The sequence below is a fragment of the Archocentrus centrarchus genome, chromosome 14, assembly GCF_007364275.1.
Source record: "Archocentrus centrarchus isolate MPI-CPG fArcCen1 chromosome 14, fArcCen1, whole genome shotgun sequence".
Classification (NCBI taxonomy): domain Eukaryota; kingdom Metazoa; phylum Chordata; class Actinopteri; order Cichliformes; family Cichlidae; genus Archocentrus; species Archocentrus centrarchus.
The window spans coordinates 24,848,942-24,910,035 of NC_044359.1; the positions used below are offsets into that span (position 1 = coordinate 24,848,942).

The window sequence follows — 61,094 nt, forward strand, 5'->3', positions numbered from 1 at the left end:
ACACACACACACACACACACACACACACACACACACACACACACACACACACTAACAACTAAACACGAGTGCAGTTAATCTTCACTTACATGTTTTGTATCTGTACTTTGACAGAAGGCTGCAGTAAGTATGAGGTCACACTAACTTTACAGGCTGTTCCCCTAAGAAGACTCAAGTAATGCATGATAGTACATATTAACCATTAATCATGTCTCTGAGAACACATTAAACTCAAGCTTACTTAATGCCTGATTTTTATCTTATTTTTTTTAAGCATTAGAGTTTGTGTTGACAGATATTTACAGCTGATGTTTCCTTAACAGATTGGACACACATCATGATGCATTCCTAGGGTTGGGGTTCACTTCAGAAAGTTCCCAGCATAGCAAACAGGAAACAAATATGGAAATATTTTTAAAAAGCAACTCAACACAATCTGTCTGCAAAGTACTACCGCATTGATTTATTCCTATCTGGAGAAGGCATCCAGCTTCAGTTACCTCACAACTCAGGAAAAAAAAGAAAAGTGCAATATATTTTTCTTCTCAGCAAATTAACTAGACAGATTCATGCCACTGGTCACATGTACCTGGAAATTTATGTATCTATGTAACATGAAATGTACCTGTCAGTGCAGGTAAAATCACTGCTGGATATAATCATGCATCAAAAATTATTCAAAGTGGGTGTTTATCAGAAAAATACATTTAAATGTAAATGAAATGTGTATAAAAATGATATGTGAGCTTCAAATTCATAGTTAACAGGTGCAAGAAGAAACTGACAAGTCTGTGTTTAGTAGACAAAAGAGGCTCATTGTAGTCTCCACGTTCCAGATGTCAACAGCACAGTTGTCATAGTCCTGAGTTTTGAACCCTGACTTTTGTATTTTTGGACTTTAAATTCTTATTAATTGTTAAGCATCCTCAGTTTTGTTTATTATTTGTGGATTTGGTTGTTTAAAGCTCTTAGTTTATTACTTTCAGGCTTTTTTTATTTTAGTAATGCCTCTATATTTCGTTTTGAATTTTTAATATCTCTTAATAGCTAATCTGGTTTCTGTCAGTGTTAGTTTATATTTTTGATCCTTTGTGTTTTAGTAGCCTTCCCAGTATCTTTGTCTCTGTCACATGTTCTCTTTAGGTTACTTCCTGTTTTATTTTGTGAGCCATCTGTCTCCCGTGTTTTCTGCTTCCCTTTCCTTGTGCATGCATTCACTAGATTGATGTTCTTTGCCACCCTTTGAATTTCCTGCCTTGCCTGGAGTTTATGTTTATTATTTGCTGTCTTTTGGATTATTGGCTTCACCTCAATAAAAGTTATCTTTTTGTTTAATAAGTCTGCCTATGAAGACTGCATTTGATTCTGCAACCTGGAGATGTGTGTTAGTGACACAGAGTCAGAGATGGAGGTGAAATGTTCAGGTGAACTAGGCAACAAAAAAAAAATCTCTCCCAGACATGTTTTAGGACAAGAAAATAACAAATAACCTTGAAAAAATTTAATTAAATTACATACCTGTATCTCTCATTTAAATACTAAAATACAATTATATGCAGTTGATTTTAACCCTTTCATGCATAGTGGTCACTACAGTGGACAGCTGTTCAAAAACTGTTCTCTTGTATATGCATGTATTTTTTTTGTTATATTTGCATATCAGCCAACACAGTGGACGCTTGTGCATCATCCTATACACTTCCATCTATTCACTAATCATGGGAGGTGCATTTTTTTTTTTTTAACTCAAAACCAACATGGCCAACAGAAAGTCAGAAAAACTGAAAGAATATCTTGTAAATCCCTTTATAGCAGGACACTCTTGCAGGTTAAAAAAAAAAATGCCAGCATCAAGAAACATCTAAGGATTAATATAATTGTTAAAAATCCCATATGTTTATTTTATATTGTGTGAAATATGCAATTAATCATCTGTCCACCAAATTGGACGCCATGCATCAGTGACTATATTTTAGCTACAATTCAAAACATTAGTGTAACTTTGCTGTTCTTGATAAACCTGATCTACAACTGATATTTGTAATTAGAATGTAAATCACAGCTTTTAAAAACAAAAACAATATTTTTGCACGAAGTGAGTAAATATTAGTGCCTTTATATTTTGTAGAGTTCAAGTGCATCTTGTGATAGGAAGGCCTACAAGATAGTGAAGAATCAGAAGAAGAATCAGAAGAATCAGAATCTTTATTGTCATTGTACACAGAAGTTGCACAACGAAATTTAAAATGCATTCCTTTCTAGGTGCCTCAGACAATAAATAATAAAATAATAAAAATATGAGTGATAAAAATGATTACTAAAATACAGTGCACAATAGTAAATTAAGACAAATCTAGCCCCAATACACACACCAACGCACGCACACAGTCAGCACTACCACCCCACATCACTGTCCAAACCACACAGAGTTCAGTTCAATGATAGCCCTGGCATAAAAGCTGTTCCTCAGTCTGTTTGTTCTGGCCTTCATTGTCCTGAAACGTCTGCCTGATGGCAGTAGCTGAAACAAGGAGTGTCCAGGGTGTGAGGGGTCCTGGAGGATGTTCTGTGCCCTCCTCTGGCAGCGGGCATTGAACAGTTCCTGGAGGGAGGGCAGGGGACAGCCTATGATCTTTTGAGCCGTGTTGATGATTCGCTGGAGTGTTTTCCTGTCTGCTGCTGTGCAGCTGTTGAACCACACGCACAGACAGTAGGTCAGGATGCTCTCTACACAGCAACGGTAGAAGGACACCAGCAGATTCTGGGTCAGATAGTTGCTCCTAAGAACCCTCAGGAAATGCAGTCTCTGTTGGGCCTTCCTGACAATGCTGGTCGTATTGATACTCCAGGTCAAATCATCCTGCAGATGTACTCCCAGGAACCTAAAATCTGAAACCAGCTCCACTTCATCCCCCTCGATGAACAGAGGTTGAATGACATGTGTTGTCCTCCTAAAGTCTACTACCATCTCCTTTGTCTTAGTGGTGTTCAGGATCAAGTTATTCTCACTGCACCACCTTGACAGCCGCTGCACCTCGTCCCGGTATGCTGACTCATCCCCGCCTGATATGAGCCCCACCACAGTGGTGTCATCCGCAAACTTAATGATGCAGTTACTGGCATGTATGGAGGTGCAGTCATGTGTGTAGAGGGTGAAGAGTAGGGGACTCAGCACACAGCCCTGTGGAGAGCCGGTGCTGAGGCTGATGGCTGAAGAGAGGTGGGGACCTACTCTTACCCTCTGGGAACGGTCTGTCAGGAAGTCCTTGATCCAAAGACAGGTGGAGCGTGGTATCCCCAGATCTGACAGTTTAGTCACCAGTCTGCCAGGAAGGATGGTGTTAAACGCCGAGCTGAAGTCCACAAAGAGCAGCCGAGCGTAGTTCCCCCCCTGCTCCAGGTGAGAGAAGGCAGAGTGGAGGGCCGTGGCAATGGCGTCCTCTGTGGACCGGTTGGCTCTGTAGGCAAACTGGTGGGGGTCTAGTCTGGGAGAGAGACTGGAGATGACGTGAGCCCGGACAAGCTTTTCAAAGCACTTCATAACAATTGGTGTTAGTGCTACTGGCCTGTAGTCATTCAAACCTCTGATAGTGTTCTTCTTGGGGATGGGGACGATAATGGAGGACTTCAGGCAGGAAGGGACAGCAGCCTGGCTCAGGGACTGGTTAAAAATGCTGGTAAAAATACCAGCCAGCTGAGCCGCACAGACCTTCAGTATCCGTCCAGAGACACCATCGGGCCCCACAGCTTTCCTGGGGTTCACAGTTTCCAGCATACGCCTCACCTCTTGCTCTTGCAGCCTGAGGATGCTGCTGCTGCCTGCTGAGGGATGTTGGATGGCTGTCTCTGATTGCTGTACCTCAAAGCGTGCAAAGAAGCTGTTCAGCTCCTCTGCCAGATTGATGTTACGCTGATCAACTAACAGGCTGGGTTTGTAGTTCAAAATATGCCGAACCCCTTGCCACACCTGCCTGAAGTCGTGGCTCTGGAAACAGTCCTCAATCCTCCTCTTATACACAGCCTTGGCCTCCCTGATGCCCCTCTTCAGGTTGGCTCTGGCAGCGCTGTAAAGCGCCCCATCACCAGCTCTGAAGGCGATGTTCCTTTCTCTGAGTAAGCTCTGCACCTTTCCATTCATCCATGGCTTTCTATTTGGAAAAACCTGGATATTCTTGTCCACAGTTACAGTGTCGGTGCAGAACTTGATGTAGTCCAGAACAGCTGAGGTATACTGCTCCAGGTCCTGGTGCTTGAATACGTCCCAGTCAGTTGTTTCAAAGCAGTCCTGCAGCTGTTGAGAGGCACCTTCAGGCCAGGTCTGAACAGTCTTAGATGTGGAAAGAGCAGTTTTGCTGAGGGGGGTGTATGCTGGAATCATAAGCAGGGACAGATGGTCTGACTGGCCCAGATGTGGCAGTGGCACAGCCCTGAAACCCAGCTTGATGTTAGAGTAGACTTTATCCAGTGTGCTGTTCCCTCTTGTAGGGCATTTAACATGCTGATGGAACTTGGGTAGAACAGTCTTTAAATCGACATGGTTAAAGTCTCCTGCAATGATGTGTACAGCCTCAGGATATCTGCTCTGTTGACTGCAAACCGTGTCATGTAAGAGACTAACAGCCGAGTTAGCATTAGCATCAGGGGGAAGATAAACAACAGTGATCAAAACAGCTGTAAACTCACGGGGCAGATAGATGGGCCTGCATTTAACAGTCATGTACTCCAGGTCCGGAGAGCAGTGGCTGTTCACAGTCATACTGTCTGTACACCAGCTGTTGTTTACATACAAGCACACACCCCCTCCTCTGCTCTTACCGGAGGTCCGCATTCTGTCATGCCGGTGCGTTGTCCTGCCGGCTAGCTCGATGGCTGCATCAGGAATGGATGAATGAAGCCAGGTCTCAGTGAAGAGCAAAACGCAGCAGTCCTTCACGGTCCTGTTTGTAGCCACCAGCAGTCTCAACTCATCCATTTTATTCGGGAGTGATCTTACATTGGCGAGGAAAACACTGGGTAACGGAGGTCTATGAGGCCGTTTACATAGCCTCTCCAAAACGCCAGCTCTGCCGCCTCTTTTCTGCCTCCTTTCTCTGCGCCGTCTCCGTCTGCGACCCCCCCTCACAGGGATGATGAACCACAAAGAGCCAGGTGGTCTGGCGATGTCCACCGGGATGTTGTGAGAGTGGAGGAAGTCAGCCGTAACCGCCTGCTCACTTTGTGCTCCTATATGTAGGAGTTCGTGCCGTCTGTATGTTATAATGTCCGCCCGACATAATGGTGATGTGTTGAGCCACAGTTGAAGCACACATAACAACATACACAATTTCACAGAGCACCGAAAAGGAGAGCACTGAGCCGCTGCGACTATGCGCGCCGCCATCTTGAATGAACAGTGGAGCATACACCAGCTGAGTCAATTGAGAATGATGCCAGTTGCAGTGATGAATGGTTGCCAGAAAAACAAGGATAAAGACAAGAATTAGTCGATGTTAGAGTAGTGAATCTGAGGATGCTCGAGCAGCTGTAAGTGGTGAGTTAGCTGATGGTGCTGAGGTATCTGAGGATGTACCACTAGACAGAGCTCAGATTCTACTGTGAATGCATTGCACCTTTACAGAATGTCTGGGTTGGAACAGAGTGATCTCCTTCATTTCAGGTTAACTGATTGTTAATTGATGCAAACATATTTTTTGTTTGGGGCGGCACGGTGGCATGGTGGTTAGCACTGTTGCCTCATAGCTAGAAGGTCTGGGGTTAAATCCACCTTGGCCCAGACCTTTCTGTATGGAGTTCGCATGTTCTCCCCATGTTTGTGTGGGTTTTCTCCGGGTACTTTGGTTTCTTCCCACAGTCCAAGAACATGCAGTTACTGGGATTAGGTTAATTGGTGATTCTAATTTGCCCATAGGTATTAATCTGAGTGCGAATGGTTGTCTGTCTCTCTGTGTCAGCCCTGCGACAGGCTGGTGACCTGAACAGGTGCACCCTGCCTCTTGCCCTGTGACAGCTGTGATAGGCTGAATGTGACCCTGAACAGGATAAGAGGATGGATGGATGGATGGATGGATGGATGGATATTTTTGGTCTGCGCACTGGATGTTTTACCAAATTTCTTTGAAGTCAGACTAAATTGAACTTTTGAAAATGTCAGTAATACTGTTATGACCATGCTGCTTTCTTTTTTTTTTTGAGAAAATCCTTGAGTCCAAAGTTCATCATTCGGGAACTAGGTCAACATTTTTGCATTGCTTTGAAAAATATTAAAATATCTTAAAATGCAAGAAAACATCATATTAGCAGCATTAATAATGTTTTTACTTAATAGTTTTCACATAGTACATCATTTTCTATTACTGGTTTGTGAAATATATATTTATTTGGTTCAAGAGTCAAATGCTTGGTGTCCAACTGAGTGGACATGTTTGTAACTATAGGTTATGGGGCGGCTAGAAAGTGCGTGGGGAGCAGCTGGGGGGGTTAAGGGCCTTGCTCAAGGGCTCACAGTGGTGTACTCAGAGTGGAGACAGGCAGCACTTCAACTTCAATATCCCCCCTGATGTTTTGAGTTCCAGATGGTTTTCAATCCATTTCAGTCCATTCAAGGGTGGAAATCCCATTTTTCCAGTAAATGCCAGTCCAGGGATTTGAACCAGCATCCTCACACACACAGCATCCTCTCAGCCACAAACCGCACTCTTCTCCTCTAGGCCACCACTCTCCCCATGGTCCCATTTTGGACCCTTCTCTGTAAACTGTAGAGATGGTTGTCTGGAAAGATCCCAGGAGATCAGCAGTGGAGATCAGTGTCTTCCATATTTCATGCCACGCTCAAAATCTACATCATCTTTCTTCCCCATCCTAATGCTCAATTTGAACTTTAGCATGTTGTCCTGAACAAGTCTACATTTCTAAATGCACTGAATTGCTGCCATGTAATTAGCTGATTAGATATTTGCATTCATCCATCACATTTTCTTTTTCCAGATGTGATTTGGTATTACAAAATTAGGTTTTGGCCAAGTTTTAAACTTAGATTTAAGGTGAAAACAGGAAACTTTCCCTCTCCTTTGTGAAGCTCTGAATGCACTCTACATCACTTTTCCAGTGAAAATCAAACACCCAAATGACATCATATAAATTCTAGAAAAATTTTCAAAATCTCTTCACCGGGGGACCATTTCCTTGTGCAGAAGAGCTGCCTAAACTGAAAAACATCAAATTTGCTCTCACTAACAAACTCATTTCCAAGATTTCTTTGCACTTTCTCGGGATTTTGACCAGCAGTTGCTTCCAGCATCCCTCATGCCTTTTCCCATTGGACACGGTTGTGGATGATGTTACAAACTTGGCTCTGGCGGGTTATAGAAGACAGTCCAAAAAAAAGGTTTACATTATCCAGTAAGTTTATTTAATTTGTTTCTCAAATCTTAGAGCAGGTTGTGGAAGTGGAAGACATCAAGGCATGCGTGGATGATTGTAAATGTATGTAAGAGAATTAGATAAAGTTGTCAAAACAAAGAAAACCAACACACCAAGAGGGCAATGAGGACATCTTCCCAGAGAGAGAGAAGACCAAAGGAGCAGGCTTTTGTAACCTTAACCACTCCCACCTCTTAGCAGCACTCACTTCACTAATGACGAAGGCTCCTGTCAAAAGAAAACAGGACAGAGCAGGAAGCCTGGAAGGTGGGCTGTCACAGTGGGTAGATTTCAGTCACTTTATTAGGGATGGCTTCAATTTTTTCATAAACTGAAGAAAATAAAGATGTGCAATGTAAGTGACTTAAACAGATTACTTGCTGGCAACATTCTTTCCACGTATGCCCTCTGCTCTCTCTTTCTCTGCATCCCCTTTATCTTGATGTGGATGTGTGGAAATCCTCCTCCTTTTTCACGAAAAATGGCAGCATCTAAATTTTGTTCTGAAAAGAATAAAATATTGCGTATATATAGCCACAGCTGTTAATTATTTAAGGTACATGGGGCCATAGCACAAGGCCAGAACATACTAGTCTGGGGCAGACTTCAAGTTACTGGGCCTGCTTAGCATTATTACTCCGTCATGCTGAATACTGAAGCAGAAAGGAGAACCATCTATACCTGGAGATCAACCAAACCAAGTTCTGTGGTCTGTGGCCAGATTTCTTCTTACTGACTTATTTACTTAAGTTTTAAGTAAATCACAGATTTTGACATGGCTGCCACAGCTTGTGGTGGTAACAATATCCATGTAACAAAAAAAAATGGCTCTGTGGAGAAAATGAATGGCATTTAAATGACTCCCATCTTGAGTTTTACAAAGTTTGGGGGATTTAGAGAAAGGCAGTGTCGACACTGTGCGACAGTGTTGACGAATTACACTAAAATGAGTCACAAACAACTATAGACTATTACTTTTAAAGGTTATGAAGGTTTTCTTCAGCCAATCTAATAAGCGCTGCTAATTTGATTGTTTGTTTATCTTTCTCTCTGCATATCTGGTTGCTTGTTTGTTTGTTTTTGTTTTTTTGTCCTAGCAGTCAGCGGGACATTTGTCAAACCTTTGCTGTTAATTTCTTGTACGTGTCTTTTCAGGCTGCATCTGCATTTTAAAAAAACATGTGAGATCACTCGGGGAAAATTACTTTAGCATTTTAGGAAAGTCTGATACAGCTCTCACATCACTTTATTGGCTTAAATTGGCATAAAAAAATGGAAAAACATTATGCCTGGCTTGGTAACTCTAGAGCATACTAGCATGTTATATTCCATTTGTTTAATATGCATAAAAACCAGAGATCAATAACATTATTTAGCATCTGCTTATGTGAATATGGGAACAGATAGGTCTCCAAACCAGTTTGTTAGCTCAGAGTGCATTTTTGTCTGTTAGTAGAAGTCATGTGTGATGAATTGCATGAAGACTATGGATGTTTTATACAAAGAAGTGCAATAATAAACAATCACACCGTTAATTTTTTTTTTAAATGTTCTTTGTTTGGCATGTATTTAAAGTTTCATGACAGCTGATAAAGGACCTGCCTCATTACTGTGGATGGCTAATGTATCACACTGTAATGATTATAATTTTACAGAGAAAAAAACTGAAAGCAAGAGATCCAATTGGCTGTGACTGTAACTAGCAGTTAAACATCCCATTAATTTTAGGATGTGCTGAGAAATGCTGGACGGTAGGCATATTTCTATTTCTTTATGGCTGTTTGTTTACATGTTTTCAGATAGAGATCACATATGAGCAAAACTGGCCTCTTCAAGAAAACTGTTTTTAAACAAAATTGCTACCTTTATGCTCAGATGTTAGTACATGGCTGAGCTTAGAAACCCACTTCACATCTCTCATAACTTTGAGCCAATAAATTGACATAGCCAATTATGACACACACAGCAATGAACTGGGGATAATTTATCAGAATTTCAGGAGGAGGACCACACCTCATGGCGGTTCTATGAATATATATGCCCTCCTGCACTTTTGTTTTGGCTGCACAGACCCTTTGAAACATTTGTGGCTAATTTTATTGCTGCTCACTGCAATTTCTTCATAATTGGAATGTGTCATTTGAGCTAGTAATTTTTTTTTCTCATTTTTTTTCTAAACGGCAAAAATGTAGTATAGTATAGTCTTTAGGCACTTTGTTACTGGCAGCCTATCACAAAAATGCATAATTTGTTCCCATTTCTTTAGTTGAATCTAAACTGAAAGTCGTGTCCTTAAGTAATACAAAAACATCCAGTAAAGTCCTGACACAGGACCAGAGAGATGCATTTGGCCCTTCACTTGATCTGTTCATCAGTATAGATCAGCTGAAGGGCCAGATGCTCTTCAGGGTAAGCAGCAAAAGCATATCCTTCCATCAATGGAACAGCAGCTGTCAAGAACCTATTATTAAGTAAGGGAAACAGGGAGAAAATACTGAGGTTTGACAAAGTACTCAAGAACTAAAAATGGAATAAAAATCAGTGGCAACAAGATTTTTATGGAGTGACGAATCCTAATTTGAAAGTTTTGGTTAAAATCACTGTCTATATATACGGAGGAGGTCTGGAGAGAAGAACAGCCGTGAGTGCCTGCAGCTATTTGTAAAAACAATGGAGGTTCTGTCATGGTTTGAGGCTGCATTTCAGCCAGTGGTGTTGGAGATCTTGTCAAACTTAATGGAATTATGAATGCAGAAAAGTACCATCAGATTTTGAGCCACCATGCAATGCCATCTGGGAAAATACACAGTGGAAGACTATCAGTCATGAACTGGCCTCCCCAGAGCCCGGACCTCAACATTATTGCAGCAGTGTGGGATCATCTTTACAGAGAACAGAACAAAAGGCAGCCAACATTCAAACAAAAGCTGTGAATGTCCTTCAAGAAGCATAAAGCGCTATTCCTGAAGACTGAAGAAATAATGGGAAAGCTTGTGCTGTGTGGAAGAATAAAGGTGGTAACACCAAGTATTGACTTTCAAGCTTGTTGGAATTGAACAAACTCAGTTTTTGCTTTAAATACTATATTTCCATGTATATTTGCACATTTCAATAAATCACTGCACATATTTCCCATTTTTCTAACAAAATCTAAAGAAATGAGGGCTGGCTCAAGACTTCTGCACAGTGCTTTAAAATTTATTATAAAAATGAGAACGAGATATAATGCTTTATTTAGCAAATACATTTGTCATGGTCGGATAGAGCCAGGACAGCTGTTTCCCACTGCTACCATCTTTAGGCTAAGCTAAGAAAAACAGCTGCTAGCTCAAGTGTTACCATATGGGTGAAAATGGTGTCAAAAAAGCACATTTCCCATATGTGAAATGGAAATGTGACATCGGTCATGACATTTCAGGTCAGTGAGGTTACATGACGACAGAGTTTAAGTGTATCTGGAAGGTTCTGGGTTTTTTTACTTTGCAAACAGAGCGGCCTCATAAATACAACATGTTCTGACTTAGTTATGCACTGAGTACTGCACCCAACACAGAGAAAAATGTGAGCCAGAACATATCTTGTTGTTTCTTAGTGGTATACTATAGAGGGTGTTTCCCGTTATCCTTAGTCAAGATGCCATCATTGTCATGGAAGTGGTTATCAAACAACCGCGTAACAGTTTTACAGGCACTCTGTGCAAAATAACCCAGGGACATCACTCTGACCAATTAGGTATTCAAGGGCAAATTTAAACCAGAGGGATAAGTGTAACATCAGTGCCCTAAACCTGCAGCTTCTCTTTCATTTCTGAGCCAGTCCCCTTTCAAACACAAACCTGTGATTTATGTTTGGCAACAATAAGAGAGAAAAGGAGCTGGAATGCTAATAGGGTGTCAATGGGTTCAAATGACAGAGTGCAAGAAGTGAAAAACAGTGGTGGGAACCTGCAGACTTCTATCATCTCTGACACTAAGGACCATCCCTTTCCATGCATACGTGTGTGGTGAGCATTCAAATCAAAGCTGCATATCTTATTATTTAAAATGCAATGAACAGCTCTATCAACTGCAGCATCATAACTCACAATTCATTTTTATTCTCCACAATAACACTATATGGGCTGAGCTTTTTTTTTTTTTTTTCTTGCCATCTATAATCCAACAAAAAAACAGATGACAAGCATGAGATTCTGAGGATAGCAACCCAGAAAGCCCTGAGTTCAGCTCACTGCAATCCTGTAACTCTGGAGACAACAAACACAAGAAAAAGTCTGTGTTCATGCAAGTATGGATTTTCTTAATTTTTTGATTTGAGTACAAGAATAATTCATAATAACAATTCAAACCACATTGATATTCACATGAAATACATCAAGATTCGCATAGTCAATTTTTTACAAATTCTTTCCTGCAAACAGGATAAATTGTCTTTGGATGGTTGCTATAAGACTGGAATTGATGCACGCAACAAACAGTTGCCAAAGGACCCTGCTTTTTCCCTTTATATAATTAACTGAATTGTGTATTGTATTATGTATTTTCTGTTCTTGCTGCTTTTTAGCCCATCTGGCTTTTCCACACAGTGGCACTTGCCCAGACAAATCCAACATACTAGGTTATACAAGAAAATGGAGAAAATGTTTACCATGTAATTACCATGCATGCATGTCCTGAGTTGGAGCTGAAAAGACAATTAATGACTTCATTAATATCTAATATGCAATAAGTATTTTTAATTCAAATGGAATAAATGCATTTGGACTCATTTGGATGGATTTGAGCAGCCCATGGGAATATATTCATGCATGCATGGGTGTCATTCCATCATTTTAACACTTTTCTCTAAGGCAGTAGTCATCATTGCAATTAAAGGAGTCGGAAAGTAACCAATAACCATTGCCAAACACATTTAAAACTCACAATCCCTCTAGCTCAATCATCCATTGTACTGCACAGCATAGCCAAGACCATCAGCAATATAAATCTAAATCAAACTATGAAATAATATTAGACAGAGTATAAGTGATTTATGGTTAAATAAGACTTGGCTCAGGATATTGTGATTCCACAACTGGCTGTACTTTTACCGATTCCCCAGGCATTTATAATGTGATACAGACACGAGCTGTTTGGGGGTATTTACATTTACATACATGCAAAGGCATATAGGAGGATTAAATGTAGGATTTTAATAATGAAAATCAATTCTCAAATGTAAACTTGGATAACAATTCTCATTAAACAGCCACTCAACTGTATCCTTGGATGAAACCTGAAAGCAACAAACTCTTTAGGAGTGGGGGGCCTCTGCAGTGATTTCACAGACCAGATAATTAAAGGTTGGGTGGGAGAAAAGTATAGAATTCCAGCAGGTAGTCATATGAGTCTCCCCGTCAAGTTCTGACCCATTTGTCTCAGGCAGAAAGACAGTGGAAACATAAAACCTCCAGCTCCACCTGAAGTTCTCTTTGTCAGCCTTTGTGTGGGAGCCAAGAAAGCTCAGCACATATTTTTTTTTTAATCACCGCATTGCTTTTTACAATTAAGTACAAAAAAGATGTGTGTCTCATTAATTCAGTAAAACATTTTAAAAGAAGCTGAAGTTTTGAGAGTTTATCACCTGGTAAACAATCTCTTTTTACCCTACACTATAGCTGCTGATTAGCTGTTAGCTATTATGAGGTAACCTGAGCTATACCTGTGTATTCATATACACTGACCAGACACTTTATTAAGTACACTTTGCTAGTACTGGGATGGACCCCTCTTTTCCTTCAGAATTAGTGGAATTATGAACGCAGAAATTCTGTGTGGCAATGATTTCAACAAGGTGCTGGAAACATTCCTCTGAGATTTTTGGTTTCACCACATCCCAAAGGTGCACTATTGGATTGAGTTCTGGTGACTGTTATTTGAGTACAGTCAAATCACTGCCATGTTCAAGAAACCAGTTTGAGCTGATCCGAACTTTGTGACATGGTGTGTTATCCTGCCGGAAGCAGCCATCAGAAGATGTTGGTCAAAAGACCGGGGGCTTTTCCTGTCCAGTTTTGGTGACTGTGCAAATTGTAGCCTCAGTTTTCTGTTCTTAGCTGACATGAGTGGCACTGCTGCTCTAGTCCAGCTGCTTCTCCGATCTCCAGCATCTCTGTTTGAATTTCAGCAGGTCATCTTGACCATGTCTAGATGTCTAAGTGCACTGAATTGCTGCCATGTGATTGGCTGATAAGATATTTGCAGTTGAACAAATGTACCTAACAAAGTGGCTGGTGAGTATATATTTCACCAAAAACACCCATCTGCTTTTGATCAAATAAACAAATAAAATAAAAGATGTTGCAAGATTAAATGAAAACAGTAACTCTGCATGCTGTTTGCTCAGGTTATAAAGTGTCACTCTGAAAGTTTCACATTCCCATATTGTTTTCAAGTTGCAAATTTAATACATTGTTATTTGATTTGGATTCTGTCTTGTATGGATTCTGCTTTAATGTCAGCTGCAGTACATTTTTATTTTATTATTTCACTATAATAAAAATTGCAGTAAAAAAAAATCAAACAATCAACAGCTTTTACTTAGGACACAAAGGGGAAAGTAGGATGATTTATTGCTTCATGTCACCACGTTGACCTTGGCAAATACTTTGCCTGTCTGATCATACTTTCCTTGTAAATTGCATAACATTTTAAGGCCAGAAAAGACAGAGACAAGAGAACAAAGTGAGCTACGGTTCAGCATGCTGAAGCAGGATATTAAAAAGTTGATGCAACTGTGAGTCACTCACCCTAAGACTATGTCAACTTCTTTTATACTAAGAAAATTGGCACGGTCAGAATGTGCTATTCAAGGACAGACCAAATTAGATTAAACATAATGTATTACATTTTAGAAATCCCAAATAAGCAAAGATATTTATTTGTCAGGTTTGGGGGGGGTGGACTTAGTGGAAAAAGGTCTTTTGAATGTGTCTGAGAGGAGGTTTCACCTGTTGATACATGTAACAAAACAAAATGAAAAGGGTTAAATTTGTCTCGATTTTTGTATTTTGTTCAAATATATTCCCAGGGGGAAAAACAGATTTTATTTTTGAAGCTGCGTTTCTCTGAAACATTGCTCATCCGAGAAACACAAGAAGATGAAATAAAGTCAATATTCAAGCAGCTCTGTCTGCTGTGAATTCAGTGGACATTTCAATAAAAACCCTTCAACCTTTCAACCATTAGACAGACGACATCATAGGAATCTAAATATTCCTCGCCTGCCATGTATTGAACAATAAACTAAAGTAAGCTTTAAAAGCAACTGAAGTCACTGGGTTGAAAAAATGTTAGTTGTTTTAGAGTTGTGGGGCCATTTAGTGTATGTGTTTTGGCTAGCAAGGACTGAATTGAGAAAGGCTTCTAGGAAAACACGACTCACCAATCTCGCCTTGGTATCGTGGAGCAGAAATTTAAGCCCTGTGGGCAGCGCTGTCTGAGGGGCTGTTATCCAGCTTTGTATAATCGATGAGTTTTTCCCTTATTAGGATCAAAATGGAGTTTAACACTCAATAGATGTCACCCAAACTTCAAGCCTAGCATTTTCCATGTCAGTAATGATAATTTGAATTCTCTGGATCTTATTTAAAGGCCTTCGGTGAGGCTAATAATGCAATGGGCTTTGCCATTTTAGTTACATGACAGGGCTTTCCGTTGTTGAATCCAAGGCCGTTGTTCTACATGCATATGCGCTGAATGTCGAGTTAATCCTCTCAGACAATTGCAAGCAGGAAAGTGGGCAGAGTTGTAATGGAGTAAACTTGTCACTGCATTGGAAAACAGAGGACATGTGTTCACTCACTGGCACTGTACATGTTTCCCTTGGCCAGGACCTCATGCTGTGTTGTCCCATCAGGCCATTCCTGTCTGAAATTATTCCTGGCTTTCTTCTCTCCCTGTCTCTCACTCAAGAACAAGCACACTATCGCACACTTAGCTTGGATCTGTTCCCAGTGTAATGTTCATAAAGGATTGCAATGTGTTGTTACAAAGTCTAAGGCCTGCCCATGCTAAGATACAATCAAAAGCCTGGGACAAAGACAGAGCAAATGTGAGTCATTTCCAGAGCAGCACTTTCTATTGAGAGCCAGCTCACGTCAGCTCACATCAGCTTACAGTTGCTGAGTGTGGTATTTCCACACGTGTACGCTGAAGGACAGAGACTTTCACACCTGTTGGGTAGCAGTTTATTACAATTCATGAACAGTGCCTGAAACTATGAAGACTCTTTATCTTATCCTAACACTTTTTTGGATTTGAAGCCCGAAATGTTGCCAGTTCTTACTCAATTAATTTTCCTCCCCAGAGGTGAGCAAGTATATAGTTTGTTCCAACTTACATTTCTAGCTTTTACTGCATCTGTCCTGGCAATGTCATAAATTACCTTAGGGTGTATTTATTGAAATGGGAATGCTACAACAGCTTAAGATAACTTGTGTTTTACCACCACATCTTTTTGTGGGGGTTTTATTTGTCACAATAAAGCAATGGATTCTATTGTATATTATAGTATATTCCACAGCCAGCTTTTGTTGTTTTTCTTTGACGCCTGATAAAAAGGAGAAGTTTGACAAAAATGAATTTTGTTTGGAATTTTCCACTAATATACTGCTCAGAAAAATTAAATGAACACTTTTTAATTGGAGTATAGCATCAAATCAAGTGAACGTCTGGGATATTGATCTGGTCAGTTCAGTAGCAGAGGGGGCTGTTAATCAGTTTCAGCTGTTTTGGTGTTAATGAAATTAAGAACAGTGGGACAACAGTGAGATGACCCCCCGAACAAGAATGGTTTTATAGGTGGAGGCCACTGACATTTTGTCCCTCCTCATCCTAAGCTATGGTCAGTGTCAGTACTGGGAGCAGGAGAATACCTGGACCCTACAGAGTTTGCACGGGTAGTCCAAGTCCTCCAGGATGGCACATCAATACATGCCATTGCCAGAAGGTTTGCTGTGTCTCCCAGCACAGTCTCATGAGCCTGGAGGAGATTCCAGGAGACAGGCAGTTACTCTAGGAGAGCTGGACAGGACCATTGAAGGTCCTTAACCCAACAGCCCTGTGCTCACTGCCCGGCACTGTGGAGCCCAATTGGCATTTGCAATAGAATACCAGAATTGCCAGGTCCACCAGTGGCACAGATGACAGCAGGTTCACCCTGAGCGCACGTGACAGATGTGAAAGGGTCTGGAGATGCCATGGAGAACATTATACTGCCTGTAACATCATTCAGCATGACCAGTTTGGTGGTGAGTCAGTGAAGGTCTGGGGAGGCATATCCATGGAGGGCCACACAGATCTCTACAGGCTAGGCAACGGCACCCAGACTGCCATTATGTATGAAATCTTTGGACCCATTGTCCGACCCTATGCTGGTGCAGTGGGTCCTGGGTTCCTCCTGGTGCACAACAATGTCCAGTGAGCGTATGCAGGCAGTTGCTGGAAGATGAAGGAATTGATACCACTGACCCACTAACCCCCATGCTCTCCTGACCTAGAACACATCTGGCACATCATGTTTTGGTCCATCTGATGCAGCCAGTTTGTACCTCAGACTGTCCAGGAGCTCAGTGATGCCCTTGTCCAGATCTGGGAAAAGATCCCTCAGGACACCACCCGTCGTCTCATTAGGAGCATGACCTGATGTTGTCAGTTATGCATACAAGCACTGTAGGTTGATAATTTTCATTTTCATTAAACAATGTGTCATCCTTTCTAACACATTACCCAGTCAGTAACAGTATAGATATCCAGCATGAGTTTCAAGATGTGTTTTCAACATGCTCCTTTAATTTTTTTTGGGCCACTTTTCTCTTCTGATCACATTGACTTTTGTTGCTCCTTATTTCCTATCAGCCTTCCACAGCACATATTGCAAGTGACTCATCAAACTGATGCCAGGTAGAAACTCATATTTCCCACTCAGTCCATAACCCTCTTCTTTTGCAAACTACCACATCCGTGTGTGTGTGTGTGTGTGTGTGTGTGTGTGTGTGTGTGTGTGTGTGTGTGTGTGTGTGTGTGTGTGTGTGTGTGTGTGTGTGTGTGAACTTTTCAATGAGTGGAAAAAATCAGAATTTTTAAATGATCTCATTATCTCTAAAAGCACAGCAATGATGGGTGTAATTAGGCCTGCACCAGTGTAACTGGTAGGGAGTGGCACTTTAATTTTTTACATGGAAACCATGTCACAGTAATGTGATGTATCTCCATAAAGGATCTTTTTCCCCCTCCTTTGTTGCACAAGGGCATTAGTCATAAGAGGATGAGATTTCTCCTGCACTTGTGCAGAAGCTAATTTATGGCCCACTTTCTCAACCGCAGTTACTAGTTTTTCCCTATTTCCCTGATTTGGGTTACGTATTGCTGTGACATGTTTTTCAACATGTCAGCAGCCAAAGTGGTCTGTCACTAATGTCAGTAATTGGCTTACATTATGTCTATCTTTATTTTCATGTTTGTCTGTGTGACTGCATGCTCCTTCCATGGTTGGTTGTTAACACGTGCATATGAACCATGGCACAGTGATGGGTTTCCAGAAAAGCTCTGCTTTAAGCAAAACACACACCGAGCAGAGAGAGAAGCAGGAGGTTGTTTGTGCGTGCGTGCGTGCGTGCGTGCATTTCCTTTCTTTTTTTGTCCCTTTAAGTCTTTACTTGCAGCTGGAAAAAATGATAGAAAGAATGAGTCAGTGACAAAGAAAAAGAGTGACTTGCTCTTGCCTGTCCACACATTCACAAGTAAACGGTACTTACATGGTGCCTTTCTACCCAGCTGAGCATTCAAAGCACTTTCTACTACAAGTCTCATTTATCCAGTCGCAAACACACACATTCATACAGTGCTTTTATCTATGGTTAAGTGCTTTTCAATATTCACCCTCAGATGGCTGCATCAGGAGCAGCTTTGGGTAGGATAGTTAGCACCTGTGTTAGAAGCAGTAAGTAAATCCAACAAAAAGGTAGGAACACAAACTGTAGGTAGAAGTTTAAAAAGGTTAGTGGTTTTCAGGCATTTTTCTTATATGTATTTTTTATGCCCTCAAGTAGGTTAATGAACTGCCTCGCCAGTTTAGTTAGTCCATAAACTTAAGAGCTTAAAACCATCAATATAATGAGTGGTGTGGTAAGACGATTGTGAAGAAATATACCAAATATACCAAAGTCGAATAAACAAGGGGAAACAAGCTCCTTTAGCCAGTGAAGACCTCAAAACCCAGTAAATCATTCAAGGATGTTGTTTATTATACCTCCAAAGAGGAAATACATCCAAGACTAATAACCACATAGTCCTTACCCACTATAATTAAACAGTGTTTGTTGGTTTGGACACTCTTCATTCCTCACTCCATAGTCCCTCGACCCCTCACACCCACATATTAATTGGTCCCTTCTGCTGTTTCGGCATCTTTTCCAGTGTTGACGTTCACTTATCCAGCAGCTCCTCGTGCTGCTTCTCTGGAAGTGCATCATCCCACCCATTTTGGCCTGAACTCTGAAGTTGCCATTAGCTAGACAGAGTGTCAATAGGTCACATTATTGAAATGTAAACACCTAGTCTGTTACCGTGCTATTACAAGAAAAGAGAGGCAGCTGCCAAAGCTTCAAGCCTTAAATTCAAGTTCCTTTCTTTATTTGGCTTCATGGTTGTTTCTGACATGCCTAAAAATCTCAGAGGGGAAGCCCCCAGCTTCCAAAAAAATTAATTCTTTGTGCCACAAATGCACAAACACACACACACACACACACACACACACACACACACACACACACACACACACACACACACACACACACACCAGAGAAAGCTAGTTTGTTCCAGCTTTGTTTTTTTTTGGATTAGTTAATGTGTCTATTAGTTTTCAGTTGTTAAAATGTGGCCGCATCACTGCTGTAACAATCCCAGAGTGAGCAAGAAAAATGAAATCACGTGCTCAGACAGGTTCTGAACAATCCCTCCATTCAGCCAGATTGTCTTGAGTCACGAAGCTTGGTTTAAACAGCACATTACTTTAACACTTGTCCATCTGAAGCAAAGGAGTTTCATGGCTGTAGCTGTAGTCAAATACAAGGAAGAAGTGCACACAGTTCACAGAATCATTGCAGCTGTGATCTCAGTGGGACTAACATTCACATGGTTCCCTGCAAATCTCCAGATCTTACCCAGAGCTGAAAACGTAATGCTGAGAATCTTTTTGTAACTCTTGCAAGTTGCTGAGGTAGTTGAACTTGAGCAAAGTGTTTTTTATTTTCATTTCAGCTCTGCCTCTGTGATAGATGAGGTCATTTTAGACCTCCCACAGCACGATTGCCGCTGATGAAAAAAATTGCAAAAAACTAAATTAATATCTGTGCGTGTTTACCGAATGTGACAGGAGGTCTTTGAACTGCGGAGCAGATTCATAATTGAAGACAGCCTTCTTTCTCCACTCTGTTTCACCATATAGTGCAGAACTAGTCACCTTTGTCTGAGGTGTCATAAGAAGTAACTATTAAAGGAAAAATCTGAAAAGGTTAGACGGTGTATTAAAACAAAGCAAGCTTTGTTTTGTTTTTCTAACCCTGTGTAAAATATACAGGCTATATTTCATTCACATCCATAAAGGGAAAGGCAGTTTTCTCACTGCTGCTACCGGCCAACTCTCTGTGGGTCTTTTGCTCCTCTTCCATGTGAAATCATGAGATTCTTCTTCAGCGGTGTAATCCCATGCAACAGGACCAAATGGCTCATTGATTGGAACAAAAGCCAAGTCACAAGCTTACAATGTGCAGGTCCAACAATTCAGCTACAGCATAATCCCCTCAGGAGCACATCTGAACTCTTTGAAGTAGTGATTGGTGGCCCTCAGAATCACAAAGTTGTTAGCCTTACCCGCATTCATAAAGTAATCATATGCAGCTCATGCTTCCCGCTGCATTTGGACCCGCTTCTGAACAGTTCACTATTCTCTTTAAGGTCTGGATGTGACATGATCAAATTATTGAATTAAATTTCTCAGCAGAAAGTTAATGGATAAAAGCTTCTCAAGTGGGGGTGCAAATTGAATACATTCAAGGAATAAATGAATAATAACCTATGCTACTCGTTTTTGCTTGTTGAGTAATATTAAGAGCTCATTTAGTGAGAGCACTGTAAAGTTGAACTATATCCTCAGGACTGGCAGTTTATAGGGATTGCGTAATAATCTATTTGAGTAAATAGATTTAAGGTGCAAAATTAACAGAAGTTAGATGTGTAAATGTACATTCAGATTATACAGTTTTATACCATATGCACTAAAAAGGGATATCCTCCAGAGAATTATTTTGTCCGCTTTTCAAGGTATTGAATTTGGAAAATCATGGCATCCTGTACCTTCAGTTGGGGTTGATGTTGTAAACTTCTGCACAGCTGCAGTCTTCATGCTTTCACTCACAAGCCCAGATGGGAAAGTCTTCTTTCCCATGGCTTCCAAGTTGCATATTTATCAAGGTGGGAGAAGCAGGAGAGACTAAAGAGTAGAGGGTGACAGCGTAATAGTAGATAGATGCCATGTGTGCATAATTATGCCAGCTGTTTGTCATCAATGTGTGAAGGATTTGTTTCTGCCATTCCTCCTGGGTGCATGTTTATCTGTGTCATGTAGACACACCCTGTTATACAATATTTCATGATCTGCTACTACATCCAAATGTCTCATTTATCTCCCATAGCTCTCTCTCCAAGATGTGTGTGCAACAAGTTCACTCAAATCTCCCCCTGGAATGGCATAAATATGAGCAGAGCTTATGGCACAGCTAAATAATGAGAGTGCATTTGGATAAAGGCTCTCTGTTCTCTGTAAGTAGACCAGCATGGTTCATTTTGGAAAGGATTTTTAAAGTGAGCTATCACACCTAAATGATTTTTGGCTTTGAAAGTCTGCCACGTGTTATGAATCCCGAAATTTGCTTAGTTCTTTTTATCCCTGCAAGTTTGTTTCTCATTACTAATTTTGTTTATTTCACAAGAATGGTACACGAGTATGTAGACCACATGTCACCATCTCTAGTGCCAATCCAGTAAAATATTGCATTCGTTTTTACTATAGAATAAATTATCACTATTGGCATGATGGTTTTATACATTTTTATAAAAATGCAAATGGGAAAGAAAGGATAGGTAAAAATCATGCCAGAGTGACACGTTCATTTGGTAGGTGTTCACGAAAAGGAAACAAAAAGACGTAATTACTGTCAAGCATCCACAACAGATCTGAGACAGCGACTAACAAGACCATTTCAAAGTGTTAAAAGCATGTGAGAAGACCTTTTAATTTGTGGCTAGAGAATATTTGATGAAAGTTGTGCATATTTATTACACTGTTTATCTACAGACAAAAAAAAAGACAGTTTCTCTTCCCATGCAGTCTTGACTCTGTATGCTCCTATGAAAACCAAGAGCTGTTTACACTGCAATCCCTCCACTGTATACAAAGATATAAAGAGTAAGTCATCAGCCTTGGCCACTGGCCATGGCTTTGCCTAAGTGCACCTTGGATGAGTTAATTGATTGCAGACAAAATCCAAAAATCCTGCAACTTTCTCTACATGGCTACAATTCAGGAATCATGAGTTCATGAGTACTGATGTGTCATCTTTAATTTGTCAGGAATGAAGGATTACTACACTTTATTAAAAAGGAAAAGAAGAAAAAAGAAGAAGAAATTCCATAAAAAAATTTTTTTTAAAAAGTACTGTACTCTCGCCTGTATATTTTCTGTTTCTTTAAGGAGGTTTCTGTAAATGGCAAAATGGTTAAAAAAAATACAGGTAAAAAACACCTGTTAAAAAATATGCAAAAGTCCTTCATTTTAAAACAGTGCATTGCACTGTAGTCACCAACTTTCCCCCGCTTACAGTGCTGTCCTGAGCTCCCTTCCCAGACGTCTCAACCCCCATTCACACCTTTGTTCCAGTGACCTCAATAGGCCACAGGAAACAATGGAGCGGAGTCCTAAATTGGTTTCAACTGAAACCACTGATTAAATATGACCCACGCCCCCTTCACACCTGGGCACATGTGTTCAAGCACATGATCAATAGAGGGTCATAACCACCTCCAGGGGACTACGCCCACAGGGGTTTAAATACCTGGGTCTCTCCACCATTTGGTTGAGAACTGAAGAAGCCTTTCGGATGAGAGGTGAAACGTCTTCAAGAAACAAAAAGAAGTCCAGTCGCCTTTTTCAAGCTCCAGAGACTACTATGACCTGGATGACTGAGAATCTACACAGACACATTGCACTGTAGTTTTACAGACTGCTTTTACAGTGTATGTAAACAGTTATATCATGTTGCCTTAATCAAAGAGCAGCTCGTTGATACATTTTGATGTCTTCATCCATATATTAAGCTGTCCAGGGCAACTTCAATTCAGTTTTATTTATACAGCATCAAACCACAACTGCAGACACCTCAAGGCACTTTTAATATTGAGCGGTAAAGACCCTACAGTAATACAGCAGACAGGTTTCAACAGGGTCAGCTGTTGTTGATGAGCCAGTTGCAATAAAAAGGAAGATACTCCATAAAATTAAAAGAGATGCAACATAAAGTAAGAAGTATTGCATATTTCCCCTCACTATATGCCTGGAGTTGTGATCGTTACCATCCTTGTATTATTGCATTCGTGATACACGTGTGCAGTAACTTTTAATAGATTTATGTGACTCTGCTTATTGCACAAACTATGATGCTATTCTTCACACATCCATGAATGTTCCAGATCCCAAAAGGAAGACTCATCTGGGCACCTCTCTGGAGTATTGGCATACAGTTTAGTCACATATCTTTTAATGTCTTTTGGACATTGTGCTTTTCTTCAGCACAGCGTCTAACTCTCCGGCTGTTTAATATTATGCGGCTGCTCGTGCCAAGTTCCAATGAATTTCAATCATAGCTCGTAATGACAGAAAGAATTGATTACTGTGAAGACATATATCAGTTCAACACCACAGCCTGGGTTTTTGCTAAAGTCTTGGACAGAAACAAATCAGAGTATAAAAGCTGGAGAAATGGTGTTCATTATCCAATGTGAAACAGACTTTTCCTTCACGCATTTTCTTAATCTGTTTATGTATGCGCACACAAATAGTCAGTAACCCACTCGTTGGATTCTTATTTTTTCTTTCCAATTGTTGTCCAAGAAGTGGTGTTGCTGTAATGCCTCATTTCTGGTAAATTCATCACTTCATAAAGCTAGCTCTGGGATTTAAGTCAGTGGAGAAACATTCAATACTGAGCCAGTCAAAGAGATTCTCACTGACAAACAAACCAGAGTCCTGCCTTCTGTGTACATGCAAATGCGCTGGAACCTTACATTTGAAATGTGAGTGACCTCAGGCATGCCCTGTCCTGTGTGCTCATGCATCATTCTTTTGGATCTAAAAGATAAATGAAACATTTTTATTTACATTTTTCAAAGTGCAATCTGTGATTTTTGTGTTTTTTGCTATTAAACTGAAGTTACAGTATATAGTCAAAAGTAAAATTCTGTTGTGTTCTTAAGTGAACAGTTAAGATTTATAAATATTTATAAAAAAGAAAAAGAAATAAAGGGGGGGGGCACACAGTAACTTTACATCATATGAAATCAGTTTTCTTTTATGGTGGTGCACCTGGTCTGTTGGCCTAATTAAAGGTGAAACATAAGAATAATGAGTCTGCTATCCTCCACTTCCCCCTACTGTACAATCGGGGCATTTCAACCAACCAATATGCATACAAAATGTTGTTGCTTACTGTAAATTAGCTTGATTGATTATAGTTTCAGTCACTTCTCATCCTCTTTCAAATGTGCTTCCAAGAATTAGAAGAACAATTCCCTTTTGCAACAATTTGTGCAACAAACTGGCTACAAACAGGAAACACCCCAAGAGTGCAAATATCCACCAAGGCAGCTCACTCTCTGAGCAGTATTTAGTTTTAAGGCAATATTCGTTTTGTTTGTTTGTTTTAATGTACTTTAAGAAGTTTGTAGCCTGCATGTTGCACTTATAAAAACAGGCTTTTGTTATTTGCCCTGTTGAATCCTGTTTTATTAATATACTTGACATATTCTCTCTCTTGACGATACTTTCTTTAAAGATAGAACACATTTTGGGGTCAGCTTGAAAGAAAGGCAGACGTAAAATGTAAAAGTGAGGTCAGAGGTCAAATGTGACAGAATATTTGGATGCAAACTATAATGTGACATTTATAACCCCATATACCAGTATCATTTCCTAAATGCTGTCAATAAAAACAAAGACAGGAGAATTTTAAGCAGAGATTTAAAGATAAAAAACATTTTATCAAAGTTTGACCTTATTTGACCTTGAATAAGAGGTCAGAGGTCCAAAGTAATGCAATGCTTAGAATATAATGCCCTATATGCCTATATTTTGTCAATACATATGATGGCAGTAAGAAACATTGTTATAAATAGCTCTATATAGCATTAGTGACACTTTGATCTTCTGATCAATCTATTGACCTTGAAGTAGAGGTCAGAGGTCAAATGTGACATGACATTTTAAATCTTTATACGGTAGTTTATATGTGTTAAGAATATACACCACACTTGTGAGAATCATAGTTTCTAAGTTATAAGGTTTTTGTCAATCTTTGACCAATAAATCATGAAGTCGACCTTGTAGACTTTGGTGGATGTAAGCCAAATTTTAATGGATTGTTAACATGACCCCACTCTGCACCCTTACACAGTTTCATCAGAGTTCATTCAAAAGTTTTCGAACTATCATTTTTACAGACAGAATGAGACGCGCGCACACAAATGCTACCAAAAACATAACCTCCCTGGTGGAGATGATGAAGTCTAAAATTACACATGAAGTAGTGTAACAAATGTTTTTGCTGCCCCCTCCTCGGTTATGCCTCTTTTTAACTGAAATTCCTCGGACACATTGTTAGAATAGATAAACGCTTAACTGTTTTTCTATGTATCACAATGTGTTTATCATAAACATGCACATGACCATCAGATTGTAAGCACAAAACATACTCATACACACCTGGACCCTCCAGGTGAGGAAAGCAGGTAACGCCTGTTTCCTGACGTCACACACACACACACACACACCCACATACACATACATGATTACATCATGTGACGTGAGTGATGTTGTTACCTGAGCTTTGTGTAAACTCACATGATGCTAAAGTAAAACAGCCAAGCAGGAAGAAGGTTCAGACTCTCCCTCAGACATACACACACGCGTGTTGGCTGACGGAGACTCTCCCTGCAGGTAAAAAGATCAACTACGGGTTTCTGTGTCTTTCTTTATTTAACGGTGGTCCGAACCTAACACACATCTTGTTTAAAATGATATAGCATTTTCTTTAATGCACCCATTCAGATCACTTTAATTAATACTAAAGTCAGCAGCTCTAACTTTGTCTGGGAAAGGTTTAAAAACTGTTTAATTAACAGTTTTTAAATTGATAGTATCTCTCATCAACAGTTGCAAAGGTTGTTGTTTTTACACCAACCTTTCATATGAAGATGCAGACCATGAACTTCAGTTTCATTTAGTCATATATTTTGTCTTTGAAGTGAAACATCTGAACTGTTAAATGGCTAATTTCTTTAGTTGTAATGTCTACATTACAAATCGGTTTAAATTTAACTGCAGGTGCAGTTGCCTGGCATGAGATCTCAGCATGTTTTTGCTGCATTTATAAAATTATGAAATATATAAATAAAATAACAAATTGTTTACTTTATTATGTTTATTACCAACAGAAATTTTGATGAGGAGAGAAAAATGTCTATCAGGCTCTTTACACCTATTTTGAAGCAGTGGCTATAAAGCTGTAAGTTTGAGTCCTACCTGTGTTATGGAAATGAATGAAAATTTTTTACAATCAAAGAATTTAAAATACTTGAAGCAATCATATATAAAAATGTGTAAATAACACATAACCATTATCTATTTCAGATTACAGATTCAAATCTTCCTCTTGTTCTGTCAGCTGCTCCCTTTAAGAGTCACCACAGCAGATCATCTGCCTCCATCTCACCCTATCCCAAGCATTCTCCTCTGTCACTCAAACCCTCTGTATGTCCTCCTTCACTTCATCCATGAACCTCCTCTTAGGTCTTCCTCTTTTCCTCCTGCTTGGCAGTGCCATATTCAACATCCTTTGTCCAGTGTATCCACTATCCCTCCTCTGCACATGTCCAAACATCTCACCCTCGCCTCTTTGTCTCCAAACTGCTCAACCTGAGCTGTCTGATGTACTCATTTCTAATCCTGTCCATCCTGGTCACTCCCCAGTGAAAGGTTTTACATCGTCAACTCTTCCACCTTCAGCTCAACCTCCTGTCTTTTTGTCAGTGCCACCATCTCAAAACCATACATCACAGCAGGTCTCACTACATCTTATATCTTATACCATCCATATAGACATCTTACATTGTCTATATTGTCTATACTGTCTATATTGTCTATACTGATCACAATCTCTATATTGTCTATATTGTCTATACTGTCTATACTGTACATAGTGTATACAGCTTTTTATTTGTATATTCTGTATTTGTATTTTCTTATTTATTTTTTATCTTTTCATACTTTCTTATTGTGTTTTCTTATGTGTTTTATAGTATCTATTGTGTCTCTGTACAATAGCTTGCCGCTATTACACTGAAATTTCTCCATTGTGGGACAAATAAAGGGATTTCTATTCTATCCTTGTTACACATCACCCCTGAACCTCATCTCTACTCACTCCGCCCTGCCTGCACTCTCTTCTTCACCTCTGTTGTGCACTGTCTGTGTGCTTTGGATAGCTGAGCCCAGGTATTTCTGACCTACCTTTTTACTGTTTCTACTCCTGGCAACTTTCCAACCCTTTCCACCTCCCCACCCTCCAATGGTTTCTTCAGTGTAGTTCTCAAAACATTTCTGTTTAAAAAGAAATTCTAGTTGACTTTTTCATAAGCAATGACCGGTTTTTCTTTGCAGGAATTCTATCTGCTTCCAGATGTAAACTGTGCCAATATATCCAACCCACTGGTTGGGATAATGTAAAATAAAATCAAGTGGAAACCTCCAGAGGTCATCAGCCCACATCTGCAACTGATTATGTGTTTGCTTTGAAAGTTGGGGACAAACCTTTGTTTATAAGCAGCTATACTTAATGGCTTATAAATATATCCTAACCGCGATCTGCTATATAGACCAACAGTGCGCGCAACTCAGTAGGCGCTCAGTATGGCTCCGCCCACAGCTGCACAAACCGGAAGTTTAGCTGTTGTTGACACACTGGAAGAAAATGGCTGCTGCTCCGACTTTTTTTCAATGAAGACACCGATATTTCAATTTCATTTCATTTTCTTACATCGGAGCTACAGTCGACCGCTATGCAATCTAAAAGGCAAGTGGACTGTGTTTGTTTAGACTGCCGTCGCTTGTTCGGGTTGTGTCTCAGAAGACGTGAGCCCGGCAGCGCAGCTGGTAACTTACAGGTTTGCCCACTCGGAACGGGCTAGCATGCTAACGGTGGCTACCTTAGCTCAACGGTCAGGCATCAACGAGTTGTTGCTATTCGGCTCCTCTCTTGACTGGGCTCACAGTCATCAGAGTTCACTGACCTTTGCTGTCTTGTTCTATTGACTCTGACACATTGTGTGAGCAGATTTGTTGTTTAATTTTTAAATCGAAGCTAATGATAAAAGAACTTAGATTGAACAGTTTGGCTCATCAGTCCTTGCATCTGCTTGGCTGTGGCATCTCTGACTGGGTGCCAGCTGGACGATTTAGCATCAGCACTCTCTTACCAGCGTGCCAGCAACATACCGAGTGCATCTCTATTCATTTACCTGTAATCTGCGTTTTGTTTTCTTTTTCTTGCCACGCTGCTTGCAATAACCTGTGTTGTGCTGTCGTGCAGGCTGTGAATGGTCACTTTAGGGAGGTGACAGTGTGGGTCAGAAAGGTCAGCATCGTCTACCGTCACTCAGCTTGAAGCTGGCGGTGGACCACAATGGTAAGTTTAATCTCCGTCAGCTCATTCAGCTCTACATATACAAAGGACTCCTACTGTAGTGTTTCATGCCAGATTCTGATCTCTATTGGTCTGTGAGTTCCAGCTGTTGCTGATCTGTTTCACTTTAATCTTATCCCCCAAAGCAACAAGTTTTGGAATATGCATTGGATCGAGCCGAGGTAATTAAACCAGTGTTTTAGCTTGGTGTGTTTACAGAACAATAAATTAAAAACATGTACTCATGTGTGTGTCCCAGAGCAAAAGTTAATGGATCATTCACTGACCAGGTTAGTGAGTCGTTTTGTGCCCCATTATTCATTAATGATGTGTGTGTGTGTTATTTGTTTATCAGTACATTGTTGAAAGTGCTCGACAACGACCAGCCAAGCGAAGAATATCATCTGGCGGGAGGAAGAGTTTATATCAGAAGCTCTATGAGCTCTACATAGAGGAATGTGAGAAAGAGCCAGAGTTAAAGGTTTGTGTTGTGCACCTTGACTCACTTAATACTTGGTAATTACTGGCATATAATAAAGCCTTATTTAAAGCCAAGCTTTAGGGAATAATTTGGAAGAAGTTATATTTTTATTATGGCCCAAACCCCCCTGTTTCCTGTTTGCTGCACAAACATGTTTTAGGTGTATTAGTTAGAGCAAGAGAAGCAACAACTATGTAATAGTGTGTTTTACCCCAAAACTTGTGGATATAGAACTTAAAGTTGCTTCCTGCATTTGTTTACTGCAAAACCTGCTTAATCAAGCCTTTAATTACTCAAATTATCATGTCAATAATATAATGTTCCTTCACAGTACAAAAAAATAAGTCCACATCTATTAAAGTATTATAGACAGACTAGGTCAGAAATGTCTAAATTAGCCTTTAGATTTTTACACTTGAGAATGCATGGCATGTATAATTTTTAGAAATTGGCTCCATAGATTATTGATTTTTCTTCTGGCCATGCAATGCTATTTATATATCTAGATTGTTTTGGTGTGAGTTCCTTTATTTTGGAGATATCTCTTAAATATAATTAACCTAAGTGGCACTCACCTTATGTTCAAAATACAAAAAAATAAAAATACTTGGCCCAGTTAAAAAAAAAAAAAAAACACAAACACAAACAGTGTTGTGAGTGGCCTCTTGCAGGAACTGTTTTCTTTCTAACTACATTGACCTTATCACTTTGTGGAAGGAAGTATATATCTAGAAGGATGTAATCATTTATGTGATGATCCTCCCTAGCTGCAAGCTTTTTTCATTGACAAATATAACCATGAGAAAGGAAACAGCCCTTTTATTAAGTTGCTTACAAGAAGGTTTGTGGAATTTCTTTTGTTTGTTTATTTTTGATTAAATAGGCTTTGATTTTGTTTTTGGAAAGAGGCATTGCTGCTAACCTTTTTAAAAGTTTTATTTATTTATTTTTTTGACATCTTGAGTGCCACAGGGCAAGTACTGTCTGTTTCTGTTGCACTAAAGAGAAGACAGATGTTTTTACAGCCAAGGGGTTAGAGGAGAAATATCTAAATCTGAATTTGGGATTTAGTGTCCTTTTAAGAAAACACAGAATAACTGCTGTTAAGCAGGTTAAAAACTCATCATAAGGTTTGAGTTTCTAATGAGGAGTATTTGTCTTATGTGTGTTTTGTTTGCTGTCTTTCTGAAGAATTTGAGGAGAAATGTGAATCTACTGGAGAAGCTGGTGTCTCAGGAGTCTGTATCATGTCTGGTGGTTAATCTGTACCCTGGGAATGAAGGCTATTCTTTAATGCTCAGGGGCAAAAATGGATCTGGTAAGACAAGTAAAAAAAAAAAAACTGCAAATGACCATGAGGGTTTGTTTTTTTGGCTCTGTGCACTACAGTTGTCTCATCAGTAATGGATACGTTTGTGCTGCTTTCTAGATTCTGAAACTATTCGCCTGCCATACGAAGAAAGAGAATTGCTGGAGTACCTTGATGCTGAGGAGTTGCCACCTATTCTGGTGGATCTGTTGGAGAAATCACAGGTGTGTATGTGTGATGGATTTTGAAATCTGTCTGCAGTAATTTTAAGCACAACATGCAAATATGAGTGCAGAACCATGTAGGGTTTCCTGACATCCTAGAATATAATATTTTTCTGTTTTGATTAGTGATGTCCCTGTTTTTTGTTTTTTTTAACCATTTCTTGGTTATGGATTATGTGTCAGGTGAACATCTTCCACTGTGGCTGTGTAATAGTAGAGGTCAGAGACTACCGGCAATCTGGTAATACCAAGATTCCCACCTATCAGAGCAGACACATCCTGCTGCGGCCAACCATGCAGGTAACATCTGTGAATATCATTTGAGCAAATATGAGATTTTAATGAAGAATGAGTGGAAACCTACAGTTGATCTTTGGCACACTAAAGCTGACTTACTTACGTTATAACTTTTTTTTGCCATGCAGACTCTAATCTGTGATGTCCATGCCATGACCAGTGATCACCACAAGTGGACACAGGTAAAGTATGATGTTCACTGTCTTGTCTGAAACACGTTGTTGTATATTTTTATACAGCTGTGATTTCTTATGAAGCAATGCGGTGCTCCCTCCCAGGTCTTTGTGGCTCAGGTGTTTTCTGTAGCATCTCCTTGTTCTTTGCTTTAGGATGACAAACTGCAGCTGGAGAGCCAGTTGATTTTGGCCACAGCTGAACCTCTGTGCCTGGACCCCTCCATTTCTGTTACTTGCACAGCTAACCGCCTGCTCTACAACAAACAGAAAAATGAACACTCGCTCCATGAAACGGTACTGAATATACTCTTTTACTCATCAGGGTTGAAGTCAGCTCAGTGTGAAATCTGTTATGCCAGGATAAAGTTCTCATTTATTGATGTTATTTTCTGAAATTGAAGCCAGGGAAAGCTCCGTGACCGAGTAAAGGAAAAAAGGCAATAAATGAAACAAAGACCTTGGTTATGTTAACACGTTTGTTTGCATTGTAGGTGTTTCAAGAGGCACTCTCGAGCTGCATTGAACAGACAGCAGGAGCTGTCCCACCTGCCCATACCACCACAGCTACGACTCTACGACTACCACAGAGAAGAAAAGAGAGGAAACCGCTCCTCTCATTGACCTGAAGATCTCAAAGATCGGAACGTAAGTAGGAAGCATCCACACGTTTGGAAAGTATGTACTGTACTCTGAAAATGGCTACTAGTGATGATACTTTTCATTCATATTTTTATGCCAATAAAGTTAAATCTCTGAAAATGTGTGAATTGTAGATTATATTTAAGGGTGGCTGAGGGCTCAGGAGGTAGAGCAGGTGTGTGTGTCTCCAGAATCCAAACTGGGAGCTGGTTTTACAGGAGAGGGGCCAGATAGCTGAAGGCTCTGCCTCCCATTCTACTTTTAGAAACTCTAAGAACCACAGTAAGCCTGTAGTCTGAGAGCAAAGTGCTCTTTTGGGATAATATGATATTACGAGGTCTTAAGATATGATGGAGTTTGATTTTCCAAGCATTTGTATGTGAGAAGGATTTGAAAGTTAAATTCTGGATTTAACAGGATGCCAATGAAGAGCAGCTAATATGGGAGAAATATGATCTTTCTCGCCTCGTTGGTAGTCTCGCTGCAGCATTTTAGATCAGGGTGGAGGCTTTTTAGTAGCCTCTATTCTAGCTGTGACCGACTGCGAAAGCTTTCCTCTTAGACACTTAGCATGCTTAGTTTCTTATCCTGTGTTTCCACTATTCAGTAAGTAATGTTCAACTGGAAACCTGATGTACAGCCATATTTATAGCAAGGTTGCTGTGAATCCAAGCTGAGTGTTGCCTGATTCACTGGAAGGACACGGCTCAAGGAAGTCTGACCTTTTGTGCAAACGAGTCAACCTCATCAATGCGAAAACTTTGTGTCAATTTGATTGCTGTAATAACTATTTTTAGCTCATCCAGCCAAAGGACTTATGAGCTTATGCAATTGTGAGGCAACTGTCATCTAGCCCACCACAATTCACAAGAATTGCCTACTCCTCCTGGACCAGTCAGATTTTAGTGAAACAACAAGAATTTGATGTGGATACGACTTCTCACTGGATTGAATTCTCATTAGATTGTACAGTATAGCCAACCAGTGACAACAAAACTTATAACTTTCATTCTGTACAATAGCCTCAGTACTACTACTGAGTTACTTACATTCTGCTATATGTAATAATGTGTTTCTGAATGTTTTTAAAAGCTGGTACTTTTGTGATTATTTACAGGTTTAAATGTGGTACACACTTTGCATATATGCCGATAAAATGAAATTCACTGGCTGTGTTTATAATTTGGCAGACTTTCTCCCAAATGAGAATCATTTATAATCGAATTGTTTGTCCAATCATTTACCTGTCTGTCTGTCTATTGTGAGCAATAATTTGGGCAGTGTTGCTGCCTACAGCAGCATTCAGCCATTGTAAAATCTGGAGTCTGTTCAAAACAATTAAGCACTACATTTTGGCTTTTACTGCAGTTTACTGTGTGCTAAACCACAGATCCTCTTCTTTGCCTGCTTATGTCTTTTTTAAAATGTAGACTAAATTTTCAAAGGGAGTCATTAGGACAATAGGTGAAAGCAAGTTGATGCTTCGGTATTCTATTGTGTTCCTCTTTGCTTCTCAGTATGGTTGACAAAAATCTCTTAACCTCACCAACTCTCACTGGTTTTGTCTAACACCTCTTGTCTGTGTAGATTCTCAGTCATCCAGGTCATAGTAGTCTCTGGAGCTTGAAAAAGGCGACTGGACTTCTTTTTGTTTCTTGAAGACGTTTCACCTCTCATCCGAAAGGCTTCTTCAGTTCTCAACCAAATGGTGGAGAGACCCAGGTATTTAAACCCCTGTGGGTGTAGTCCCCTGGAGGTGGTTATGACCCTCTATTGATCATGTGCTTGAACACATGTGCCCAGGTGTGAAGGGGGCGTGGGTCATATTTAATCAGTGGTTTCAGTTGAAACCAATTTAGGACTCCGCTCCATTGTTTCCTGTGGCCTATTGAGGTCACTGGAACAAAGGTGTGAATGGGGGTTGAGACGTCTGGGAAGGGAGCTCAGGACAGCACTGTAAGCGGGGGAAAGTTGGTGACGTAATTCACCTCCTCTGTTCAAAGATGGTTGTTCACAGTGGACATAGATGGCTTCTTTCACTCCTATTTCAAACCATCTGTTTTCCCCTGTCCAAAATGTGAACATTGGCATCCTCAAAAGAGTGCCCTTTTTCCTTCAGATGCAGATGTACTGCTGAATCTTGTCCTGTCGAGGTGGCTCTTCTATGTTGTGCCATTCGTTTGTGAAGAGGCTGTTTGGTTTCACCAATGTAGAGGTCCGAGCACTCTTCACTGCACTGAACAGCATACACTACATCGCTGATCTTGTGTTTGGCGGGTTTGTCCTTGGGATGAACCAGTTTTTGTCTTAGGGTGTGACTTGGTTTGAAGTATACTGAGATGTCATGATGGGAGAAAATTCTTCTGAGTTTCTCTGACAAGCCTGACACATATGGGATGACAATGTTGTTCCTCTTGTCCTTCTCATTCTCTGTAGTTTGTGTTTGGCCTTCATTCCTGTGCATCTTAGCTGATTTGATGAAGGCCCAGTTGGGGTAACCGCATGTTTTGAGGGCTTTCTTAATGTGTGTGTGTTCCTTATGCTTCCCTTCTGCCTTAGAGGGAACACTTTCCGCACGGTGTTGTAGGGTCCTGATCACCCCAAGTTTGTGTTCCAGAGGGTGGTGGGAGTCAAAGAGGAGATACTGGTCTGTGTGTGTGGGCTTCCGGTAAACTTCAATGTTTAGGCTTCCATCTTCCTCGATAAGCACCGCACAGTCCAGGAATGGTAACTTGTTATCTCTGGTGTCCTCCCTGGTAAAACGTATGTATTTATCCACTGAGTTAATGTGACGAGTGAAGGCTTCTACTTCTTGGGTTTTGATTTTGACCCAGGTGTCATCTACATATCTGTACCAGTGGCTAGGTGCCATCCCTTTGAAAGAACCAAGAGCTTTACTTTCCACTTCCTCCATGTAAAGGTTGGCTACAATGGGAGACACTGGGGAGCCCATGGCACATCCATGCTTCTGTCTGTAGAATCCATCATTGTATTTAAAATATGTTGTGGTAAGGCAGAGATCTAAAAGTGCACAAATCTGATCTGGGGTGAAGCTGGTTCTGTTCTGTAGGAGTCGTCTTCCTGTAGTCGTCTTCTGACGGTCTCCACTGCCTCAGTTGTAGGTAATGCAAGTGAAAAGTGAAACCACATCAAAGGACACCATGGTTTCATCTGGATCCAGTACAAGATTCTGGACCTTGTTAGTAAAATCTGTAGAGTTTCAATGTGGTTGGGGTGTGATGCCAACAAGCGGTGATAAGATGGTGGCGAGGTGTTTGGAAATGTTGTAGGTGACCGAGTTTATACTGCTGATAATGGGTCGAAGTGGGACTCCTTCTTTGTGGATCTTTGGGAGTCCATAAATGCATGGAGTGGCTTCTCCAGGGGTACGGTAGTAAGTGGGGCGGTCAATGGCTTTTCCTTTTCAAGTTGTTGCCAGGCAGCAAACAACTTTTTTCTTGTAGTTGCTTGTGGGATCACGTCTCAAGACCTCATAAGTATTGTTGTCACTGAGGAGTGTAAGTAATTTTGTTGTGGTAATCCGATGAATTCAGCACAACCGTGCACCTCCCCTTGTCGGCTGGCAGTATGGTGATGTTTTGATCCTTGCTTAGGGCTGTGATGGCCTTCTTCTCCGGAATGGTGAGGTTGGATGGAGGAAGTCTTGCACTGGAGAGAGTGGCTGAAACTTTCATCCTGATCTGTTCTGCTACAGGATGAGAAAGTTTGTTATTCTTATAGCGGTTTCTGTTGCTGTGATGAGGTCTACTATAGGAAGCTGTTGTGGGGCTATGGCAAAGTTGAGTCCTTTGGCTAGCACATTTTCTTCTGGTTTGGTGAGGACCCTGTCTGATAGGTTCTTCACCCACTTTCCTTGGTTTCCATTGCTTATCGTGTCGTCCTGTTTGTTAACAGATGAATGGTATGCCTTGGTTTGCAGAGTTTGAAATTTACGTAGTTGTCTTTCCTTGCCTTTGATGTGTTGTGCGAGCTGGGCTTTAAATATGACCCACGCCCCCTTCACACCTGGGCACATGTGTTCAAGCACATGATCAATAGAGGGTCATAACCACCTCCAGGGGACTACGCCCACAGGGGTTTAAATACCTGGGTCTCTCCACCATTTGGTTGAGAACTGAAGAAGCCTTTCGGATGAGAGGTGAAACGTCTTCAAGAAACAAAAAGAAGTCCAGTCGCCTTTTTCAAGCTCCAGAGTCTAACACCTCTTGTTTTTCTTCCTACTGTCATTCTGGCCTGTCGTCTCTTGCAGTGTGTTGACATGTGGAAGCAGAACAACTGCCAACTAACTGTGCCCAAGGAAATTGATGTGAGTAGCTCCTTTTAAAGACGGCAACTTAAATACTTGAGCCAACATTAAAAAAAAACACATAAAACCACTCAAGTCATAGTCTGGCAATAAAATGTGCATCCTGTAAAACGGCTTTATTTGTATGTTGATTTAGGTGGAAAAGTATGCTGTGGTTGAGAGGTCTTTGCAGTTGGAGGACTCTCAGCCTAACACTGTGATCTGGCCTGCTGAGGTAGGTTTGGCAGCAGAAATCTGTACCTTGTTAAGATCAATAATGGTGGTTTATTGTCAGAAACAAGCAGAGAATGCTTGCTTGAAATAGCAACTTTTTTTTTTTTTTTTAAAGAAGAAAAGCAAACATTTACTTTCTGACGCACTTCAATGTTCAAACCTGTTTGTTTCATTGTCAGCAATGCAAACATGTACAAAGTCAAAAAAGATTTAAAACAACCTTTCATAGTTTTCTTATCTTTTCTTAACTGATGGCTACAAATACAAATTGTGCCTGACTACAATCTGGAGTAAATATGGAATCATTGTACATTTCATGAGCAGCATTCTGTCCACAATACTGGACTGCTGATAGTGTCTCTCTCCATAAATAGTGCTCGACCTTTTTTTTTTTTTTTTTAACATACTTCCATTAATTGGAAGACTGGAAGTCACTGAGACAAGGGGTCAATTTTTTATTTTGGGCCCTTAATCCTCAAGCAACCAAGCAATTTTTCTGACCTGTGCTATAATCATGCTAGGGAAAATAGTGGTTGGAGACCACAGCATGACCATAATTATTGCAAGCATATGCAATGAACTTGTTCTAGTTACCTTTGAAATGTTCCTTCAAAGACTGGAACCAGGTCTGCGACCATTTGCAGTCAGTGGACATCTTCAAAGTGACTTTAGTGCATCAAGACAGCGATGAGACAGCAATAAGACTGAGTCAGTCTGCTATCAGTTTGCTATAGAAAGGGGTCAATTTGGCAAGACTATTACCCAAAATACAACCAGTTGGCATCCAGTTGAGTTGAGTCTCCTATTGCAAAAAAAAAAACACATCAAAGATGAGTTGTGCTCATTGGCGCAGACTGACTCAGATTGATTGCCAACATGTTGCCAATTTTTCTGCATTTATAAATTAGGCAGCAACTATATACAAACCTTTGCTAATCTGTCCGAGAGCGATTGCAGTCAGTCTGAGTCAGACTGCAATTGTTTAGAGACAGGTTGCTTCCCACTAGATGACCTGCAGTCATTTAGCAATCAAAAGTGGCCACCAACTACTTTCAGTCTGACCGCAAAAAATTTCAGTGCAATCACGAGGCAATGATTTTTCTAGCTGCAAGGAGGTTGATGTCATATAGATTTAAGTTTATTTTACATTTGTTTAGCCAATACTGTCTGTTACTTTTACAAAAAATTGTTTCAGTAATACTAGAAAATGATACATTTTGAAATTTAAGGTATGCTATTATCACTTTAACACCAAACTACACATGAACTCTGTGATACTTGGTTAAACAACAAATTACAATGAAGTCATAATAGTCGGAGTGTTTTATTTTGTGCAGAAAAACTCAAATATTTATTTATTATATCTGAAAATTGTACATGTAAAAATAGATGCCTAATTATGATATAACTACAAATTACAATAAAATCACAAGTCATAAATGACCCCATGTAGCTTTCCATTATCCTTTGTTACAAAAATTGGCGCTAAGAACAGGCAATTTGAAATCTCAGTTGTTTTGTCCTCTTGTTTTTTTGTTTTGTTTTTCTTACACAGGAAGTAGTAGATGACTACACATTTGAGTGTGAGGTGGGGGGACAAGCTCAGAGGACCAAGGTGTCTATCTTTCAGTCAATGGGAGACCCGCTTGTGTATGGGAAGATCTACTGTGCTAAAGAATCAAAAGCAGAGGATGACAGCTCAGACCTAAAGCTCATACATCCCCCGTAAAGACACTTTTAATACAAATTCTTAATACTAAACTAAATTGAAAATGCTGCTCTGCACTAGTTCATCTCTTTTCTATCTTTCACAGTTTCCTCATAGGGTCAAAGATCGATGCAGACCGGTGAGTCACATTGTTGACTGCTCTTCAAAAATTAATCAAATATACAATTTTTAGGGATCTAGTGCTGGAGAAGATGATGCAAGCTTTTTGTCTGTTCAATAGGTTTCTCACTCAGTACAAAGGCGTGTATGAGAGAGATGTCAAGTGTCAGGTCAAGATGTCCCATAACTCAGGCAACATGGGACAGGGGCCTCCCTCCCCCAGCAAAGATGAGGTAAACATGAGGTTTCATACTTCCTTGCTTGGGAGTAGAACTGATTCAGGGTTTGTTTGTTTGATTCTTGTTTTTTGGGGGTTTTTTTTTTGGGGGGGGGGGGGGGGGGGGGGGGGGTCCTTATCTATCTAATATTGCAACTCTGTTCTTGTGATTTGAAATTAGCACTGATGAGAAAATTACTTTTGTGTTACTGTTGCAAAGCAGTGTGGCTAAAAAACAGGTTTCACTATCATGCACAGGGTGATGGTATTTCTCCACTGGTCCAGACTTCTCTGTTGGGAAAAGGCGTGAAGCACAGACCCCCTCCCATCAAACTGCCGTCAGGATCCGGAAGCAGCTCCTCAGGTACAACTGCTACTTCTAACAAAGTCCAATTGTACATCAATACCATATGATTCCTTAGGAGAAAAGTGGGCTTAAAAAACCTCCATTTTGTGGGCTAATTTGAAGGGGGAAAAGGTTGCAGTCAAACCTTGTAGCAAAAAGACTTCTGATATTACAGTTTGATTCTTTGTGATAAGAAAGTTTGGTTACAGGAAAGACATCAAGCCCACCACAAACAAGTTTCACAGTCTGTGCACGTTCATTCTTAACAAGAGTACTTATCTGTTCTAATACTGCCCTCTTTATGCCATAAATATGTTATCTTTTTTTTTACCCAGGTAATCCATATAGTTCACAAACCACCAGTGGTCTACTTAAGTGTCCTACACCCCCTCCAGCCAAAAGCCAGTCTCTGAACAGAAAGCACTCCATGGACCTGGGCCAGGTGGGCCTGCTCTCACCTGCCTCCCTCTCCCCAATGGGATCCAATCAGAGTGAGTGCAGCAGAGTTGGACTGGAATGTTTTACCTCTGCTTTAAGCTTCTGAGTTTACCTGATCTGGAATTTTTTTATTTTTTTTTTAACACATTCTGGTAAATTACCTTGACAAGATTCCAGGTTCTTAAGAAAAATGGAAAAACAGTCACCTATTTGGGAGCTTAGCAAATACAGATAATATTGCACCACCACAAGCCCTTTTCTCTGTAGTAGAGATTCTAACTAAAATCAGATGCTATGCAAATTGACCAAAAAAAGATCAAGTTTTGATATGACTAGTGCCTCATAATTTAAATTTAGCTTTTCAGCTGTTATTAAAGATGACCTTAAACTTAGTTTACTATTTTGACCCTCTTTTCCCCTTTCAGGATCAGGAACCCCCAAGCCATCTACCCCGACACCCACCAACACGCCATGCTCGACCCCTCATCCCTCTGACGCCCTCTCAGCCCCTCTCTCAGTGACCCCTACCCCTTCAGACCCTCCCTTGGTTCAGAGCCAGTCACAGAATGCCCTCCTCACGCCTTTCGCCCAACAACCACTGGCTTTAAGCCAGCCGCTGCCTGTCATGACCATTCCCCTGCCCACCATGGGTACATCCATCACCACAGGAACTACATCGTCACAGGTCATGGCCAATCCAGCAGGGCTCAATTTTATCAACGTGGTCAGCTCTGTCTGGTAATAAATAAAAATAGCCTTGTATGTCACATCACACCTGCTAATCACTGTCGCTTTTAATGATGCTTTTGTACTGTCTGTGTAGCAGTCCTCAGACTTTGATGAGTGGCTCCAACCCCATGCTGGGCACAGGCTTAAACCTGAGTGGACTCCTCCCAACTGGAGGGTTGATGCCCACCATGCAGTCTGCAGCCCAGGCGGGTAAGAAATTTAATGTCCCCCCTTTGTATTACTTTCGTATTACATGCAGACAGACATGCTACAAACTAGCAGTGAGTTTCCATAAAGGCTACCCTTTATACACTGCCTGGCCAAAAAAAAAAAGTCACCACCTGGATTTAACTAAGCAAATAGGTATGAGCCTCCTATTGGATAATTACTGCATGGGCGATTATCTTTCAGCTGGCAGCAAGTTATTTAACCCCGACTGGTGCAATGAGTTGCTTCTCATTTCTTAAACAACCATGTCGAAAGACACATCGCGTGGTGGTGGAAAAAATGTCAGTCTGTTTGAGAAGGGTCAAATCATTGGCATGCATCAAGCAGAGAAAACATCTAAGGAGATTGCAAAAACTATTAAAATTGGGTTAAGAACGCATTATTAAAGACTGGAAGGATAGTGGGGACCCATCATCTTCCAGGAAGAAATGTGTCCGGAAAAAATCCTGAATGATCGTGATCTGTGAAGAAAAACAACAGTAGCACTCAGGGCTATGTTTAATAATGAAAGTAAGAGCATTTCCACACGCACAATGCGAAGGGAACTCAAGGGATTGGGACTGAACACCTGTGTAGCCTTAAGAAAACCACTAATCAGTGAGGCTAGCCAGAAAAAAAGGGCTCCAATTTGCTAGGAAGCATAAAGATTGGACTCTGGAGCAATGGAACAAGGTCATGTGGTCTGATGAGTCCAGATTTAACCTGTTCCAGAGTGATGGGCACATCAGGGTAAGAAGAGAGGCAGTGAAGTGATGCACCCATCATGCCTAGTGCCTACTGTACAAGCCTGTGGGGGCAGTGCTATGATCTGGGGTTGCTGCAGTTGGTCAGGTCTAGGTTCAGCAACATTATGTGCTTAAAGAATGAGGTCAGCTGACTGCCTGAATATACTGAATGACCAGGTTATTCCATCAGTGGATTTTTTTCTTCCTTGATGGCACGGGCATATTCCAAGATGACAATGCCAGGATTCATCAGGCTCAAATTGTGAAAGAGTGGTTCTGGGAGCACGAGACATCATTTTCACACATGGATTGGCCTCCACAGAGTCCAGACCTCAACCCCACTGAGAATCTTTGGGATGTGTTGGAGAAGGCTTTGCGCAGTGGTCAGAATCTGCCATCATCACTACAAGATCCATCCATCCATCCATTCGCTTCCGCACATCCTGTTAAGGGTCGCGGGGGGGCTGGAGCCTATCCCAGCTGTCATAGGGCGAGAGGCAGGGTACACCCTGAACAGGTCGCCAGCCTGTTGCAGGGCCAACACAGAGGGACAGACGACCTTTCACACTCACATTCATGCTCTCATTCACACCTATGGGCAATTTAGATTAGCCAATTAACCTAACCCCAGTAAGTGCATGTCTTTGGAATGTGGGAGGAAACCGGAGTACCCGGAGGAAACCCACGCAAGCACGGGGAGAACATGCAAACTCCACACAGAGAGAGGGAGAGGCCTGGGCCAAGGTGGAATCGAACCCAGGCCTTCCAGATGGTATTCTAACTGTGAGGCAGCAGTGCGAACCACTACGCCACCGTGCTGCCTCATCACTACAAGATCTTGGTGAAAAATTAATGCAACACTAGATGAAAATAAATCTTGTGACATTGCAGAAGCTTATTGAAACAATGCCACAGCAAATGCACGTAATCAAAGCTAAAGGCGATCCAACGAAATATTAGTGTGTGACCTTTTTTTTTGGTGGTGACTTTTTTTTTGGCCAGATAGTGTGTAATTACCATGTTCCTAAGATGCATCCATACAGGAAGCACTCGTCGTGCATCACTCTGTAGCTGATGGTTCGTCTCTAGTTGACCTACCAGGCTCTGGTTGCCAGGGTTACCCTCTAATCACATAATGCCATTGAGGTCTCAGTACCACATCACTGCAAATCACTCCTGTTTGGACATAACTTTATGCAATTTGCATTCCTCTCATTACATTGGCCACTCCAGACACACGATTAAACAGTTGACAGACAATCCACCCGTGTGACCGCAAGGTGTCTGTACTATCCACACATAAGTCTGTGACATGTTTAAAATGACACGCACAAAGAACAACAGAAGGAAATGCAACAAGGAAATAGTGTTATTTTTGACTAAATCCGGTTCTGGAGTGTGTGCCTGTCCAGTAAAAAGTAACCCAGTGGGTCTAATAGATAAAAAATATTAAGACAGAGCCTTTTTTGTCTTATTGTTTTGTGGTAACTTTGATTTATGTTTCAGGGAGTCCTTTTGGCCTGAATAGCGGTGCTGGGTTGAGACCTCTGAACCTACTGCAGGTATGACTAAACTATTTAGTCTAAACACACTGTCAGTTGCATGCACTGGGTATTTGTTGGGCGTAGTCCTGATCCTCACCTGTGTTACCACACCTGAAATGGTGAAATGTGCATCAGCAGCAAAAATTTCCTCACACTTTCCTTCCCCACAACTCATTGTGTCCACAATGTAGTTGGGCACCCCTTATGAAAGTGTTTTAGCACAGAAAGGGGCATGCATCTTTTATGTAATGCCCTGACCTGAACAATTTAACATGATAGCATTATGGCCCCGCACCCCCTCTACCTGTACCTCTTATACTGCTAAGAGTCTCTTGGCAAAGGTTTTTGCTGGAGGGATAGCAGCAAAAGAAGTAAAGGCTATAATCTGCATGCAGACACAGCCTGTTTGAGGATCACTGCTTGTGCCATTCCCTTTATAGCCCTTTGTAGCTCTGTTAGTCTGATAGCAGTAATGATCAGTGCTGATCTTGTTGTTAACTCTCCATTTCCTTCTTCCTCCCTTTTTGGTTACATGTGCATCACTCCTTTCCCTCTGCCTTTCCCTCTGCCTTTCCCTCTGTCCTTCATCCTCATCTCCCTGTGTTTTATTCCACCACTTTTTGTTCGTTGGTGTGTCTGTATTTTACATCTTCAGATCCCCACTGCTCCTCTCATCTTTAATTCTCTGCAGCAGCAGCAGCTGTCTCAGTTCTCCCCACAGCAGAGTCAGTCAGCCACATCCAGTCCTCAGCAGCAGGGGGAGACGGTGAGACTCAAAATCATATATGCATAGTGTAGAACAGGGCTCTTCAACTCCAGGCCTCGAGAGCCCCTGTCGTGCAGGTTTTAGATGTGTCTTTGCTTCAACACACCTGAGTCACATATAGAAGTCATTAGCAGGACTCTAGAGAACTTGACTGCGTACTGAGGAGGTAATTCAGCTATTTGATTCAGGTGTGTTGGATCAGGGACACATCTAAAACCTGCAGGACAGGGGCTCTCGAGGCCTGGAGTTGAAGAGCCCTGGTGTAGAAGAAAGTAGTCTGAACAGTCATATTCATTTAATGGCAGCGACAGAGGGATGTTAGCAGTTATTCTGCAATAAAGATAAATACAGAGGTTTGAGATGAATAATGTTTACATTGGAAAGAAGTAGAGTCCATGTTCACACATGTATGACTTGAGTACTGCACAATGGCATAAAATGCTTTTTCTTTAAAGTGTTGGTCGTTGACTTGGGCACAGCTATTTATTTCAAAAAAATATGTGATATACAGAACTATTCATACCCATGAATTGAGTAAATTAGCATGGTTGGAGAGGTGGTAAATGAGCCAGGCAGCACTGTAATTAAACATCAGTGAGCTGTCATTACAGATTTATTTATTTATTTATTTTAAAGGGTGTATGTCAGAGTGGTTAGAAGGAAGGCAGGACTACAAAAGAAATCTCGTCCTCAAAAGGCAAATGAATAAAGGCTTTAGAACAACTATTTGAAACTACTGAGCCTGATAAATTCTACCTAGACATGAGTCACAGTGGAAAATTGAAACCTTTTAATCGTTTTCAAGACACTCTGCATCTTAAAAAAAGATTAATTTGAACAAATCTGCTTCAAATAACATTGAATGGCATCTCGCAGCAGTGATGTAAGCACAGTCAAAACACCTCACTGCCAAATGGGAACAAAATCACTACTTGTCTTTTGATTGTTTGGGGTTTTTTGGTTTGTTTTTCTGGTTTTGTAATTTTATGTGTGTGTGTGTGTGTGTGGTTTCATTGTACATATATTCTGCTTCTGTGGCAGTGTGTGATGGCTTTGTGTTATCTTTGACTTTCTTTTTAGAGCGACCAGGGGTCAGATCAAAGTTTAGGGAACCAGCAAACGGCAGTCATAAACCTGGGAGTTGGAGGCTTCATGTCTCCACAGGCAGCAGGTATGAGCAACACATATACACATACACACACACACACACACACACATACACACACACACACACACACACACACACACCATTTCTCTTCATAAGGTCCGTTAACCTGTTTCCAAACAAAATGACACTGTGCCACTAACTGGTACTAATAAGATGAGATTTACTAATGTATTCATCATTGTAATTACTGTTCATTAGGACTCTTAGTCTGTAACTAAACATGATCATTTTATTGAAGTTAGCCATTGTTCCTCTCAGTGGAGCATGTAACAACTGACAGGAGAGACTCAACTTCCCCTTCTTCTCTGCCACATTTTCTCTTTTCTTTTTCCTTTTCTTTGTTTTTTTTGCCCCCACCCTTCTGTCTTTCCTCCTGCACCATCTTCCCGTCCCTCTACTCAACTCGTCCTCGTTGCTAAACTCTCTGGATCACCCTGTTCACGCTATTTGCCCATGATGTGCTTTTTTAAAACTCGATGCACATGGTCATCGATCTTTGGCCTCCCTGCAATATTTGCTTTTGCTTCTTTTGCTTCTTTTGTGTGTGTGTGTGTGTGTGTGTGTGTGTGTGTGTGTGTGTGTGTGTGTGTGTGTGTGTGTGTGTGTGTGTGTGTGTGTGTGTGTGTGTGTTTTTATCCCCCTCTGAAACTATACCACACCCCTGTCCTCCCCTTAATCCTTGCAAATATTTCACTTTTTCCACTTGTTCATTTCCTCTCTTCTCACTTTTTTTTTCTCCCCATTCCTTCTGCTGCTTCTCTCCCTCTTGCCATCACATCCTTCCCTCTGGGGCTTCCTCTCTCCCTCCTCCCCTCCCCTCCCCCCCCACCCTTAGTGCTGTCCCAGTTGGGCTGTGGGCTGGACGGGTCTGGGCCCCCGCTGCCTTCTCCAAGGCTTCAGCAGCAGCACCAGCCACAGATCCAAGTAATACGGCAACATTAACATCCATATACACATACAGAGTTTGTTAGAGCCAAACATTAAGATTAGACACATCTGCCAGCTCTCCTTGCTTTTATTCAGCATGCAGGCTTTTGTTGTGCTAGACCATAAATTGTGAGAGAATTAGATAAATCAGCTTTCTTTACATATAGGTTCAGTACTTTTATCAAGTTAATGGATTTTAAAAATAACTTCCACCCACAGCTTTCATATAATACTAAGATAGCTTTAATGTAAACCTTATTCTTTTCCTAAAAATCTTAACTAAGTTTTTAGAAGAAAAAAAAAATCTTCAGTCACATTTTTTTTTATAGATACACACCCTTCACTCTACTTTGTGTTGTATGTTTGGTTCATATGCTGATTGATAAAGACCACAGTAGCCCCAGTATTCCCAGCAACCCACACACCAGAGCTTGTGGCACTTCCAATGGCAACAACTAACAAAGTGTCAAACTGGGAGGCATGTTCTTACACAGCATTTAGCAGCAGGGTCTGAAACTGTGTCACAGGGAGCATACTGCTGAAAGGTAGCTGACAGCATTGGGACAGAGATGTTAGGCTGTTCCACCGTAAGCATGAATCAGAGTCTTTAAGGTTATGTTTTACCCAGTTCAAGCTGCTGACTTACTCTGAGCAGAAAGCACGGTTTCCTGAGCTGCATGTTTGGTTTTTTTTTTTTTTTTTTTGCCAGAATCACAGCCAATAATTTGTGTGTCCAGACGCCACTGGTGCTGCTTGACTGTATCCTGCCTCACTCCCCAACACGTGACCTCCCCTGAATCTTATCTCTTCCTCTTCCTTCCCCTCTGCAACCCATTAACCACTCTCCTGTGTTTCTCTGCACACTCCTCTCGTATGTTCTGTGTGTCAGGCTTTAGTTCAGCTTCACTAACCCATGCCAATTCAGTAACACAAGGCACTGTGCTAGATAACACTTTGAGCGAGGGATTCCAATTAATGTGTGTTAACCAAGCTTGAGATGCTTACATACACCTTTAAAGTCGATGTCATTATTTTGTTCTGCATTATCTTATTTGTAGTAACATACTGAAGTCTACTCTCCCCCCCGTGTGTCTTTTTGCACTGAACAGTTGCGATTCTTGCACCACCAAATGCAGCAGCAGCAAATGGCTATGGGAGCAGCAGCTCTGCAGGGGGGAGCGCCGCGGCACCATACCGCCAGCCAACCAAGAAGTAAGAGGAAGAGGAGCACGCCTCAGCCCCTCCCCAAGTCATGACAGACTAAAATCACACTAAAACCTTTTCCCCACTTCTCTACAAGGACGTGAATGATCCATATTGTGCTCTTTGTCTGCCTCACTGTCAAGAGTGCAGGCAAAAAAAAACAAAACAAACAAAAAAAAACACACACTTTTCTGTCTTTTCTGTTTGTCTTTTCTAGCTGACAAATTTGTATGTAATGGTTGTCAGAAGTTTTGGAGAACCAAAACTGTGTCCACCATAGAGGATTTTTTTTTTTTTTAGAAAATGGAAGCCCTAAAATTAATAATCTTATTGCTATTTTTTAAGATGAAACAGAAGATGTTTGTTGTAAGTAGCGGGCTTCCACAATAATGCATCGGCCCTTCTGGAAGAATGGAGGCCCTGTGAACTGAGAGGCTCGTGGATGCACGCTCTCAGAGGACTCCGCTCAAGGCTGCCTGACCCTCCTGCCTCTACTCGGTCGACCCTGGTAGAAACTGCCCTTTAAGCACGGATCCCAACTGAGCTTACTGACACCAAATCCTCCCTATAGTACCATTACATGTGAAATGCAAATCTGATCTTGGAATTGTGCCTGGGGGCAGCGCTCTACCTCTCAGTCTGTTGAAAGTCTTTCTTCTCTTAGCAGTCCCGGCACAGGGCTCAAACAAGGACTCAAGATCAACATGCAAGAAGGTGTATCTGCTTTCGTATAGCACATTTGGAAAAAGGCATTTCCTTTTAATTAGTTCAGGAGCCATGAGCGTGTTCTTACGAGACATCAGTGTGTGTGTGTGAGAGACATTTCCAGACACTGAGAAATAATTTTTTAAGCAGTCTTTGTCAGCAGTTTTATTGTTATTAAAAAAAAAAGAATATATATTGACAGTGGAAAATACAGCTTTTAGATAAAAAAAAAAAAGCATGGTCTAAGTGTCGTTATTGTGCCGTCTTCACACTGTGTATAACTCTGTCAGTGAGTTTCTGGATCTCTCTCTGTCGTGCTGTTGCTCGACTGATACACTCCTGTAGCCTCTCTCCTGACAGCGATGTCCCACCTGAGCCACAACAAACGTTTGGGGGGAGTGTTTTAGTGCCAATGTATAGAACAGTTCATGAGATTTATTTTGAAACTCACTTCCTGCAGGAGCAGCATTTCTAGGCTGTCAGTTTTATAGTTGGGTCTAATGATTTTGGCATGACACCGTAGACAGATGAGGAAGAGCCTCAAAGCTGCATTCTTTACAAGTGCCACCAGGGGGCAACCCCTGTGACTGCAAAAAGACTTCTGGTAGTACAGAAGTCTCCACAAAAGTGGTCATTTTAAGTCATGCTGACAGAAACATTGGTCATAATTTACAAAATGGAGTTATTCTAAGAGTCAGAAAGGAGGGTGCACGCAATGGCTAACGACTGAGCGTGTTTCACACATCAGCCCCTCTCTTGTCAAATTACCTCGTGCCTCATTTTTTCTTATCCCAGATGACCCAAAGTAAAAATGTAATTAAAGAAAATCAATGCTGGCAATAGAACACTGGATATAAGGAACGTAAATTGAACTGCAGCAAACGGTAAACATACTTTGATCATTTTAGAGCAGCTCATGATCTGGATTTAGAGAGCTTATATAATTCTACGTTCCTCACACAAGGTGATGATTACAGCAACAATGGTTGTAGTTAACTTGTGGGTTTAACAGCCTGTTGTTGAAAACTGAAAAACACACTGCTAATGATCTGATCACGTCAATTTTGTTGATCACTTTCATAAGTGATCAGATGGTGCGTTGCTATGAATTATGGGGTGGAATTTTCTTCTTTCATAAAGGATGGTCCTCACAATGCTAGAGGAGGTAATGGAGGAAGCACTGAACTAGCTTTCATTAGCATTTGGAGAATTGAAACAGCTCTTATCTCAGGTCAAATCTAGGTTCGTGCCAAATTTATGATGCTGTTTCCTAAGTGTGAGCTTAGGTAAATGTCAGATTTCACTGTGAAACAACAACATTGCTAATAAAAACTATTTCATACATAAATACAGCACAATAACTTTAAAGGTGCAACAGGTTAGAAATATAAGGAAACGTTCAACTACAGAATACAGCCTACAATTTATACAGAGATTTCACAGTTTTTACTGTGTATTAATGTTTGATTTTGTCATATGAATTGTACATAATAAAACACTTCAGCTGTTTTCATTGAACAGCTGAACAAGGGAGTAATAACAGGATTTTACAGGACAGGAGAAATACTAGGAGTGTTTTGTGAGTACTGCATGCTGGTAAAACAAAGTCAAAATGTTGACAACAGCCTACAATGTGTCTGGTACCTATTATATATTTCCCAGTTGTTATGAAATAAGACAAAATGCGTTGAAAATGTCAGTCTTTATGGCATTTGTGAGCTATTTTTATTTGTGTTGACCGAACATGTTCCACCCGGAGACACAAATCCCCTTTGGGGTTGAATCAGGAGGAGCATCCGGCATAAAAATCTGCTAATCAAACATGTGGAACCACCTGCTGCAGTGACTGCTTTAACTTTAACCAAATCAGGTTTCCAGACTCAGAAAGGAAAAATCACTTAAAGCGTATTTCTGACCTGGTTTGTGCACACAGCAGAGCCGCTCGTCCTCGTCGGTCACCACCGTAAGCTGTGCTGTTGACAGACTCTCCTCCTCAGCCGTGGGGTCTACGATCAGTATGGAACTGCAGCAAGAGCAGGTCAGGATTAGAAAAAGAAAAGCATGATACTTAAAAAATGCACATTACAGGTTTTTTTAAAAAATTCTGGTTAGATAAACGTACTCATCAAAGACGCAAAAAGAGGCACCAACTGGATGTTTGTGAATCTGCAGCCCACGTCTCTTTTTTAAGTTCACCTCTGGTGTCGAGGTCTCCTTGTTGATAGTGACTTCTGGGAGTTGTGCTGTTGGGAGCCAGGATACTGTTAAGTTGGTTCTGCAATAATCAGTATCACTACATGGCAAATATTACAGATTTTTTTTATATTAAATAATCACATATGGACTTATTTCAGTACTGGAGAAATTTAACACGTACTGTTCTTTAGGGCAGCCAGCAATGCAATAATACAAGCATCCAATATGTTCCCATCATAGTCGAGACACATCAAGTCACAGTACAGCACCCAGCAGAGCTACAACAAGAGTCAGCAGTTTAATAGCAGTGGCTGGATATTTAACAGGCACATTCGGTGTGAGTGTAGGTTTACCTTTCCTCTGTCGATGCACAAGTCCTCTGTTTTTATCACTTCAGAGCTGCAACATCCACACAAAAATTTAGTAAAAACAGCACCGGGCTTAAAAAGTGTTACCACACATTTGATAAGAACTAACATATACTGAAGTCAGCGACACCTTTCAATGACATCAGCGATGAACTGGCTGGCGGCCTGTGCCTGCTCTCCCGGCGGGCCCGGCCGAAATCGAGAAGAACAAAGAGGCGGCAGGTCCACGTTGGGCACTAACAGAGATGAAGTCATTGTTTGAATGGCATGATATTAAATAAACAGCAGAGCAGCAGTCACTGGAGGGAGGAGGGGCTGACACCTCCTTACTGTACCTACCAACGTAGCCTTTGCCAGGTGCCTCCACTGTAGGGTTTGCCAGCTCCTGCAGATGAAGATATCGGTGAGCACTCATCAGTCTGATCCACTCACTAAATTATGCATTTTTAACTGCCGTGTGCTTGATTTTTACCGCTTTAATTCCGCATATGATTGTGGTATTTCCCAGCTTCACCAGGGCTGAGCCATCTGCTGTGGAAATTGACCCTGAACACGGAAACAAAAAAAATAAATAAATAAAAAACCAATAGTCAATATAGAAACACACACAATTAACACTGTGGGGGATAATGAGCGCTGTGCCTCACCTATGTTCAGTGTCGTGGCTCTGAAATCGGTCAGCTCCCGGCCATCAGGTCGACAATTTTCTTTCTGAAAGGAAATGAATAAAAATAACGCATATCCACCAGAGAGCAAAACACGGTGATCTTGTCAAGTGTGAGCTGAATGTGTTTCCACCACCAACCAGAAAGCTCCTGTGGTACTCCAGAGGCTCAGCAGTCCTGCAGGGTGAAAGGGAAAGAGGTAAAGATAAGCCACAGCACCGATGCGGATGACATGATGTCTGAACCAGTTTAACTACAGCACCGGAGAAGTGACGCACGAACTGAGTAAGTGATTGAGAAAGTAATAAATGGTCGCATTTAATATAACGCTAAACATGCAGTTACTTCGCTGATTAATAAATAAATACATAAATAATTTGTATTTTCCCTTTTAAAAATTACTGTGCAGAGTTTGTGTATTCTTACTTGAACCCAGCCGCCATGATGTTTTGATTAACCACGTGGGTTTTGGGCTTCGTCCTACGGTAGCCGGGTAGGAAGAAGCGCTCCACTGTTTCAAACCGATCAAAACAAACAACGATCAAAGAAAGTTTGCAAGCATATAAAACTCCCACCTCATTTATAGAGTTGAACATGCTTTCTGTAAATTCATAATATCTTAGATACAACCGGAAATCTACACATTTAATTCCACCAGGTTACCTGAATATTAAAAGTTCAGTTTCAATTTATTCACTCAATTTAACCATTACATCAAACATTCTATTACAACACTTGCTATACATGAGTGAAAAGGGAGCAGGAAGAAGAAAAAACCCTTGTGAAAACCTGCCCCTTTCTCAATAATTCTCAAAAAAATGTTTTTTTTTTACATGGCCGTATACTTTAAATCAATAATGTAAGTTGCAAACAATTATCATTCTCTTCATTACTCACTTAGAATTGCATAAGATTTAATAATTTTTTCCTTATAAAGTCTTTTGAATTGATTTATTGTAGAACATTTTTTTAGTTCATCATCCAAACTATTCCATAATTTTAAAGCATTTCTTTTATTTTGTTGTGTAAAAAGTATGCCATGATTCTTGACATTGTAGGGCGTGTGTGGGTGGGTGGGGGTAGGAGGTTAAAGGGTAGTATTTTACAAAAATAAAGGCAACACTGAAATACTGATTAGAATAGAATGCCTTTATTGTCATTATACAGGATGCACAATGAGATTGGAGATGTACAATGAAAGTGGAGTACAATGTACGATGTACAATGATATTATAGCTTAGGACTCAAAAAATACTCAAAATTTTGTAAGGTTGAAAGTCACAGATTTAAAAAAAATCTCATTATAAAACAATCTTATGACTTTATAGTCTAAAAGAGGTGTTGTTACCTAAAGGTTCCCTGAAAGTCACATTTTGGAGAACATTCCAGGAATATTCTACAAGAGAAACCTTCAGGAAACGTTCACCAAAATATGACCTTGGGGAATGTTCCCTGAACAACAAACTATAACTTTTATTTGCTTTCTTTGCTTTCATCCTCGCTGCAGGAAGGAGCACTTTCGCAGGTCATTCATCCCAACAGCAGTTAGACTGTATAACGCATCATAATGTCTTGGGTCACTTGGACACTTTACCTCCTCTGCCATCAGTTTATCCATACAGTCCAGATACATTTTATTTATTACACTCACCCATATAATGCATACCATGTATGCTGTGTACCTTACCGGCTACAAATGTATATAATGTTTTGATATCTGTATATAGTGTTTTGATGTGTGTATATGTGTGTATATGTACATGTGTGTATTGACATTGATATATATATTTTATGTATATAGTGCTTATGTATATGCGTATAGTTTTTTCTATTCTATTTTATTTTATTTTATTCTACTCTATTTTAGTTCATTTGTTTTTTACTCATCCTTTTCATTTTTCTTTATACTGAGCTGCTGTAATGCGCAAATTTCCCAGTTGTGAGATCATTAAAGTTTTATCTTATCTTATCTTATCTTATCTTATCTTATCTTATCTTATCTTATCTTATCTTATCTTATCTTATCTTATCTTATCTTATCTTATCTTATCTTATCTTTTTAGATCTCAACCATCACTGACATTAAAAGAGCTGTATTGCACACAGAAAGTATATCTGCCTATGGGAGTTTTTCAAACTAATTTTACACTGTGAGCCACATACAGCCCACTGGGCTGGGCCAGTGAAAATCCCCTTTCTGTCAGTGTGAAGAAGTTTAACTGAGATATCGCCATATAAGAAAGAGTAGTTAATTATGAACAGTACATCTCAGTTTTTCTACATGATAAAGAAATGCTGCTGGAGCAAATGAAAGAAATCTGTCAACATGGCTTTTGTGTGTGTAAAATCACAGGAAAAAAGTTCCAGTAGTCAGACTTCCCCGTAATTATAAAACAGAAAGTTTTTGTTAATTCCCCGGAAATTCCCCTTTTTTTCTCTTTTTCTTCTTCTTCTTCTTGTTCTTCTTCTTCTTCTTTTAAATACTGTGGACCCATTGTTAAAACAGGAATTTCTGTGGTAGATAGTGAAAAAAATATATTGGTAAGTTAATTGTTAATCTATTACTTGATTAATTTGGAGTAGCATGAATGGCCATGGGGTGGGGGTTGGGCCCTTTATCAGTAGAAAAAGCTGTAAAGCATCTGAAAATACAATTAAAAGTCCAAAATTTATGCTGTCCTTCACATTTTCCAAAGCCATCCAGTGGGCCAGATTGGAGTCTTTGCTGGGCCGATTCTGGCCCCCGGGTCTTATGTTTGACACCCCTGGTATGTCACAGATATTTTGGACCTGCTTTGTGACTAGATAAAAAGCCTTTAATACTTTGACAAACGTTAATATTTTTATTATTATTTTTAATTATTCCTGCCTTGACGTCTTAAAGAGCCATCATTTCCACTCCTGTCCGCTAAGCGGCGGTGTGTCTCGGCGCAGGGCAGCACGGGGCTGCTCGGTGCCCTCCTGCTTCAGTGTGATGATGTGTGAAAGAAACAGTCACTTCCGCATCGTCGTTGTGTTCAGTTGTGATTGGAAGTGGAGCTGGGTGAACTGGCCATAGAGCAATGGAAGAATAAGGGCTCTTATTTTATACTTTCACCTTCTGAACAATATCATAAGCCTGTAATTTTTTTTGTATATTTAGGCACCCCGGTAGGTCAGAGCACAGGCTGCTGGACAGAAGGCAAAAGCAAGGAGAAAGCCAGCTAGCATTGGAGCTGGCCCCCTGCAGGTGGTCTGTCAGTGGGTGTAGGGTAACCTGATGGAAAATGGATTTCCTCTGTGAAATAGTTCAAGCCCTGGTCGCATTGGCAGCTCTGGGTTTCATCGTGGTGAGTAATCCGTATTTTGGCAATGGGTTTCTTTCTGCTTGTACTTTTTTCATGTTATCCTGGTGCAGTCTGTCTGGCTCGGGCCACTTGTAGATCTTTACAGGCCTCAGTTTTGTGATACCTCCTCGTCTTTCTGCTCTAAAGCATCAAGAGTGGTCTAGTTTAATGCAGGAAAAAAATGCCCCAAGCAGCTTTTTCTACATTGTTCTGTTTTATTATTCTGTTAAAAAAAAAAGTATTAGACCACATATATGCTCATGTGTGCATGTGTGATAAGCTGATGCTGGTCAGATGCTTACAAAACACGTAAAACCTAAACTGAAACCTACATTATTAAACCAACTTGGTGGCTCAGTACGTGAGTAGGCGACCATATATGCCGCATGGCAGTGCGGTGTCGAATAAAGCCGTAAAAACAAATATCTTAAAAAAAATATATATACATGACCTAGACATGCAGTCACGGGGAAGAAGAAAGTGCATCCTCTCTCAGTTCTAAGGTTTTGCATTTCAGGATATAATAAAAAATAATCTGATCCTTGGGAGGTCTTAAAATTGGGTAAATACAACCGTGGATGAACGACAAGTCGTGACATTACTAATTCAGGTGTGTGGTAAGAGGAGGAGAAACATTAGCTATGATCTTAGAGCAGCTGATCCATCTGGGAAAGGTTTCAAGGTCATTTTCAAACAATTTGAAAGAAATCATTCTGCAGTGAGAAATTATTACTCGCAAGTGGAAAACATTCAAGACAGTTGTCAGTCTTCTCGGGAGCAGCCGTCCCAGCAAATTCACCCCAAGATCAGGTCATGCAATGCTTAGAGAAATTGAAAACATCTCACTCTACAGGCCTGAGTTCACATGTTAAATGTTAAAGTTCATGAGAGTTCAGCTAGAAAAAGACTGAACAGCCATAGCTTGTTTAGAAGTGTTGTCAGGAGAAAGCCTCTTCTCTCTAAAAAGAACATGGCAGCACGGCTTAGCTTTGCAGAGTTGCATCTAAACAAACCACGAGGCTTCTGGAACAACTTTCTTCGGACAGACGAGACCAATGTGGGGATCTTTGTCCACAGTGCCATGTTTGGAGAAAGAAAACCGAACGCAACACATCAGCACAAACACTTCATACCGTGCTTGACAGTTGGCATGATTTGTGCTTGCGTTGCAGCCACAGGACCTGGGCAACTTGCAATCGTTGAGTCCACCGTGAACTCCTCTGCATACAGACATAGTCTAGAGTCACACGCGAGAGACCAATAAAATCATTACTTCAAGTTATTTCTGCTAAAGATGGTTCTACAAGCTATTGAATGATGGGGTGTACTTAGTTTTTGACACACTACTTTTGCATTTTGGCTCATTTTTTAAGTACATAATGACACAGTGTAATGTGTCATGTTGTTGTTCATGTAAGCTTTTATTAATCTAATTTTAAACCTGGTAAGGACTAGATTTTTTTAAATTATGTATTGATATGTAAAACCTAACATTTGAAAGAGTGTTTTTTTTTTTTTTAACCATGGCTGTAGCATAAATAATGTCTAACAAAAAGAATGTGAACCACATAAAATTTGACTCTCGTGGGATTAAAAACACAAAACGTTGTTCAGACTTATTTCTTCCCCAAATCATTAAAGCAAGGCTGCTCTCCAATAGTTGAAGATGTTTTATTTATGATAAAATAAGTGTGTGTTCTCAGATATTTAATGCAGATGTCCTCTGCTTGTCTTTATATTCTTTTTGTTTTGTTTTTCTTTTTTGCATCTGTGTTTTAAAGTGCAATTCACATTCTCCCTTTTCAGTTGCTCGTATTAGCACATTTAACCGCAGGGATGGTGAACATGATGCGCCACGAGAAGGAGAAATACTTTCTCACAGCCACCGGAGAGAAGCGGCTCTTCCCCAGTCTGCATGATCCCCATTCTAGGGAGCTCTCCGTGGTGGTCCCGGCCTACAATGAGGAGCTCCGACGTAAGTAAAGTCACACAATGCACACTGTAAAAAGCCATGGTTTTAACTTGGGTATCAGTGGTGTAATGCATCCAGGTTGATGCAGTTTATATCCCATAACCTTCCTTTCTCAGATGTTGTGTCACTGTCCACCCGCAGCACATATGTCTGCTATTATATGTGTGTTACTATGTGTCTTTTCAGTGCCAGTGATGATGGATGAAGCTATGGAGTACTTGGAAAACAGGCAGGTAAGGGCAGAGCCTAAATTAAAGCTTAATAATAATTTAAGAGCATACGAAACACAAGGTAGTAAGTAGTAGTAGTAGTAGCATAGTAGTAACATAAGGTAGTCTCAACAGGAACAGGCGTTACTGCTGGATGTGTTATTCTCAAAGCTACCAGTAGATGGCAACAATGAACTGAAAAAGTGGCTGAACTAAGTCTCTCCTGTTATTTTCTCACTGCAGAAACAAAACCCTTCTTTTACCTATGAGGTCATCGTGGTGGATGATGGCAGCAAAGACAAAACCACAGAGGTAATAATTTTAAATCTTTTTTGGGAATATGTACCCAGGCCTTCTATTTTAGCACAGCTCAGTTTTGTGCAGCTAAACATTTTAAACCAGCTTAAATCGGTTTCATGAGTGAACGTTGTTGTGATGGTTCTGGCAGGTTGCTTTGCGGTACACTAGGAAGTACAGTGCAGACAAAGTGCGCGTCCTGACGCTGGTGAAGAACAAAGGGAAAGGAGGAGCTGTGCGGATGGTGAGATTGTAGACGTGAGGTTACAACATGAACGAATGGAAACCCAGAAGCAGCAGTTTGGAGCTGACTTTGTTTTTTTTTTTTTTTTTTATCTCTCTTTCTTTTAAAGGGAACTCTGGGCTCCAGAGGGAAAGTCATTCTGATGGCAGATGCTGATGGAGCCACAAAGTTTTCTGACATTGAGAAAGTGGAGGCTGGACTCAATGACATCAACCCTAAACCGGTGTGATGCTGTTCTGTTTTTCATTTTATTTCAGTTTCACATAGCTTATATATAGAGAGGTGGTTAAAATGTGGCCAAGTCTAAAATTGCCTCTGTTACATCTAGGAGAACATGGCAATTTCATGTGGTTCCAGAGCTCACCTAGAGAAAGAGTCTGTAGCTCAGGTAACTGGGTTTTTATCCTGTTGAAACACCACTTGTTTTAATTATTTTTCTAAACAATAAATAGCCACTGTTGTGTCTTTGCAGCGGTCTTTGTTTCGTACATTCCTTATGTACGGCTTCCACTTCTTGGTGTGGTTTTTTTGTGTGAAAGGAATCAAGGACACTCAGTGTGGCTTCAAGCTGTTCACACGTGAGGCTGCCCTCAAGACCTTCTCCTCTCTGCATGTAGAGCAATGGTAAGAATCACGCTCTTTTGATGGCTTAGTGTAAAGTAATAACTTTTAATGTGCCTTCATCTGGACTATATTAAAAGCAACAACATGTCTATTAGAATTTATCACATTTGGCAAGGTGATTGTTGGAAAATGCAGGCTTAGTCTGACTGGAGATAAAGTACAATCAACAAGGTTTGGGTGGTCCAACGGAACATTAGTGTATAACTTTGACAGGCCCTCAAAGTACAAAGGAGTGCAACTCTGCAGAATTTTTGAGCCTTCATAATTTTATAAGTGAGTGGCTCCATGGTGTAGTGGGTGGATATTTACACGTGAAAGATCCCTGGTTCGAGACCAGGAGGGGACACAAAGGGGATTGCATGCTGGTGTAATGCTGGTCCCAAGCCCAGATAATAAATTGTAGCATTTCATCAGGATGGCACTCAGTGTAAAATCTATGCCAAATCAAACATACAAATCCATCCACTGTGGCGACCCCTCAGGGAATAAGGCAGCAGCTGAAAGTAAGTGGAGTGGAAAGTTTTCTTAAGAGCCACGAGGAATTTTCATGGCTGAAACCCCCATTTAAGCTCTGTTACAAACTGCAACCAGATCAACTTTACACCCACTCCAAATGTCACAATGATGTTTTTTGTTTGTTTGTTTGTTTGGAGGGGATTTTATTTTATTAGTTTTCTAAAAGAATTATTTTCTCATTGTTGAGTTTGAAGCAGCAGAAATGACAAGTCTGTGGCTATGGCTATCTGCTGTGGTAACGCGAGGGTTGAGTGTAAAAGTGAAGCTGTTGATTTACCTGTCAGTCTATGTTCCTACCCTCACCTGTGGCCATGAGCTCTGTGTAGTGGCTAAAAAGAATGAGGTTACAGATGCGAGTGACATTAATGAGTTTCCACCAAAGGGTGGCAGGCCTCTCCCTTAGAGATAAAGTGAAAAGTAAAGCTGCTACTCCTCCACATCAAAAGCCGCCAGTTGAGGTGGTTCAGGCGTCTGGCTAGGATGCTTCCTGGGCGCCTTCTAGGTTAGCTCTTCTGGCTGTGTGCTACCAGGAGAGGGCCCCAGGGCAGACCCAGGACACACTGGAGAGATTTGATCTCTCGGTTGGCCTTGGAACACCTCGGTGCCCCCCCCCCTCAGATTTTTTTGTTTATAATCACCTTTGAGCATCAATATCATGGGATAACTGAACTATTATAGTTTGACCAGTAGAACTACAACAATCTAACATCCATGATGCAAAGGAACAGAAGCAGGCATTTGTACCCTGGATGTTTTATCTGTTTTCTGAAAATTAACTGGAGAAAACTCCAAAAAGTGATTTTTGGGTAAAATTTAAAAAGTCTCCTGTGTCCAAATACTTTATCATCATGCTAATTAATGCTAAGTAGCCAAAACGTTCTGAGGATCTGTACCCAGCATTCACTGTTTTTTGTTTTTAATTTTTTTTTAGCTTTTAGCTGCAGTAAAACAGGGATTTTAATACAACTTTTAAACATGTTGTGCACTGTTACCTTTCTTCTCACAGGGCTTTTGATGTGGAGCTCCTGTACATTGCCCAGTGTTTTAAAATCCCCATAGCTGAGGTGGCGGTCAACTGGACTGAAATAGAAGGTAGAGTTTGGTTTTTTCCCGTGGAATATGTGGACGTGTATCCTACCACTGTGCCACCTATCTGTATGTCTATAAATATCTCTGATGGGTGTGTTTGGAAGTCTGTGTGTGGATGATTTGTATTTATTTTTAGACTTTTGTTAATAACTGAAAGTTGTAAGTATTTGTACTAGTTGATCTTTGTGTGTGCCATCACTGCTGCATTCAGTTTATAAAGCACCGTAACCAAGCCTGCCTAGCACCGCTGCAATAAAGTCTTTCTTTTTATTGCACTGTCAGTCTGCAATAAATGTCGCACTGGCATATTTCCGGTATTTGTCTTATGAAAGCATCGCTTGAAACTAAAGTGCCTGTGGGTTTTCCTCTAACAGGGTCCAAGCTGGTCCCATTTTGGAGCTGGCTGCAGATGGGACGAGACCTGGTTTTCATTCGCCTGCGCTACATCACCGGAGCCTGGAAACTGCAGTCGCCACATAAGACTGATTAGCCAATCAGACAAGTCCTAGTATTATGGAGATGGCCTGTGATACAAGCATGGAGCCTTTGGGGTGGGGTGGGGTTCCAGCTGTGTCCATCAATCACTGTAATCAGAAGCAAAGCACAGTGTATCAATACTTCTCCTTTCCTGGCATCACGGGATGTGAAGTAATGACACAGTTGTGGTTTCCTCATGATCCTGCCTTTTTGTTTTTTTTTTTTTTAATGTGAATACTGGTTTGTTATGGCCTATGTTTGAAAAATACATTTCTTCTGTCACGGCTTACAGAGTGTCTGTATGGCTCGTCCATGAACTGTTACATCATGTTGTGTCCAGTCAGCTGTGAGGAAGACTTTTAGTAAAATGTGGAGGACCTGATGACGCGGGTGTTTTTGACATTTTTCAGAAGGGACTGATTTCATTTTATAGGAAGCACGACCAAAGGTTGACAGGCTTGATTACACGAACTAGACTAAAAAATAAATCAGTCAATAATATATGAGTTGATAATTGATATTAAATTAGTAATTAAAGCTGCAATAATAGGTTAACTGCTGCTACAGAAATGTAACTGGCAACTATTTTGATCACAACATGAATGCTTTCAGGTTGTTAGAATCTGCTGATTGTCTTTGTTTCTTGTTTGACAGTTTAAACTGGTGTCATATTTCATTAATGAATTACTAACGGTATAATAACAGCAGCCCAATTTACAGTGTTTTACAAATTGCCAAATGGACGCAAGAACATCCACTAATCCACAACAGCTTGATCAACCATGATTGTGTTTGGACTGTAGTCCATTCCAGCTGATACTGAGTGAAAAGCAGGTTTCATCCTGAACAGGCTGCCAGGAGGTGGACAGAAAATGTGCCGAAAACAGAAGGTATAAGATTGCAATATGAAGGAAATGCAAAGAAACCTATTGGCGTTCAAAAGGTGTTTTTGTAACTTAAGCTTAAACTGCTCTGCTGTGTGTGTGCATGTCTTTCCTAATAATGAGGCTAAAGGAGTTTCTTGTAGAAGTAGAGGCTTAAAACTTAGTTTAGATTAAGTATAAACAAAATACTTTTATACTCTAAAAATGGCCACACTCATCTTCACCTTGCCAAGTGCTTGATATTTAGCTGAAAGTTTTGCATATGCTCTAGCTCGGCTAATCCTGACTGATGCACCCAAACTTGGGACGAGGTACCTTTCAGGCATGTTGCAGAGTGGCAGGGTCAGGAAAGTACCTTTAAAATATTATTGCTAGAGGTCTGCAGGCTCTGACTACACTAACTGTTTAATTTGGAATAAATCAGATTTAACTGATTAAATTATCTGGGGTCAGCTCAAGGAAATGTTCGGCACAGGAGGCAGTATGATCTGGCCTTTCCTCAACATGAAAGAAACTAGGAAACCCTGGACTGCGTTATTTATCTTAGTATTCATCCCTTTGTTTGTCTGCTCTGGAAGGAGTCCAACAAGCGTTTTTGTGGTCTGAGTAAATGAACTTTAATAGTGCTGTTCTCTTATGCAAGCCTGAGGTCTGGGCTTCGCACTCATGCGGATGTCTGCGAGGGCCTCCCGGAGCCCCAGGGAGCGCATCCTGTTTGTGCCCCGCTTGCCTGTCTGTCTGCCCTCCGCTACCAGACAACACACGGAGGTGGTGAATCGAAAGCTGCACATGTCTAGTTTCCTGTTTCTGGATGCGGCACTGTAGAAAATAACGGTGCCAAATTGGAGAATTATAAAAGCATCCGATTGCTGCCAGTTTGCCTCATGAATCTGTCACTCTAGATGTGGGGGAATGATATAAAGGAGACATTTAATTTGAAGAAACCAGATTTAATGTGCCGCTAAACCCATTTTCTGTTTCTAATGGGAGAATGCAGCCTAAAACAGGGTGACTGAAACATTTCCAGTCTTATATGCTCAATTCTAAAAGATGATCAGACAGGTTCTAGCCCGGTGCTCCTCATCCTGCTTTGAAACGTTTTCGTGGCTTCCCCGGGGGTCCCCAAACCAAACTTTGAACTTTGATAGACCCCCACCACCACCTTTTAATGGCACACCGGCGGATTGATGGTTTACCTGGTGGTTAGGTTGATTTTTTTTTTTTTTTCCCCGAGATTCTCAGAGTAGTTTTACTTCGTGTTGGGAGTGTTGT

General features: G+C 40.8%; 3 protein-coding genes across 3 annotated transcripts; 2 read left to right on the forward strand and 1 right to left on the reverse strand.

Moving 5' to 3' along the window:
* Positions 1 to 27,721: 27,721 nt before the first annotated feature.
* On the forward strand, positions 27,722 to 47,185 carry supt20 (SPT20 homolog, SAGA complex component). The gene is given in 25 exon segments (XM_030746771.1): positions 27,722 to 27,856; positions 28,373 to 28,468; positions 28,612 to 28,647; positions 28,821 to 28,946; positions 30,138 to 30,264; positions 30,376 to 30,479; positions 30,663 to 30,779; positions 30,905 to 30,958; positions 31,106 to 31,219; positions 31,221 to 31,246; positions 31,444 to 31,559; positions 33,530 to 33,570; positions 35,862 to 35,918; positions 36,055 to 36,132; positions 37,687 to 37,856; positions 37,946 to 37,978; positions 38,081 to 38,192; positions 38,435 to 38,540; positions 38,858 to 39,013; positions 39,386 to 39,698; positions 39,784 to 39,899; positions 42,149 to 42,204; positions 42,842 to 42,952; positions 44,033 to 44,123; positions 46,157 to 47,185. Coding segments are annotated over 24 exon segments (2,370 nt in total). The 5' UTR covers positions 27,722 to 27,856; positions 28,373 to 28,465; the 3' UTR covers positions 46,264 to 47,185.
* Positions 47,114 to 50,652, reverse strand: exosc8 (exosome component 8). The gene is made up of 11 exons (XM_030746770.1): positions 50,611 to 50,652; positions 50,325 to 50,361; positions 50,167 to 50,230; positions 49,992 to 50,065; positions 49,859 to 49,904; positions 49,650 to 49,755; positions 49,505 to 49,550; positions 49,333 to 49,429; positions 49,078 to 49,198; positions 48,872 to 48,978; positions 47,114 to 47,326 (listed from the first exon to the last, which is right to left on the reverse strand). The coding sequence occupies exons 1-11, from the start codon at positions 50,625 to 50,627 to the stop codon at positions 47,208 to 47,210; spliced, it is 834 nt and encodes a 277-aa protein (XP_030602630.1). The 5' UTR covers positions 50,628 to 50,652; the 3' UTR covers positions 47,114 to 47,207.
* A 2,798-nt stretch (positions 50,653 to 53,450) lies between these two features.
* Positions 53,451 to 59,320, forward strand: alg5 (ALG5 dolichyl-phosphate beta-glucosyltransferase). The gene is made up of 10 exons (XM_030746475.1): positions 53,451 to 53,513; positions 55,317 to 55,485; positions 55,669 to 55,715; positions 55,935 to 56,003; positions 56,140 to 56,232; positions 56,342 to 56,455; positions 56,561 to 56,620; positions 56,705 to 56,856; positions 58,379 to 58,464; positions 58,836 to 59,320. Exons 1-10 carry the CDS (start codon positions 53,451 to 53,453, stop codon positions 58,949 to 58,951), a joined length of 969 nt encoding a protein of 322 aa, XP_030602335.1. The 3' UTR covers positions 58,952 to 59,320.
* Positions 59,321 to 61,094: the final 1,774 nt, after the last annotated feature.

What these genes read in the sequence shown, in the direction of transcription:
- exosc8 (XM_030746770.1), bottom strand. An exon ending in ACCTGGCAAAGGCTACGTTG is followed by an intron (nt 49,756 to 49,858) that starts GTAGGTACAGTA and finishes CATCTCTGTTAG; the next exon opens with TGCCCAACGTGGACCTGCCG. An exon ending in ATCGCTGATGTCATTGAAAG is followed by an intron (nt 49,551 to 49,649) that starts GTGTCGCTGACT and finishes TGGATGTTGCAG; the next exon opens with CTCTGAAGTGATAAAAACAG.
- alg5 (XM_030746475.1), top strand. Translation starts at nt 53,451, where the DNA reads ATGGATTTCCTCTGTGAAATAGTTCAAGCCCTGGTCGCATTGGCAGCT. An exon ending in AGTACTTGGAAAACAGGCAG is followed by an intron (nt 55,716 to 55,934) that starts GTAAGGGCAGAG and finishes TTCTCACTGCAG; the next exon opens with AAACAAAACCCTTCTTTTAC. An exon ending in AGAAAGAGTCTGTAGCTCAG is followed by an intron (nt 56,621 to 56,704) that starts GTAACTGGGTTT and finishes GTGTCTTTGCAG; the next exon opens with CGGTCTTTGTTTCGTACATT.